Here is a 68,712-nt window from a genome sequence, read left to right on the forward strand (position 1 = left end):
ATAAAGATGGAGAGGGTGGGGAGTGGGGGGTGGGGGAGGGGTTGAAGGGGGGGGGGACTCGGGGGGGGGGGGGGAGGGGGGGCAAAAAGGAGACAGGAGGATAGATTACATTGGAGGAAAACAGAAGCGAGAGCGAAGAAAAACAAACAAAAAAGACAAGGAAAGCAGTTGTATGGGGCCGGGTAACTCAGGTTGTTGAGCCCTGGACTTGCGATCCTAGACTCACTGGTTCCAATGCAGGTCGGGACGGATACGGGTTAACTTTATCTAATATGTGCAGACTCAGAGACAGTATCCATGTCCCGCCCCCCTGTCACCACACGGTAGCAAGTAAAAGACCTTTATAAGTCATTCTGCCGTAAGTGCAGCTGGCTGATCAGTACACCTTAACACTCTTACACCTGGGTAGCGCGACTCATGGTGCTGCTAGCTTTCCACTGGGAGGAAGCGACCCACATTTCCCAGCATTGGGATAACAGAGTAAATGAAATGAAATGAATTGAAAATAAAATGAAAACATTTTCATGTCACTGCATCGTTCTCTCACAGCTGCTGGAAGACTATATAGTTCCACATGACTCTCGTTTGCTTATCTATACTTAGAGAGCTAACTTTCCTTTGTACGTATCTTGGATCCTTAGAAAAGACAAATCAGATTAATTCCCACGAAAATGAATTTCACAGTAGCACCCAAAAGGGAGGAAAAAGGAGCAGCAGCCGACGAGGGCGACAAGACTGACAAGTATAGAAAGTGTCTGTTCACACTTAGATGTGTAGACATCTACGTGAGGCGGTTGGAAAAAAGAAGAAGAAACGGATTGGAAGATAGGGCTGGAAGACGCATGGACTTTTAAGGCCAAAAAAAGTCTGTTTACGGTAACATAGGCACACACAAAATAGGGTCGGTAGGTCGGGATTTTTTTTCCCCAAAAAAACCCCATATTTTTAAGTTATTTGGCCAAAAAACAAAGACTTTTTTTCTCCTTTTTTTTCTTCTCCCAAATGCCAAAACAAAGTCTAGGGTCGCGCGAAAAAATAGGGTCGGTCGGGATACCGTAAACAGACTCTTTTTTGGGGGGGCCTAAAGTCAGGAGTTTTCAAGGAGTTGCAGATCGGAAAAGTTCATTTATTGTTTAGTATATAGTTCATTTAATGTTAGTATAGTTTATTTATTGTTTAGTATCGTTCATTACATTTGAGTAAAGCTCTTAAAGCTCGTAATTTTAGTATATTTAATTTATTTTCAGTATAGTTTATCTAATTTGTAGGTAGGTCATTTAATTTCGCCGTGAAGAATGGAAGTGATGGGGGGAAGACTGAAAGGGACAGACGAGGGTATAGCGTGGCGGATGTTGAGGCTTCGAGGGGGGTGGGAGGGGTGTGTGTGTGTGAATGGGACAGCGAAGTAAATTTAACGGATTCAAAGACCCTTTCCGTCAGGGTTTCCTGGAATCAATATGGCGGTGATTTTAACACGCAAATCGCATTTAGTCTGTCACCCCAGCGACGTCGCCTTACCCCCAGCCACTCACCACAAAGAATGATAATGGTAGGCACGCTCCCTGAACACGCCGTGAAAACTAAAATATTTATTTCATTCCAACTAGAAATAGGTCCCTGATTCAAATAATCCATCAAGATCCCTAAATTGAACATAAATCTAGCACGATTCAAGATTCTTCTTATTCCGCTTGCCGTCGAGCTTCAAGACTCAAATATTGCTTTGTTTTTGTTAAAACCAACAGGGAAATTAGAGGATTTTTTTAGACTGAGATGTTCAGAGTGCTTCGCTTCTTGCCCACCTATATGTCTGTCTCCGTGTCTGTCTGTCTGTCCGCCTTTCTGTAAGTCAGTCTGGGGTTCGATTTGTCAGTTGGTCCAAACACGTATTCTTCCTGCGCCCCTCCTTTCGTCTGTTTAAGTATTTATTTATTCATTTATTGATTGAGATTTATTTATTCATTTATTTGTCTATTTATTTCTTATTTATTTATTTATCTATTTATGTATATATTTATTTATTTATTTATTTATTTATCAATGATTGATTATGTACTTTTTTATTTATCTATTTATTTATGTATCTATTTATATATCATAATTATTTCATTCACTCATTTATTCTTGACATTAAGTACGACTAATGGCGAGAGGGTGAAAGAGTTAATAAGGCGCCATCTTCCCCACATCATGTGCACGACATACAAGCGAGACAGACAATTAACTGTCTGGTGGTTGCAGGTGGCGCGGATGGTGATCGTGGTGGCGGTGGCTTTCATCGTGTCGTGGTCGCCCTTCTACCTGTGTACGCTCATCTCACAGATACAGACCATCAGTGGTAAGTCTCACACATATCTCACAGATACAGACCATCAGTGGTAAGTCTCACACACATCTCACAGATACAGACCATCAGTGGTAAGTCTCACACATATCTCACAGATACAGACCATCAGTGGTAAATCTCACCGATACAGACCATCAGTGGTAAGTCTCACACACATCTCACAGATACAGACCATCAGTGGTAAGTCTCACACATATCTCACAGATACAGACCATCAGTGGTAAATCTCACCGATACAGACCATCAGTGGTAAGTCTCACACATATCTCACAGATACAGACCATCAGTGGTAAGTCTCACACACATCTCACAGATACAGACCAGCAGTGGTAAGTCTCACACACATCTCACAGATACAGACCATCAGTGGTAAGTCTCACACATATCTCACAGATACAGACCATCAGTGGTAAGTCTCACACATATCTCACAGATACAGACCATCAGTGGTAAGTCTCACACATATCTCACCGATACAGACCATCAGTGGTAAGTCTCACACATATCTCATAGATACAGACCATCAATGGTAAGTCTCACCGATACAGACCATCAGTGGTAAGTCTCACACATATCTCACAGATACAGACCATCAGTGGAAAGTCTCACACATATCTCACAGATACAGACCATCAGTGGTAAGTCTCACACATATTTCATGTCAGTGTTCTCTCTCTCTCTCTTTCAATTCTCTCTCTCTCTCCCTTTCCCCCTCTCTCTCCGACTCACTCACGCACACACACACACACGCACGCACGCACGCACGCACGCACGCACGCACGCACGCACGCACACACACACACACCCTCACACACACACACACACACACACACCCTCACACACACACTGCACACACACACACACACACACACGCGCGCGCGCGCGCACGCACGCACGCCCGGGAAGAGACTATTGTGTACACTATTGTGAAAATCTAAAATCTCTTTTCACCATTTCATTTACTTTCTCATCACTTTTTTGTTCCAGGTGGTTTTGACGCAACACTTTTTATTCACTTCCCTTTCACGATTTTGTTCCAGGCGGTACCAACTTCCTGCGAGAGAAGAACTTCGTGTTCACCATGCTGATGATCCACCTATGCGGGTTCCTCAACTCTACCATCAACCCTCTCATCTACACTGGAATGAGCAAGAAGTTCCGCCGCTCCTTCAAGATGATCCTCAGCGGATGTATCTGCTGCCGCCTAACCAACAGGTGTGTGTGCGCCCTCGGCCGCAAAACCAAGTGCCTGTCACGCACCGGACACGTGAAACACACGTGCATTATTCATAGGACCATAAACCTTCAACAGATGGAGTGGAGGCGCTCCACATGACTATAATGTAGATGATGATAATGATGATGATGATGATGACGATGACGACGACGCATGGAGTATTGTATTGGATCAGATAGCCTTGTACAATTAAACCATCCGAGCGTTGTCCTGAGAAAATAAGAGAAGCTCTCCCCACGCCTCTCTCTCTCTCCCCCCCCCTCCCCTTTTTTGTCATGGTGGACGTTTCAGCCTTGCGGGTCACGCCCAAGCGCAATATCCCGTGATCTAAGTAAATATTGTAATACCAGTTTGAAAAAGTTTCTTAATAAAATAAATTCTGAATCTTTGTGACAATTGTTAAAAAGATTTTAAATACGTTGTTTTTTTGCCTTTGTAACTATTTTCTGATCTTTAAGATTGTAAAATTCGAGTATCGTGAAGTATGTTGTTACCAGTTACTATGGTGACTGATTCCACCTTCCCAATAACTGAACATTGCCTGAAAAGGGCTTTCTCAGGGTACTGGTATGGCGGCGAGTCATGCGATGTTTTGTACCACGTTATAATCTTGCATTGTTGTGAATGATGTTGTGCTGGTCGTTTTTTTCTAATCTGACTCTGCCTGTTTTCTGATGTTTTGCACTTCCCTTTTCTTCTTTTGTTGTGGTCCGATTCAAAGGTCCTTCGTTGTAATAAAAAAAACAACAACAAAAAAACAAAAAAAACAACCTTGTTCGAGACTTGTAGAACGTACAAGGTAGACAACTGCAGTGTACTAGTAGCACACTGGTCTGATCTGTAACAGCCTCCCTTTCGTGTAGATATTAGTGTGCAACATAATTATCTGCTGTCAAAACAAAAAACAAAAAAAAACAAAAAAAAGCAACGCTTGCTTCATATCTTTAGCCCAAGGTAGACAACAAGATCGTGGTAGAACCTGGAAGATCTTGTGTGGTAGCTTCCCTTTGGTGTAGATCTCTCACAACTGCTGGCCTGATACGTCAAATGCCTGTGTTAGTCGTTTCACTAGTTTGTTAGCATCTTCAAGCGAGTTTGAAATTGTTTTTATTTGATGCTGACTGTGCCTGCTCTTTGCAACTTAATTGTTAAATAACAACCTGTAATTAAGGCACTTCATTACTTATCTCCACAAGTGTCATGCTTATATCTGTGTCATTGTACATGTATCTGCAAACTTTTTGTTTTGTGTGTGTGTATTTTGTTTTGTTTTTCTACTTACTTTATTGCTGTGGTTAGGAGTTGCATGTGTAACCGTAAGGTTAGTCGGGTCATGAAAGCACACACGAAAAACGTAAAAGAAAGAAACTGGACATTGCTTTCGATTGTATCTGCTTGCTCTACTGCCTTGCGCTAGATTCTCGTCTGCACAGTGACTGTTTCTTTCAATGGCACGACTCTATTCTGTGAAACTGCTACATGTATCATTCTTCTCACTCTCTGTACGTACCAACCACTGCCTGCATGTTTTGAGAAAGAGCATGGACTGTGTATCACAAGGAATAGCTTGACGTACGTTGTCGTCGTGGAGTGTAGTAGTCTCTTGCTGCTGCTGCTGCTGCTGCTGCGCTTTCTTCTCTGCTCACTCTGGCTGCCCACGGCGCATGCGCGTTGCGCTCTCTTGTCACTGTCGCCGTTTCTGTGTGCTGCAGGTTTCTGCGCTATCGAGACTCTCTGACGAGGGGCATGTCCGGAGCTTTTACGTCATCATTACGTCAGTCGATGACGGAGGTGCGTGACGTAAACGACATCGCTCCGAGCGAGGCGGGGTCTTCGTCCGGCGGGGCGGAGGGGGGTCATCACAGCGTCCGCTCCAAGCTCAACCAGGGCAGCCTGCGAAGCCAAGCCGGGGGCGGGGGTGGCAACAGCCTTCGTCAGAACCACCACCACCACCACCAGGCACAACAACCCAACCAGCGGGCAGGACGCCAGCAGAGCCACAACCGTCAGTACAAGCTGTGCCGGGACCAGACCCTGGATCCGCCCGTCTCGCCCGCCTCCCCCTCGCCGGAAATGAAGCCTCGGAAGCCCAAGCCACGTGGTTTCAAGCTGTGGAAGTCACGTGACCAGGGAGAAGTCCTGATCCAGCTGGAGCCGCTGAAAGCCAAGAAGAAGCAACGCAAGATGGAAGAAGACAAGCCGGGAGGTCACCCTATCGCACCCGCTGCGGCCTCCACCACCACCGACTCCCAACAGCAGGAGCGTCTTCTTCAAGGATGCAGCAATGAAAATCAGCTCTTTCTCAGCGAAGATGAGAAAGAAGGCTCTGCCGGCAGGGACAAGGGATTGATGGAAGAAGCTGACGCGGGAACGAAACTCCTGCCCGTCTCCAGCCAACAAGGCCAAACAGAACCGGACGCTCCAATCCTGCTCCACAGCTACTCCGACAAAATCAACGGCACGGTTCCGACTTCAGGCGAAGGTTCCATCCCTAACGGAGACTGCAAGCGATCCCAAAGCGTACACGATGCTGCCGACACCTTTCGGGCTGCATTCAAAAGCACGAACGTCAACGGAAGCTGCCGCACTGACGACAGCATACTCCCTGCAGACCATACGCTGTGCGGGAGCCATCGGAACCCCAATGGAACTCCGCAGCCTCCAGGCAAGACGGGCGGGGAGTGGAGTATGGTCACCATGAACGGAGGATCGCATCACATTCTAAAAGACAGCAGCGGCAGTACCAAAGACCTCAACGGCAGCGTGGACAGTAAAACAACTGCTGAACTGTTTCTCGGCGGCAGCAGAGACTGTCGGGATAACACACCCGCCGTCAAGATGAGCAGTGTCAAAAACAACAACCAAAGTGTGAACAGTCAGTACGCCGGGCTTGTTCAGGCTGGGTCCTGTGTTCAGTTATGAACACACCCACCAGGATCTGTTTGACTGCAGACTCTTGAAGATAGCTTCGTTCCCGTGTAAACCATCCTGTAAAGCCTGTCATTAATTGGGCCAAGTCGACTACGCTGGCCGCACGGAGCTTTAGCACTTATTTTTCAGTAACAAGACTTCGCGAAATCAGTGAAGGATCGCTTTAAAGCTCTGAGACACAAAGGGAAGGAAGCGTTGTAAATGCAGACGACAGGCGAAGCGTCTGCCCAGGTTTGTACGTGGGTTAACAGAATATTTCTACTTGGACCAGTATACGCTCGATCGTACAAAGCACAAACACATACCCTGACTGCTTCCTAGATCCTGTGCAGAGGTGGGATATTTCGCGGATTTATGTTTGCAGTTTAAAGCCTGATATTGATTGGGCCAAGTCGACTTCACAAAGTCCACTTGACGAGCTCGCTGCACGAAGCTTAGTCCACTTGACGAGCTCGCTGCACGAAGCTTAGTCCACTTGACGAGCTCGCTGCACGAAGCTTAGTCCACTTGACGAGCTCGCTGCACGAAGCTTAGTCCACTTGACGAGCTCGCTGCACGAAGCTTAGTCCACTTGACGAGCTCGCTGCACGAGGCTTAGTCCACTTGACGAGCTCGCTGCACGAAGCTTAGTCCACTTGACGAGCTCGCTGCACGAAGCTTAGTCCACTTGACGAGCTCGCTGCACGAAGCTTAGTCGGTGAATGTTTAGGTTAATAGAGTTCACGGGTACGAAGTCTTCGCGAAGACAACTTCGGACGCCCCTAAGGACAGCCTTTAGGAAGGTGTCAGTGACAAGATTAGTTCAGCAAAAAAAACACCCATCTTTTCCACAGAAACAAAGAGAGGTTCAGGTTGTTGATTTTTCCTATGTGTCCAAGTGGGAGGATGCTCGTGGCTCATGTAAAATCCTGACTGGATCGTAAGGGATTTACACGATGGTTTACACGTGAAGGGAGCTATACCGATCAAAACGATGTACAATCATCGTCATTGAATGAAACCGTGAACACAAAATCCATTCAGCCAAACCATTGTGAACTGAACAATTACGTCACACAGCTAAATCTCCTCTGAACACACTGGATCATTAGATACGGACGACAGTCGTGAACACAAAATCCATCACTCTTACCATCGTGCACCGAACAAATTGCGCAACTGTCGTCACTGAACACATGTACTAATGTTGACTAACTGCTGTCACATTAAAGGCACAGTCCTTCCCTTGTAAAGGTTTGGCTCACTCTCTCAGATCTGGCCAAATTTTTACCTGAAATTAAACCATCCCTTGGTTTAAACAGTGATTGTTCAACAGTGTATGGATAATGCATATTAATAAGGATCAACAACAAGCTCAAGCTTATGGGTGATGACCCTTCACTTCGACTCATACCAAAACTCAACACCCTGACTTATGTCTGTGCAGAGTGGGACTTGGTTTATGAACCGATTTCTTGAAAAGACACGGAGGAAGAATTAAATGAGGCTGTTGATTTTTGGTATGTGTCTAAGTGGAAGTGTGGTCTTATATTCCACGTGATTAACTTGGACATATCTGAGATAGAGAGCAGAAATGTTTTCTCGGGAAGGACTGTGCCTTTAAGTCTATACTGATGACAGCAGTGAATTCACACACCAATCAGAGTTTGTCAGCGTTGCGTAATCGTCCCCTCCTGCAGTTATTGGTTTGCAGGCTTGGTGAGGAGGGCTAAGAAATGCTGATTGTGAACAAGTTCTTCTGTGAACAGCTATAGTTGTGAACAAGTTCTTCTGTGAACAGCTAGACTGTGAACATGTTCCAGTTCTGTGAACAGCTATAGTTGTGAACAAGTACCACTGTGATCAGCTAGATTAGGAAAAAATACAACGGTGAACAGCTAGATTATGAGAAAGTACAACTGTGAACAGCAATATTGTGAACAATTACTACGGTGAACAGCTAGATTATTAAAAAAAATACTACGGTGAACAGCTAGATTATGAGCAAGTACAACGGTGAACAGCTAGATTATGAGCAAGGACAACTGTGAACAGCTAGATCGTGAACAAGTACCACTGTGAACAGCGAGATTGTAAACAATTATTACAGTGAACAGCAATATCGTGAACAATTACTACGGTGAACAGTTAGATTATGGGCAAGTACCACTGTGAACAGCTAGATTGTGAACAGGTACAACTGTCAACAGTTATATTATAAACAATGTACTACTGTGAACAGTTATATTGTGAACAATTTCTACAGTGAACAGATAAAACAAACACAAACAAGATGGCCGAGTACAAAAAAGGAGCATTATATTTATGTGTATGCGGCGTTGACTCAGTCAGAGACTGTAGAGTATAGGCTACTCTCTCTGACTCAGTGTTTAAACATTGTTTTTTTGCGGTTAGTGATTTTACTGTCATTGTGGAAACACGGCAGGGTGTTTTTTTCGACCTGGTTGTTTACTGTATATAAAAACATCTGTTGTCAAAGTGTGTCGTTCACTGTTCACGAAATACAGAGGATTTGTTAAGACTGAACTGGTTGACCTTTTACAAGTGTTTTTTTTTACCCCCCAACCTTTTTTTTTTTTTTACCTCACTCGGAATTCGCGCTTGGAAGCTTTTTTCTTCCTATTTTGTTGTTGATTAGTTTTTGGTATACTTACGAGTATGTGGGAAATATACCTGAAGCCTGCTGAAATATTGCATTCTTTGCAGTGTGGCGATATTGTGTAACCATGCGCAGGGCTAACGTTAAAAAATGGTGCACAACAAACCACACACAGTGTTTCGTTTCCCCGCAATTATTCCGCACAAAGGGAAAGAAGCCAGAATAACGCTTGCCTCTTCCTTGTTGGTCTCTGATTACTTCCCTTGACTGTCTATATTCGGGTTTTTTATTTTTTATTTACCGATGTATTTGCTAGTTTGTTTGTTTATTTGATTTTCTATTTATTCATTTGTTGGGTGCCGATTATTCCATTTTGTTCTGAATACATATTTTGTTGGAATCAAGGCAAAGAGAGAAGAAAAACATTTAACATTAAAACAATTATATGAAAAAAACAAATAAAATTAAAAGAAATGAAAACACACTAACAAGATGAAAACAACAAGAAGAAAACGAACATTATATTTTCAAATAAACACAGAGTAAGCTTTTACTTTAGTCTGCGTTATTTTATGTCTTGTCATCCCCTGAAACTATTTTTTTCAAGGTCTTGTGATTCTTAAAACAGTGTACAAGAAGGTCAAACTAAACTCTGTGATAAATTGAGCTGAGATTTTTTTTCTTACAAAGTTGTTTTGTTTGCTAAGCTCGTATTCTTCTGTTTGTATTTTTACCGTTTTTATTGCTGTGGTATTTTTTTGCTTTACAATTTGTATGCCCCGATCTGATTAGTTTCCTCCTTTCCTTATTTTGTTTTGGATCCCGGTCAAATCAAACATGACTGATTTCATAAAATGAATTGAAATGTTTCAATATTTGTTGGAATGTGCATTTGTGTGTGTGTGTGTGTGTGTGTGTGTGTGTGTGTGTGTGTGTGTGTGCATATAATATATGTGTAAGCATGTGCGCGTGCAAGGATGTTTCATAGTTCTTGATTATGTGTGACCAAAGAATTGAGCTGTACAGACAAACATTGTCCCCAGAGGAACATATAAAATGTTGTTGATTGTGATTAATTTGTTGGTTGTGTTACTTCCTATTTTTTACTTTCATTTGCAACACATTTCTCTGATGTGTGTGTGCATGCATGCATGTGTGTGTGTGTGTGTGTGTGTGTGTGCTTGTGTGTACATATGTGCTTACATGTGTGTGTGTGTGTGTGTGTGTGTGTGTGCTTGTGTGTACATATGTGCTTACATGTGTGTGTGTGTGTGTGTGCTTGTGTGTACATATGTGCTTACATGTGTGTGTGTGTGTGTGTGTGTGTGTGTGTGTGTGTGTGTGTGTGTGTGTACATGCGTGTGTTCATGCATGTGTGTGTGCATGCGTGTGTGTGTTTGTCAGGGTCTCATACTGAATTTACATAAATGCCATAAGATGAGGGAAAGTCTTCAAGGATGTATTATTTTACCAGTTTCCTAAATACAACCTGAAGAATGCTTTGAAATAAGGATATTTTTATTGTCTTTCGCAAGGTACTTGAAAACACACTGCATTAGTTTTAGACCAATCTTCCATATTTTTTTCTGAATAGAATTGAAAGTGATGTGAATGGTATACACTTTGACACCTATTATTGTATAAATATTTTTCATTTTGGGTATTTGCTATATCTTAAGGTAATTCCCTGAAGGAAATACAATTATATTTAGACGGCTGATCAACAAACCGGAATTCATTTAATACATAGCCGAGAAAGCTTCTTTTCTTTATATATTTTTACTGCTTAACTTTTCAACAACTGAGAAAAAAAAGTGTTATTAATTAATAACAATTGTTGAATTGGTGTTTGAATATTCCCTGTTAATTGTTCTTCCTTGTAACTGTTCACTGTCGAGTAAATATTGTTATACAGTGAAATCTCCCTTTCAAGAACCCCTGATTTACCACACACAAACATCCACAGACACACACAGACACACACAGACACACGCGCTCACAGGCACACACACACACACCCTTTAAGACCCAGCTTTTCCAGATTGTCTGTTCATCATGTCTGTAAATGTACCCCTATGAGTTTAAGACCCCCTCCTTCTTAAGACCCCACTTTCTTTGTATTTTGGAGGTCCAAAAAGGGGGTCATCCCGTACTCTACGTCTGTTGACTTTTTGCAGTGTCAGTTCGCTTACAATGTCAAATAATCCATTTGAAGGTGTTGGCACTGTGATACACGGTTTTATTACAGCGTACATTGTGGCATTCGCTCTTCAATGTATGTGTTATATGTTGTGCATGATCGACATGAAAATGAATTTCAAGATATAAATTCAAAAGCAAATTGGAACCTGAGTTTGTATTTGTTTCCATGAATGTGGTTTGGGTCTTGTGTGTTGGAACTTGCGGACATATTTTTGTTTGTTTTCATGGATGCGATGGTCTAATCTGTGTTGGAATCTTGTGACGTGTTTTTGTCCACATCTTTCGAGCAGACACAAACGAATACACACAAACACAAATGGGCGCAAGGACAAAGTACATACACACATTCACAAACAAAAAGACAGACAGAAACAACCACACACACACTCTCTCACACACACACATTCTCTCTCACACACACACACACACACTGTGACGCACGCAGGAACAACAAACACACACACACACACACACACACACACAGGAACAACAGAAACACATGAGTAAGACAAGAAGATCAAAAATGAAAGACGCCATTCTTATCATTCAAGTTTATTCAGTTCATATTTTTTAAACAGTTTAGCATTTGATTCATTTGGAAACAAGCCCTTTTGACAGTTTAATGTTATGCATAAACATGAGCTTGCAACAAGTAGAAGAAAATCAACATTACTGTGGAAAAACCCAAGACAAAAACACTGGTGCAAAGCGTTTTTGTCCAAAGAACTTCACCAAAAAGGAAGCAAAACAACAGAAATTAGCTGCTAATCACACAGTGAGACACTTAAGAGTTGAAATGAAAAACAAAACTATTTCTGGTTTTGCTAAGTAGAAAAATCAGTAGTGACAATTTATCCTTCTTTCTAAATGGTTTTGTAAATGTGGGTATGATGAGTGTGTGATAGGTGGAATGAGAGGGTAGGGAGGGGGTTGGGGGGGGGGGGGGGGGGGTCAGAGTCAGTGGATACATCCAAGAGGAATGTGTATTAGTGTTGCCTGCGGTTGTTGTGGAGACCAGCTTGCTTTAAGCATAACAAAACTTGACAAAAGAACTGCAATAAAAGAAGAACAATATGATGTGCAGTGAGCCTGTCTCAAACATATTTCATTCCGACATTTGGGTCACTGTGAGTGGCGGATAATTTCTAGAGCAGTAGTATGACCAGGCTTATAAAGTTTTTGAATTTGGGTTTGAGTTTTCAGTTCACTCACTCTTCCACACACACTCTCTCTTCCACTCACTCACTCTCTCCCTCACTTGTTGTTCACACCAACCAAAAGACAAAAAAGCTGGTCTAAAAAACTTGAAGTCCTAAAAAGTTCTCAGAAAGTGGTTCTCTGCATATCTCTCTTAATTTAACTCTTTGAATATTAATGTTTAATGATCGATATGGGATCCCGAGTTACTCTAAAATGTTCACCATAAATCTCACCCCCCCCCCCAAAAAAAAAAAAAAAAAAAAATAGAGTAAACGCTCTGTTAAAATACAAACTAGTATGGTTTGTGGAGGTTCAAAACAATAAGATGACGAGAATAAAGTAAATATGCTTCAGTTATAAAGAATGCTGACCTAAGAAATGAAGTACAGAACATTATATACAAATGGAACCCCCTTTTTAAGACCCCATAAATCTGAAAAAATCAGATCTTAAAAATCAGGGAGTCTTAAAATGGAGGTAGATTTACAGAGGTTGTGAACAAAACATGTGAAAAAGCAGTCTTAAAACGGGGAAGTTGTAAGTTGGGTCTTATAGGTCTTATTGTGGAGGTTCCACTGCAGTATTATTGAAAAGTTAAAAAAAACATTGCATGCAATTAATTCAGTAAATCCACAGTTAAAATACTATTTTTGAAGTTCAGTAGATAAAAGCCTTATAAAATGATTTATTTCATAGCCTGTATGAAGTATCCACAATCTGATTTCAGCTCATTCTTTATTTGTTGTTTAACGTCGTTTTCAACCGTTCAAGGTTATATCGCGACGGAGGGAAGGGGGATGATGGGATAGAGCCACTTGTCAATTGTTTCTTGTTCACAAAAGCACTAATCAAAAATTTGCTCCAGGGGCTTGCAACGTAGTACAATATATTACCTTACTGGGAGAATGCAAGTTTCCAGTACAAAGGACTTAACATTTCTTACATACTGCTTGACTAAAATCTTTACAAACATTGACTATATTCTATACAAGAAACACTTAACAAGGGTAAAAGGAGAAACAGAATCCATTAGTCGCCTCTTACGACATGCTGGGGAGCATCGGGTAAATTCTTTCTCGTCCCAACCAATATGGGACTCCCCCTAACCCGCGGGGGGCGATTTCAGCTCAAGAGAAATCCAATGTTCACTCAAAACATACAGTACTGTATGGATTGCTATTGTTATTTTTTGCACATCCTATCTAAACAAAACAAGAAAAGCAACAAAAAACAAAACAAACAAAAAACTAGCAAGCAAATAAACAGCTGCAAATACACATGCCATAAGTAACCATGCAACATCAAACACAACTGCCACTTTAAATCTCAGCAAAAAGATTTGATTTAATTTAACCTAAAACATAGCAAAATTATGCACAAAAAGTGTAGTTTATCATTAGGTCTGAATGTCTGCTACAACAGAACAAAAGATACATGACAAAAGTTAGAATACACGAAACAAATATCAGGAGGCTTGTCTGATCAGCCACAAGGGACACAACTCTTGGAGGTTTGGCAAAACATGCCACATAGGATTTATTTCCCTTACATAGTAGTCAACGACACACGACGACTGTGTAAAGAGGCAAATACATGGCCAGAGGTAAAAACGAGGAGTAAATTAACCCTTACACTGGTGCAATTCTGTAACACATGTTACATAGCCACTGGTGAATTAACAGAGAGAAAAATAAAGAAAAACGGTCATATAGGTTTTCGCATCCATGGGAGGTAATCGGAACCGACCAAACAGACTGAGCCAGTAGCGCGACATATGTCGTGACAACCAGGTGAAAGTATACGTAAAGTAGCGCGACATATGTCGCGACAACCAGCCTAAGGGTTAATAAATAACACACAATAATAAAAAAATAAATACGTAAGCAAATAGCACAGACAAACCTTGAAACTTCTGGCTTTAATGCTCATCAAAAACGCCTGGTAATAAAAAAAGACTTAATGTATACCAGAACTGTTCTGAACAAGAAGGAGTTGCTTACACATAAAATTAAATAACCTATGAGCATTTTCAATTGAATTGATTTTGTGCTTTGTACCATGTCAACACTGACAAAAAAAATCTGAGACAAGTTATTTGGAATGTTTAGAGTAAGGGGGTCATGGGACAATACATGAACTGATACCACTGCTGTCAAATGAATTAAAGCGCAACTCTACACCTCATACCAAGCATGAAGGAAGGCATAAAAGTCCTCTCAGATTCTGTTTATGTGTGTACATCACAGGACACTGGTGGCCAGCTGCATCCAATTCTAACTCCTAGAACTTAGCTGCATCCAATTCTCACTCCTAGAGTGACACACAGTCGACTTGCCAACCATTATGAAACATCAAGTGTAGCAATTAACATTATTTGGGAATTTTCAGCGTAGCAAATAAAGTTTAAGTGTAGCATTGTCTAAATAAAAAAAATTTTCTTCTCATTTTCATTACTTTATTGTCCCATCGCTGGGAAATTCCCAGTGGAAAGCTAGCAGCAAGAGAGTCGCGCTCCCCAGGTGTCAGCATGTTTAGGTGTAACCTCAGCCACCTGCATTTATGGCAGAATGACCGAGATCTTTTACATGCCACTGTGGTGACATTGGAACATGGATACCGTCTCTGAGTGACTGCATATAAAGTTGACCCGTGTCCGTCCCAGCCTGGATTTGAACCTGCGATCTTAGGATCACAAGTCCAGTGCTCTACCAACTGACCTACTGGGCCCCACGTATCATAATATTCACACATCTGCATTGATGCTTTTTTGCTCAAGAGTATATATATACATTTTAAAAAGTTTATTTATAAAGCAGAAACATAATGGCCGTGTGCAGTACTACTTTTCAGCGTGGACCATGTTTTATGGCCCATATTCTGAACGCTCCATGGACTGATAATTTGAAAGGAGTAACAGGACTCACAAGAAAGAGCAAACTTTTGCTTGCTTGTGTGATTATTTGTTTGAGCGTAGCAATTGCAAGCTTAGTGTAACAGCGTAGCAACTGCTCTTAAAACGTAGCAGGCTAGCTACGCTGAAATTTTAGCAGTTGGCTGAGCTCTGCTTTTAATCCGACAAGCATTGGAAGGGCCAATCACTGTAGCGAGTGGTGACTGTCTTAAACACGTGGACAGGAGCACGTGTGAATTTCTTTGTCAGAGAAAAAGCAAGGGTAGTCACTCTTTCACAACCCATACACACCCGTTATGTTCGGACATTGTCTATTCTCTCTCCTAGCACACACATTCGCCTCCAGCATCACTCAGCAATACAGGGATTCATTAGATCCCAGTTGTACAGTGGTTCTGCATTCTGTGGTGTTAAATGACTAACGCATGTTTGTCTTTCCTATGTCAATGTGTCAAATGCAAGCAAACTGGCCCAAACTTTGCACCAAAACTAAGATGTACTGATGCAGTACGTATCTCAGAAACAAGCATTATCCTATATATTTATCATTAATAATGCAAAAGCAAACATAATCATTGAAGTAGAGAGCAGAAATGGGATGTCAAACGCAAATGAACATTTTAACTTCTATGTACATACATACGTAAACATACTGAACGTTTTATTTGGTTTCAGGTTTCCATTTCAAGAAATGCAATACAAAAAGCATAAATTTCACAAGTTTGTACACTGACTGGTTCAGTAATGAGCTCTTAATTGGCTCTAAGTATGCAATAATTAAGTGTGTTCCAGAATATATGTGGGGAGGGGGGGGGGGGGGGGTTGAGTGGGACTTTGATGTGTGATTCCTGATTTCCAAATGTTCAACATTTTCTTTAGCTGCATTATTTTTGTTATTCATGAGTGGGTGGGTGGAGGGGATGGGCTAGTTCTAACTATGCATTAGATTATAAAATTGTATTCTGTGTAGACCCTTCCACCAGCATCTTAGACCACTCTTTGTACATTTTCTTTAAATAGATGATTGTCATTTGTTTTACCTCATGTCTGCCCTGCGTGTGATGGTGTGATGGTGACTGCTGTAGTGTGGGCATGTGTGTGTTGGTGTGTATGTCAGTGTATGTCTGGGCGTGTGCGTGTGTGTGTCAGTGTGTGTGTGGGTGTGTGTGTGTGCGTGATTTTACCAACACTACGCGAAATTCCTTGTGCTTTAAATGTTTTTTAATGTCACTTGGCTCAATAAATACTGTATTCTGTATTCTGTATTCTACATGGTCACAGGTATATTATCTTAGAAGTTCTTAATATCCTTCATTGGCTCTGAAGACACCCGTTTTTAGCAGCTTGTTTTCCTTTATTTTATGAACCCTTACTACAGTAAAACCTCACACTAACGACCTTGGAAATGTCCAGACAAATTGGTCGTAAGAAGGAGGGGTCTTTATTGGGAGTTTGGAAGGTATTATCTTTTTCACAGGGGAGGCAACTGTTGGGCAGTTCAGTCTTTCTGATTATCTGTAGTTGAAAGTTGTGTTCGTTATCCCATTTATGTTCCCATGTGATGTGCCGTATGGATTAGCATGAGTATGGGTCATTGACCCGAGGTCTCAATTGGAGAGCACACACTCACAGAATACGTACACTGCAATTCATTATTGAGTTGTGTTTAAACTGTGCCTCCCTAACCCCTCCCACCCCCTTTTTTCTCCCCCCCCCCTCCCCCCTTCCCCCTACTTCGAGGGCAGTCCTTCAATTGTGACAGCAATAGGTGAAGAGGCCAGCCGTAGGCCACTGGACTTGCACGCACTATTGACTACAGACTACCACCCCTGACTCTTGATGCGTGACTAATAGCGTGCGTTTTCCGCTGTGCTGGGTAATTACGAACTTTGACACTAACTGCTAAAAAGGTCAAAGTCGTAATTCACCCTATTTTGGTAGATCGGTCGTCTGAAAAAGGAGGGCGTCGTTCTTGGGAGGTTAGTTACAGTGTAATAAGCATCCGTGCCGAGAAATTCGGTCGGCAAAAGGAGGGGGTCGTTCTTGGGAGGTTAGTTAATTACAGTGTAAAAAGCATCCGTGCCGAGAAATTCGGTCGGCAAAAGGAGGGGGTCGTTCTTGGGAGGTTAGTTACAGTGTAAAAAGCATCCGTGCCGAGAAATTCGGTCGGCAAAAGGAGGGGGTCGTTCTTGGGAGGTTAGTTACAGTGTAAAAAGCATCCGTGCCGAGAAATTCGGTCGGCAAAAGGAGGGGGTCGTTCTTGGGAGGTTAGTTACAGTGTAAAAAGCATCTGTGCCGAGAAATTCGGTCGGCAAAAGGAGGGGGTCGTTCTTGGGAGGTTAGGTACAGTGTAAAAAGCATCCGTGCCGAGAAATTCTGTCGGCAAAAGGAGGGGGTCGTTCTTGGGAGAGGTCGTTACGGGAGGTTCCACTGTACTGTATTATATTACAGTTCTCTTTATTCCAAAGGTTTTGAGCGATGTATTGAAGATAGAAGTAATTAAAAGGTTGCAAAATGATTGAGTACTTCCAGTACATGCTTTCCCAGAAATTTGTAGAAACATTGGCTTTTTGGGGAAAAGCCCAATAGCCGTGAATGCATGCAATGGTCGTTAACCACTTCTAATAATGTACTTCTGACATGATTAAATCCAACAGAAACATTTTCTTCGTTAGTACATTACACTGTCATCCCTTCATCAGTACATTACACTGTCATCCCTTCATCAGTACATTACACTGTCATCCCTTCATCAGTACATTACACTGTCATCCCTTCAAAACAAACCCCAGAAAATGTATCCATGTCTATCAAATCAAAATAATTCAGAACTGACAGTTCAATCTGTCCCTGTATAAATTTGACTCAACCAGTTTTAAAGGTGAAAAACAAAATCCTAGAAAACATGCAATACTGTATAGTGTACTGCCCTTAAACATCGAGTAAAACCACACACTTTTAAAATTCGCCCCAAACGGTTTATATTTATATTTATATATTTATATTTATATATTTATATACATTGAGGACTGACCAAAGTGCATTTAAGGGCATTCCCACAGACTGCTGAACTTGAAAATATATATTACCATATTGTATAAAGTGTTCAAAATGAATTCAGTAGCGTTAAAGGTTTAAATTCTCTTCTTGCTTTGGATCAACAACAAAAATCAGAGTTTGTTTTCTGCAGGAAGACTGATCAAGACAGTAAAACACCCTCTTTCGATTACCCCCTCAAAGCTGAGAGTCCTTAATAATGTTCAACAGTATGTTGGTTATCAAGTAAATTACTGCAAGCTTGCTACATGTAGGCTGAATTCGAAGGAAAAGTCCTCTGCTTACAGGTTGAAAAAGCTAGAGCTTAACAACTCGTGTTAAACAGAGCAAAACAAAATGCAGACATTTAATATTTCTTTCTTTGGACAACGTTGGACCTGTTCACGTTAAAGATACTTTTCTTCCCATGAAAACAAATGTACACCACCAGAGATCTGTCCGTGCCTAATTTACAAAAGATGAGAGCATCCTGTTTGTTTGTTTGTTCGTTCATGGGCTAAAACTCCCACGGCTTTTACGTGTATGACCGTTTTTACCCCGCCATTTAGGCAGCCATACGCTGCTTTCGGAGGAAGCATGCTGGGTATTTTCGTGTTTCTGTAACCCACCGAACTCTGACATGGATTACAGGATCTTTTTCGTGCGCACTTGGTCTTGTGCTTGCATGTACACACAGGGGTGTTCGGACACCGAGGAGAGTCTGCACACAAAGTTGACTCTGAGAAATAAATCTCTCGCCGAACGTGGGGACGAACTCACGCTGACAGCGGCCAACTGGATACAAATCCAGCGCGCTACCGACTGAGCTACATCCCCGCCCAGAGCATCATCCCCGCCCAGAGCATCATCCCCGCCCAGAGCATCATCCCCGCCCAGAGCATCATCCCCGCCCAGAGCATCATCCCCGCCCAGAGCATCATCCCCGCCCAGAGCATCATCCCCGCCCAGAGCATCATCCCTGCCCAGAGCATCATCCCCGCCCAGAGCATCATCCCCGCCCAGAGCATCCTGTCATTTGGATACATACCAGAAATCAACAACCCAATGGCCTCCTTTTGCAAAGTGGAAATAGACAATTTTTGGAAATAACTCAATAACTTAATTCATTCTATGGGCTGCAAGGGGTTGGAAAAAAAGCATGACATTGTAAGCATGTCACGAGTGAGCGGTGTGTTTCCACACGTCAGGCAGCACAATAATATAAGACACGCCACTCGATGATGATTGGCCTATCTTCTGTCACTAGTGAGCGGTGTGTTTCCACACGTCAGGGAGCACAATAATATAAGACACGCCCCTCGATGATGATTGGCCTATCTTCTGTCACTAGTGAGCGGTGTGTTTCCACACGTCAGGCAGCACAATAATATAAGACACGCCCCTCGATGATGATTGGCCTATCTTCTGTCACTAGTGAGCGGTGTGTTTCCACACGTCAGGCAGCACAATAATATAAGACACGCCCCTCGATGATGATTGGCCTATCTTCTGTCACTAGTGAGCGGTGTGTTTCCACACGTCAGGCAGCACAATAATATAAGACACGCCCCTCGATGATGATTGGCCTATCTTCTGTCACTAGTGAGCGGTGTGTTTCCACACGTCAGGCAGCACAATAATATAAGACACGCCCCTCGATGATGATTGGCCTATCTTCTGTCACTAGTGAGCGGTGTGTTTCCACACGTCAGGCAGCACAATAATATAAGACACGCCCCTCGATGATGATTGGCCTATCTTCTGTCACTCGATAATGATTGGCCTATCTTCTTTATTTGCCTTATTATGTTTTCATAGGAAAAGCAACTCTGTGCATGTGCAGCTCATAAAATCTTGACAGAGTTATTTTCGGAATTTGCCTATTTTAATGTGATGAATTAATCTTGCAGATTGACACAGGGTTCAGTTACAAGAGTAATTCAGCAACAAATTCAACTCTTAGCACAGAAAGCAGCAAGTTTTGGTTGAACATTCCCTTCTTTATGTCCAGCAATACTTGGTTGAACATTCCCTTTTTTATGTCCAAGTGGAAGAGCTCTTGACAAGTTAAAGCCCGGAAAGAACGATCTAGAGTGACTTGTTACTAGCTATGCCAAACAGAAATTTCAAACTGAACACACTGTTACAAAACAGGTATCCTTTTGTAGAACTCATTGAGCTGAACAAAAAACCAGTTTATTTTGTGAAAATTAATTGGTACAGCGGTTAAGAAAATACAACCATTTTAGTATCGAAATTTTGGCCTAAAATCGGAAAAGTGGTTACAGTTACGAGACAGTCTACATGAGAAAAGAAGATATCTTTAAGAAGACCCAGCATTATACAGTGGAACCTCCATTTTAGGACCCCCCCCCTCCCCCCCACCCCCCTTCCTCTCTTCTAAGACCCTATTTTTGCAGACATTCTGTTCATTTCTGTAAATCAACTCCCATTGTAAGACTCCCTCCTTTTTAAGACCTGATTTTCTCAGATTATTTTTCAATCAATCAATCAATATGAATATCGCGCGTATTCCGTGGGTACAGTTCTAAGCGCAGGGATTTATTTTTTAATTTTTTAAATTTTTATTTTATGCAATCTATATTGCGCACATATTCAAGGCGCAGGGATTTATTTATGCCGTGTGAAATGGAATTTTTTTACACAATACATCACGCATTCACATCGGCCAGCAGATCGCAGCCATTTCGGCGCATATCCTACTTTTCACGGCCTATTATTCCAAGTCACACGGGTATTTTGGTGGACATTTTTATCTATGCCTAGATACAATTTTGCCAGGAAAGACCCTTTTGTCAATCGTGGGATCTTGAACGTGCACACCCCAATGTAGTGTACACGAAGGGACCTCGGTTTTTCGTCTCCTCCGAAAGACTAGCACTTGAACCCACCACCTAGGTTAGGAAAGGGGGGAGAAAATTGCTAACGCCCTGACCCAGGGTCGAACTCGCAACCTCTCGCTTCCGAGCGCAAGTGCGCGGCCACCAAGTGCGTTACCACTCGACCACCCAGTCGTTACCACTTGGCCACCAAGTGCGTTACCACTCGGCCACCCAGTCGTTACCACTCGGCCACCCAGTTTTTAGGTCCTTAAAAATGGGTTCCACTGTATATGAAAATGACTGGCGCATCAATGATGACAGATTGTTCACAACACTTCCACAGCTTGGGGGAATCCTTCGTGCGACAGATCTGCGGAGACCGGTCTCAAGGGGGACCCGGGGGGACTCTGGGAGGGAGGGGTCTGGGTAGCGGTGTGAGCGGTGCACGTTGGTGACTGGTCGGTCCGGGGAAGCACCACCCCGCTGTCCGCTTCAGACACGCTGCACGTCCGTTCGCTCTCCGTCCTGTGCTCCCTGGGAGGTTTCTGACACTCAAAGCTGACTACGGGTTCTCGTTTCACCGTGATCCTCTCTGTTCTGTTGTTCACACATCTCTCATCCTCCTCTTCTTCCTCGTCCTTGTCTATGCTAGTCCGCACTGGTGTGTACAGGCCGCGCGATCGCGGGCGGTGATGGTGGTGATGATGGTGATGGTGGGGGTGGTGGTAGTGAGAGGGGCAGTGGTGAAGGGGATGGTGGGACAATAACCGCGGCATGGAGTCATGTAGGTCTGTCAACGGCTCCAGCTCGTGGGTCTCTGTACTGCGCTCATGGTTCGCTGACGAAGAACTGAGAGTGGACTCAGAGAAAGCGTAAATGGTTTTGTCCACACGCTCTCTGGAGGACGGCCCACAACAGTCTGAAGCCGGCCAGTGAAACTGACCAAAGCCACCCTGCGGGCCCATGAGTCGTAACAAAGACTGGAAAAAGAACGTGGAGTACAGCCAGCCTATTGAACTCAGTAGCATGAGAAAGGTTCCAAACTTGCGATACACTAACACAGTGGAGGGCATCATGAACGCTCCGGCAGCAAAAGTGGTCAAGGCTGCCATAGCAACAGCACTGCCCATGCGACCGATGGACGAGGCCACTCTCATCTCACGGTCAAGGTCGGGTGCCAGGCGGTAAGCCACGGCGTAGTGCAGGGTGTAGTCGATGGACATTCCGATAGCTACGGTGATGACTACGGACTCCAGAATGTTGAGCTCCCAGCCCAGAAGCACCAGAGAGGCCAGGGTGACGACGATGATGCAGGCGATAGTTACAATGGCGTACAGACTGATGAGAGCGTTGAGTGTCGTGAAGAAAGCCACCAGCGCTACCACCGCCAGCGACACACCGAGCGCCAGCGGCGTGCCTGACACCAGGCTGTGCTGAAGGTCGTAAAAGTCGAGGTAGCTGACGAACCAACCGTAGCGCATCTCTTTGGGAGCTTTCAGCATCTCTTCCGTCACCCAGCGGTTGACACGCTTGTAGAAAGACTGCACCTGCTGATAGTCGTGAGTATAGCGTTCTACGCTTTGAAACTGAACGATGAATGCTGTGATGTGGCCGTCGTGGAACCGCGGCCCCGGTGTGTGATGGGAGAAATGAACGCCGGGAGTGTTGGGCAGGTCTTGCATGTAGTGCGTCATACATTCCAAGAACACCTGCTTGGGAAAGGGGAAGAGGGTGGTGTTGCAGCACACTTTGTTGGCGATGTCGTTGCTGCATGTCCGCTTCATGTAGCGTCGCACAAAATTCTCTAAGAAACAATTTGTCAACTGCATTCCGGGGGTGTTCTGGTAGAACTCTGCCCGCCGTAGCCGTCGACAAAATTCCAACACCCACACCTGAGAATCTGCTGCAGTGAGGTCGAACTCACTATCAAAGGTCAGTGCACCCCTATCTTCTGGGTTCAGATAGTCTCCATAATCCGTGGGATGCACACCCCACACGATGGAGATGGGGAAATTGGGTGTGTCTTCTTCGTTCACCATTTCAAACCCAAACAGATTTCTGAGCTTGAAATCGTATTTCTCTAGTAAATGATCGTCACTAAACACCTGAAATTTCTTACTGGAGGGCAGCTTGAGGCGTGGGTAGTAAAAGATGACGATGACGGCACATATACCAAAACTTCCGTACAGCAACAACCACAAGAAACGCAGTTTTATCACAAGGCAGGGTAGAATCTGTTCGAAGAACACACGTGACCAGTCAGACATGAGGTAGTAGATCTTGTAAGGTAACCTACAAAAACAGTGGCAGAGGCTGAACTCTCCAGTGTACACCTCTGCTCGTTTGCACATGTAGAAGTTGCACCACTTTTCATACAGCATGATGGACGCAGGCATCCACGTTATAGTCAGCACAAAGTTGCACACCACACTCGTCCCCGCATAAATACTGAAGCATCGAAGGGCAGTGATGTCACTGATGTAATTAGCATAAAAAGCTGCCGCTGTGGTCAGGCTGGTGACTAACATAGACAAGACAGAATGACGAAGCGTGTCGCAGATAATCTTCTCCAGCATTCCGTTATTTTTCTCAGACTTGGCGAGGTGCCACACTTTGCAGTAGACGAACAGATCATCAGCGCCAATGCCGATCATTATCACCACGGTGATCATGTTCATGTAGGGAAAGAAGGTGATTTCAAAGACGAAGGTGTAGAGGAAGTAGGCAGTGACCAGCGCCCAGAAGATGGACATGAAGGTCATGATGGTGACGAAGATGGACGTCGTGTAGATCCACATGGCCAGGAAGACGAACCCTCCCGCCAACCCCAGCCACACAGAATCCCCCACCAGGTATTTCTCAAACAGACGGTACTTGACGTTGAAGAAGGCACCAGCCACCTCCACCCCTTCGAACACACGCGGCAGACTTTCAAGGTGCTCGTAAAGCTTCACGTTGGACTCGCTGGCGGCGACCGGCAGGAACGTAGCCACGTAGGTCAGAGGAGGGTTGGACTTAGGCACAGGGGGACGTCGCAGAAATCGGTGATCCACAAGGAAGTGGAGGATGGTGTAGACGAGATTCCGTCGCGTGCACTGCTTGGGTACTCCAGGGCAGGCGTCTTGGAACTGGTCAAAGCCTCCGTACCACACCTTGTCCTTGGGCAGAGAGCCGCAGGTGGGACCCAGGGTGAGGTTGTGGTAGTACCCCGCACAGCTGGTTAGCAGGCGGAAGAATTTACCGATGTCCGCGTCCGTGAGGTTGTGGCATGTGGTCTTCTTGACGAGCAGGGCGACGAAGTTGGGGAGGGAGAGGCGGCGGCAGCACTGTGTGCAGTCTGGGCAGCGCGTGTCACAGGAGTTGTGGTAACCGTTGTACTGGTCAAAGTAGCTTTCCTCAAGTCGGCAGATGGTTCGAAGCTTCTCTGCGCTCAGCAAGCTGCCTCCGTCCTCTGCCTTGTACATGATGCGAACATACGCCTTTCCTGAAATGGAGAGAGAAAACTGAATCGATGTCAATAAAATGGTCTCCCTCCCCCAAATTTTCAAAAAGGAGGGAGTCTTAAATTGAAGGTAACTTTACAGACGTAACACTCTTGACAACAAAATTTAAAAAAAAAGGTTTAACAAAAAAAGGGGAGGGATCTTTGAAGATGGGTTCTACTCTGACTTTGTTTCCGTTCTTCAAACTACTGATGTTGCTAGAAAAGATTAACTATCCAAACCATCATTTTACATTTCAAAATCATTAACCTAGAAGTAAAACGTTGCTTTATGCAAGAAGAGCCTTCTCGTCTTGACACTACCGACAGTCTATAGACAGACAGACTAATGATTACTGATACAGCAGATTAACCCCTCTAATCAGTCAACAATTCTAATGATTACTGATACAGCAGATTAACCCCTCTAATCAGTCAGACAGACTAATGATTACTGATACAGCAGATTAACCCCTCTAATCAGTCAACAATTCTAATGATTACTGATACAGCAGATTAACCCCTCTAATCAGTCAAACATTCTAATGATTACTGATACAGCAGATTAACCCCTCTAATCAGTCAAACATTCTAATGATTACTGATACAGCAGATTAACCCCTCTAATCAGTCAACAATACTGATACAGCAGATTAACCCCTCAATCAGTCAACAATTCTAATGATTACTGATACAGCAGATTAACCCCTCTAATCAGTCAAACATTCTAATGATTACTGATACAGCAGATTAACCCCTCTAATCAGTCAAACATTCTAATGATTACTGATACAGCAGATTAACCCCTCTAATCAGTCAACAATTCTGATCACTGATACAGCAGATTAACCCCTCTAATCAGTCAACAATTCTAATGATTACTGATACAGCAGATTAACCCCTCTAATCAGTCAAACATTCTAATGATTACTGATACAGCAGATTAACCCCTCTAATCAGTCAAACAGACTAATGATTACTGATACAGCAGATTAACCCCTCTAATCAGTCAAACAGACTAATGATTACTGATACAGCAGATTAACCCCTCTAATCAGTCAGACAGACTAATGATTACTGATACAGCAGATTAACCCCTCTAATCAGTCAAACAGACTAATGATTACTGATACAGCAGATTAACCCCTCTAATCAGTCAGACAGACTAATGATTACTGATACAGCAGATTAACCCCTCTAATCAGTCAAACATTCTAATGATTACTGATACAGCAGATTAACCCCTCTAATCAGTCAAACATTCTAATGATTACTGATACAGCAGATTAACCCCTCTAATCAGTCAAACAGACTAATGATTACTGATACAGCAGATTAACCCCTCGAATCAGTCAACCAGCACTTACTTGGCAGACCACAGAAGTATTGGCTCGCCACATATTTCCACGGTTGGTCCTGAATGCTTGTTGCAGTTCCTGGTCCCTCCCAATCCTCTTCCTCCTCCCCCTCTTCCAAACTTCCTTCACCGCTGCCCTCTGCGTCGACACCAGCACCGGCGGCAACATCACCAGCACCGCTGCCAACCACAGAATGCTCGGGACGGAACGGATATAGGTCCACAGTGCCATCAACGTTGTCTATGATGTTCTGGTACGTCCGCACCCGCTTGCTGATGTCCGTGCCACGAGGTTCAAATCCCTTTATGAATAAGATAACATAAAACAGTAAAATAAGATGACATAAATACAATCAATTTAAGCTAAAAAGCTAAGAAAAGAAATGAACACTATTCAAGGCTTCCCATTTTATCTTGGAGTCTAAAGAGCACTTAATGTCACACAACCGAATTTTGTATTTGCATTATTTTTTTGTTTTTAGCAGATGCTTCTTTTACGTAAAGTGTATCATCTAAATATTTACACTGCAAAAAAACACCAGAGACTCACATTGAATAACTTCACATTGACACATAAAAAAAAGAGAACGGGACCCACCGCTGTTGGCTCCCTGAAGTCCAGCCTCTTCGGCACAGTGATGCAGACCACCAGACACGTTGCCGTGACAACGAACACCACCAGCAGGACCACATAGGGGTAGTGAGCAAGGATCCTGGCAAAGCTGAAACACACACAGAAATCTTTCAGTCAGTTTTCTCCCTGTTACAGTGAAACAAACCTTTTAACCTTCACTGGATCAAAATTTGGACTACACAGTTGGACGACGTGGGTCATGTACGACCATTTCCTCCGAAAGCGGCATTTAGCTGCCTAAATGGCGGGGTAATATAATGGTCATTCACGTTAAATTCCACTCGCACAAAAACACAAGTGTACATGGGAATTTGAGTCCATGAATGCAGAAGAAGATGTACATCCACTACCTTCTAAAAAACAATTCAATGTGAAAGTATGGGTCATTACAATCCCGACAAAACAAACGAAATCTGAGGAATTCATGTCTCGAATGAATAGCAGTCTTATAATACATGTATGTGGCAGTAAATCATGTATAAATATAATGAAAAAACGGATAAAGTCCTATAACAGGGAGGGGGGATTCCACTGTATAACATAAACAGATGAGAGTCTGCCTAAAAATCACCTCAAATGCAACCAAAACACGTTTCTATCTGTGTGTGGGTGTCAGGGAGTGTGTGTATGCAGTTCTGTTAGCACTCTGTTTGGTTGTTGTGTTTGAATGTAGTATGTATTGAATGAACTCAAACCAAGATATAACTGTGTTTGAATTTTAAATACATGTGTCAAGCGCAAAGAGCATAATTGTAAAGTTATGATGTTGCGCTATATAAATGCTCATTTATTATTATTATTATTATATTCCTGTGTAATGCACGTGGTTGAAATAAAATCTTATGTCTTATGTCTTACTTCAAAACGTTAACTGCCGAGAACAGCTAGTTTAAATATACTGAGGAAAAGTGTACATCTACTATGACTAGATAAAGTTTTGCGCAAAAGCTGAAGCTCCAATGCAAATACAGGTCTAACTGTGTCCTCTAATGCCTGCCTTTTGATCCTGGGCCTATGCCTTTGAAGCAGTTCTAAATTGATAACATGAAATTGATTGCAGCCTACTGGTACCTAACTGGATAAGTCAAGCGAAACCCTCATGCTCATTAATCTTCATCAGACACCAGGATCAAAGAACTGCAGTGTCTGTACTGTGCAGTCGACCAGACCAACGCGCTATGGAGCACACATTTTCATGACTTTTCCAAAATGCACAGCACACCACTGTTACAGTGGAAGCCCCATTTCAAGACCGGCCTCCTTTTGTTTAAGACTTACTCCTTGCGTTTTCAGATTTTTCTGTTCATAACCTCTGAAAATGTACCTCCAAGAAGACTCCCTTCTTTTTAAGACCTGATTTTCTCAGATGTTTTTAAGGTCTGAAAAGGGGAGTCCTTCTGTACGGAGCTCGGCAGCTACAGTTCTGGCTGACACTTAAAGCCTGGCATGAGCTCGGCAGCTACAGTTCTGGCTGACACTTAAAGCATGGCAAGTGCCCATCTTGGGTGTCTCTCGTATATTTGTGTATCATTATTTGCATATTTTGCCTTGCAGCAATGAGTTTACATGCAGCTGGTAACACTACAACTGGCAATGTTGCAATCAATCATCTTCTTAGCCCCCCTCACTCAGCCGCTGGCCAAGTTTAGTGAAGGAGACAAGACTACCTGGCAAGGCTCAGTTGCTCTGAATTAGTATGGAATATAATGTCCCAGTGACTGAACCTCAATCTATCTCTTCAACTAGCTTAAAGTCATGATGATGTTTATGCCAGTATGTAATATATATTTGCCTTCAACTGAATTGGCAAAACAACTCCTTTTTTTCAAACTTTGATGTGATATGTATACTGTTTTTCTTTGATTTAGGCATTTTAAGTTTGAGACAGACAGAGTGTGTGAGTGTGTGAGTATATGTGTGTGTGTGTGTGTGTGTGTGTGTGTGTGTGTGTGTGTGTATGGTGTGTTTGTGTGTGCGTGTATGCATGTCAATGTGTGTGTTCTCATGTGCATGCGCGCATTAAATGTACTGCGTGCATGTGCATCCTGGTAAATATAAATGGCATGATTTTCAAATGTTTATTCATAAACTTTTACCCTTTAAAAAGTTCATGCACCAAGAACCACTTTTACTCTCCAAATTCAAACACAAGACTTCCTGCCCTCAATCTCTTTCCTTTTATTTGATCACTGAAGTCAAGCCTCTCTACATTTTGCCCCTGCATTTGAACTCTGCAAGTACACTTTTCATTCCTTCCACTGCCCAGCTTTTCAAACATACCTTTTCAACATACTGCATGCGCTCCGCATCATCTGTCTTCATTTTCCAACCCACACTAGTAGACAAAGTGAAACAGTAAAGATTCTCCTGCTTATTTTCCTCCTAGCCACTCCCCCCTACACTTCTTTTTTTTTCATAACCGGCACCACAAGTGCCCATCCCCCCATCCCCCCCATCTCCAGGATTTCTTCTCCAGCCCCCAAACCCACCTTTTTCTCACATTACCCGCACGACCAGTCACCCCCCCCCCCTCCCCCCCTATACTTTCGACATCACCATTCGCCATCCCACCCCCTCCTCCCTTCACATTAGCCAGATCCCACAAACAGGCAGTCGAGAGCTTGCAAGTACATGTAGCACCGTGCTGCCCTTCCACCTAGCCTAATAATAGCCCGACACTAATTAAATGTAATGTTTCCAATCTGCTGACAAAGGCAGCCTCTTGGTCCGCTGTTGTGCCTTTGGCCGCCCTGGCTGACTGCTTGCATCAAGTGCTTGGGGCGAGTGGTTCGAGTGCTTGCCACAGGGCACAAGAGTGCTTTTAGTCAAGAGCCTGGATTGCTTCTGTGTGTGTGTGTGTGGTGCGGGTGGGGTGCGTCTGTCTGTCTGTCTGTCAGTCTGTCTTGTCTCTCTGTCTGCCTGTCTCTCTGTCTGTCTCTCTCTCTCTCTGTCTCTGTCTGTCTGTCTGTCTCTCTCTCTCTGTCTGTCTGTCTCTCTCTGTTTGAGGACCTGTTCTAGTTCTGTGATTGAGCCAACGCCCGATGGCGAGTTGCCGAGGGCGTTTTGAGAAAAGCTGGACTAGCACCAAAGATATCCTTACCTATAGTATTTGTGCTACAATTGCACCTGAGTCACCCCGTGGGTGGTTTTGCAGTTGCTGCCAAATTGCTCATTACCTTTCCCGGCAGTTAGAGAGAGAGTTAGAGAGAGAGAGAGAGAGAGAGAGAGAGAGAGAGAGAGAGAGAGAGAGAGAGAGAGAGAGAGAGAGAGAGAGAGAGAGAGAGAGAGAGATATAGACACAGAGAGAGAGAGACAGAGAGAGAGAGAGAGACAGAGAGAGAGAGAGACAGAGAGAGAGAGACAGAGAGAGAGAGAGAGAGAGAGAGAGAGAGAGAGAGAGAGAGAGAGAGAGAGAGAGAGAGAGAGAGAGAGAGAGAGAGAGAACTGGTGTGCTGGAGTTGAGTTGAGTTTAGATACTTTAGTCCGGGATAAACTGCACTGGGGGCACAGTTTACCAAGGACTAATTAAGTCTCTAGCCTCGACTCTTACATACCGACCCAGGTCACTTTCACTTGGCGACAGCACGACTCAGACATTCGTATAACTCCATCCATCCACTACCCTCCCACCCGGTCAACACCTTTTTTAAGCGCTCATACAGACATTCGTATAACTCGATCCATCCACTACCCTCCCACCCGGTCAACACCTTTTTTAAGCGCTCATACAGACATTCGTATAACTCGATCCATCCACTACCCTCCCACCCGGTCAACACCTTTTTTAAGCGCTCATACAGACATTCGTATAACTCGATCCATCCACTACCCTCCCACCCGGTCAACACCTTTTTTAAGCGCTCATACAGACATTCGTATAACTCGATCCATCCACTACCCTCCCACCCGGTCAACACCTTTTTTAAGCGCTCATACAGACATTCGTATAACTCGATCCATCCACTACCCTCCCACCCGGTCAACACCTTTTTTAAGCGCTCATACAGACATTCGTATAACTCGATCCATCCACTACCCTCCCACCCGGTCAACACCTTTTTTAAGCGCTCATACAGACATTCGTATAACTCGATCCATCCACTACCCTCCCACCCGGTCAACACCTTTTTTAAGCGCTCATACAAAATTAGGATTCGAATTAACATCTGACACACATTTTTAATGAGGCGAGAGAAAATGTCACCTGACATGGTGCACATAACAAGAGAGGCTTGAAATAAATTTGAACGACACAGAGTGAAAAAACGGCGGGCCCCACTAATTTTATGAAAAAAAGGCTCCCTCAAAAATCATTTGTGCACACACAGCTTACCGAAACCCTTTCTTGCCCACGTGACATAGTATGCGCATACATATTAGTGACATCTCTTGTTTTCTTACTGCGTGTGATCTTTGGAGAAAATTGATAGTACAATTAAAATTCTGAATTCATATGTTATTTCTCTTTTGAGATCATACAAAAATAAAAGTATTATAAAGTATTGTTTTCTCATAACAAGCAAGCACACACGGGGCACAATCACGCGCGTCCCCACTCTACCCATTCCATGCCTCCTCACGACACCAACACACGTACAAGATTCAATGCTGTCAAAACTGATCTGAGCACAGATCGATGTCACGCGGAGGAGGGGGGGGGGGGGGGAGGGGGAGAGACAGGACCCAGTTTGTCAGAGGCGACTGGTCACGTTACGAAATGTGATTGTGGCCAACGGAGGAGTCGTGTCCAATCGTGTTGACCCCGATCCTCGCCACCTCGGCGTCAGTCTCATAAGACCATTAACACAAATTGGAAACCCGAACAGGTCTGGAACCCACAGTGGTGATCCTGTCAAAGACTGCTTTGGCGGCCAGAAAGCGTGTATGAATGATGGTGTGTCTGTCCGGCTGCAGGTGTGTGTCTGTGCGTGTTTGAGGGCGAAGGTGCGAACATCACAAAGATAGTACAGTGACGTACATATCTTTACATGTGGACAAAATCATGAAATGTCTATAAGCATTTTCACCCCCCCCCCCCACACACACACACACACACCTATGTTCCTAAGACTGTGAGAAGTCAGATGGCGCGCAAGTGGTTGACGCGCTAAATGTTGTCGTTTTAGCTTCGTGTCGCACAACAGGCTGTCGTATAGCCAATATAGTGACTGTCGCGATCTTGAAAATGAACGCCACTGGCGTGACACCGTGAATGATACTCCGAAGAGGAACAGAATGAGGAGGGCCGAAGAAGAGAAGAACCATGCAGTCGTGTCGATGCTTAACGATTTGGCGTTACAATGGAGACGCTGATCAGTGATCGACAAAGATGACGATGACTGAGACAAAAGTTGTCGACGACGATTATGGTGACCGCATGATAAGGTGCTGATAGCAAGCATAATTATCTACACCTAAGATCAACAATTTCCTGCAACGAATAAGAGGTGGACACAAGCGCATGACTTGGAATAATAGGCCGTGAAAAGTAGGATATGCGCCGAAATGGCTGCGATCTGCTGGTCGATGTGAATGCGTGATGTATTGTGTAAAAAATTCCATCTCACACGGCATAAATAGATCCCTGCGCCTTGAGTCCGATTTCAGGGTTCTAATCTTAGTCATGTACAAAGATCTTGTTGACGAGGTTGATGACTGCTGGCTTGGTGACAGCGGCTAATCTGACGCTCACAAGGTTTTTTTCTTATTATTTATTTGTCTATTTTTTTCTTCTTCAGAGTGATACAACACGAAAGTATTGCATAACAAGAAGAGCAAACGCTCGATCGAGTCACTTTCGCAGTTCTGAATATTATATGAGGCATCAGATGGACAGGAAGAAATTGCTATTCACAACACAATGAGTCACGTTCACATAAAATTTGAGCCCGGTCACTTTTATAGTTTCCGAGAAAAGCCCAACGTTAAGTTGTGTGTTGCCGAACAGAAAAGGCTAGTTATCTCCCTTGTTTTTCTGATAACGTTCGTAAAAGGCTACAGATGTAAATACTTTGATGTAAAGAATAATCCTACAAAGTTTCAATCACATCCGATGAACTTTGTCAAAGATATAAAATGTCTAATTTTTCCTTTGACGCTGACCTGTGACCTTGAAAAAGGTCAAAGGTCAACGAAACCATCGTTAAAGTGTAGAGGTCATTGGAGGTCACGACTAAACAAAATATGAGCCCGATCGCTTTGATAGTTTCCGAGAAAAGTCCAACGTTAAGGTGGTGTCTACGGACGGCCGGCCGGACAGACTAACACTGACCGATTACATAGAGTCACTTTTTCTCAAGTGACTCAAAAATTGAACATGACCAAAATAAACTATATCTGCACAGGCACGGTTATGATTCAAACTAATCCAAACGACCGGACCATTGTCCATTCATGCAGGACCGTTGCCAACCTCCCCGAAGGATTATCCGGACTTTCCATCAACTGCTACCGTACACTGTACAAACTGTGCAGTGACACAAGAAACACGAGTCCCCAGCAAGGTATAAAGTCTACATCAGCCCCCGATGTATTAGGCATTTCACACCGCCGACTTTGCGGCAAAGAAGCGTGAATAATGGCGTCCCTCGCCTGTGAAGAGAGAGGCATCCATGCTGAAAATGAAGAGCCAAGGAAGACGAGAAGACTATACTGGGGAACAAGAAAATGGAGGACCGAAAATTAAGGGGTCGGGGCGAGGTGGGGGGGGGGATAGGCGGCGAGGTGGGGGTGGGGGATAGGGGGCGAGGTGGGGGGGGGGGGGGGCGGGGTGAGGGGGCGGTGACATTTGTAATACAAGACTGAACATACGGACTTATGAAGCTAAAGGCAAAGGTGAAAAAATAAAATAGTAAGGCTGGGCCATGGGATATAGACTTAAAAGAAAAAGGAATAAGCACAGAAGCACAAGGATGAGGAGGAAAAAGAAGAGATATAACCCATAGGACAGAGATGGAACGGAAAAGGAAGAGATATAACCCATAGGACAGAGATGGAACGGAAAAGGAAGAGGAATTCGACACAGGAACTATGGAAGGAAGGAAAGGTAACAAGGAAAAGGAGTTCGACAGAGAAATCATAAACCATAGGACAGAGAAATCATAAACCATAGGACAGAGAAATCATAAACCATAGGACAGAGAAATCATAAACCATAGGACAGAGAAATCATAAACCATAGGACAGAGAAATCATAACCCATAGGACAGAGAAATCATAAACCATAGGACAGAGAAATCATAAACCATAGGACAGAGAAATCATAAACCATAGGACAGAGAAATCATAAACCATAGGACAGAGAAATCATAAACCATAGGACAGAGATGGAAGGAAAAGGTGTAAGAAAAAGAAGGAGAGGGAGAAGGAACTAAGAGACGGGAGCCGTGAGATAGAGACGGAAGGCAAAACATAAAGACATGAATTTTACAACAAATTAAAAGGAGGAGGAGGGGGCGGGGGGGGGGGGGGGGGGGGGAGAAGAGGAGAGAGAAGACGATAGACAATTGAGCTATAAGCCTTAGCACAGTGATGGGCGGACAAGGAGAAGGAGAAACAAGCAGAGAGACAGGACACCAGGACAGAGATATGAAGGGAAGGGAGGAGACCTAAAAAGAGAGACGGGCGCTACAGGACAGGGACTGAGGAAGAGATGGAAGGACAAGGAGGAAGGAAAAGAGACAAGAGCAACGATATAGAGATGGAAGGACGAGGACAAGGAGGAAGAGAGACAGGATCCACGGGACAGAAAGGGGAAGAACCTGGGGAAGAAGGAATAAGAGCCACATGACAGAGATGGAACCTTGGACAAAGAGAAGGCAGAAGAGAGAGACATGAGCCACAGATGGCTAGACAAGGAGAATAAGGAAGATAGAAGAGAGACAGGAGCCACGGATGGAAGGACAATGAGAACAAGGAAGATACAGGAGAGACTTGAGCCACAGCACACAGATCGAGGGACAAGGAGAATAAGGAAGAAGAGAGACAAGAGCCACAGGACAGATCGAGATGGAAGGACAAGAAAAAAGAGGAAGAGAGACAAGAGCCACAGGACAGATCGAGATGGAAGGACAAGAAAAAGGAATGTGAGAAACAGGACAAGAAGAAGAAGGAATGTGAGAAACAGGACAAGAAGAAGACAAAAGATAGAAGAGAGACAGGAGCCAGCGGACAGCACGATGGAAGGACAACGAGGAGGAGGAAGAAGACGAGAGACAGGAGGAGGAAGAAGACGAGAGACAGGAGGAGGAATACGAGAGACAGGAGGAGGAAGACGAGAGACAGGAGGAGGAAGAAGACGAGAGACAGGAGGAGGAATACGAGAGACAGGAGGAGGAAGAAGACGAGAGACAGGAGGAGGACGACGAGAGACAGGAGGAGGAATACGAGAGACAGGAGGAGGAAGACGAGAGACAGGAGGAAGAAGACGAGAGACAGGAGGAGGAAGACGAGAGACAGGCGGAGGAAGACGAGAGACAGGAGGAAGAAGACGAGAGACAGGAGGAGGAAGACGAGAGACAGGAGGAGGAAGACGAGAGACAGGCGGAGGAAGACGAGAGACAGGAGGAAGAAGACGAGAGACAGGCGGAGGAAGACGAGAGACAGGAGGAGGAAGACGAGAGACAGGAGGAGGAAGACGAGAGACAGGAGGAGGAAGAAGACGAGAGACAGGAGGAGGAAGACGAGAGACAGGAGGAGGAAGAAGACGAGAGACAGGAGGAGGAAGAAGACGAGAGACAGGAGGAGGAAGAAGACGAGAGACAGGAGGAGGAAGAAGACGAGAGACAGGAGGAGGAAGACGAGAGACAGGAGGAGGAAGAAGACGAGAGACAGGCGGAGGAAGACGAGAGACAGGAGGAGGAATACGAGAGACAGGAGGAGGAAGACGAGAGACAGGAGGAGGAGGAAGACGAGAGACAGGCGGAGGAAGACGAGAGACAGGAGGAGGAATACGAGAGACAGGAGGAGGAAGACGAGAGACAGGAGGAGGAAGAAGACGAGAGACAGGAGGAGGAAGACGAGAGACAGGCGGAGGAAGACGAGAGACAGGAGGAGGAAGAAGACGAGAGACAGGAGGAGGAAGAAGACGAGAGACAGGAGGAGGAGGAAGACGAGAGACAGGAGGAGGAAGACAAGAGACAGGAGGAGGAAGACGAGAGACAGGAGGAGGAAGAATACGAGAGACAGGAGGAGGAAGACGAGAGACAGGAGGAGGAAGACGAGAGACAGGCGGAGGAAGACGAGAGACAGGAGGAGGAAGAAGACGAGAGACAGGAGGAGGAAGAAGACGAGAGACAGGAGGAGGAGGAAGACGAGAGACAGGAGGAAGAAGACGAGAGACAGGAGGAGGAAGAATACGAGAGACAGGAGGAGGAAGACGAGAGACAGGAGGAGGAGGAAGACGAGAGACAGGAGGAGGAAGAAGACGAGAGACAGGAGGAGGAAGAAGACGAGAGACAGGAGGAGGAGGAAGACGAGAGACAGGAGGAGGAAGACAAGAGACAGGAGGAGGAGGAAGACGAGAGACAGGAGGAGGAAGACGAGAGACAGGCGGAGGAAGACGAGAGACAGGAGGAGGAAGAAGACGAGAGACAGGAGGAGGAAGAAGACGAGAGACAGGAGGAGGAGGAAGACGAGAGACAGGAGGAAGAAGACGAGAGACAGGAGGAGGAAGAATACGAGAGACAGGAGGAGGAAGACGAGAGACAGGAGGAGGAAGACAAGAGACAGGAGGAGGAGGAAGACAAGAGACAGGAGGAGGAAGAAGACGAGAGACAGGAGGAGGAAGAAGACGAGAGACAGGAGGAGGAGGAAGACGAGAGACAGGAGGAGGAAGAAGACGAGAGACAGGAGGAGGAATACGAGAGACAGGAGGAGGAAGACGAGAGACAGGAGGAGGAAGAAGACGAGAGACAGGAGGAGGAAGAAGACGAGAGACAGGAGGAAGAAGACGAGAGACAGGAGGAGGAAGACAAGAGACAGGAGGAGGAAGACGAGAGACAGGAGGAGGAAGACGAGAGACAGGAGGAGGAGGAAGACGAGAGACAGGAGGAGGAAGACAAGAGACAGGAGGAGGAAGACGAGAGACAGGAGGAGGAAGACGAGAGACAGGAGGAGGAGGAAGACGAGAGACAGGAGGAAGAAGACGAGAGACAGGAGGAGGACGACGAGAGACAGGAGGAGGAAGAAGACGAGAGACAGGAGGAGGAAGACGAGAGACAGGCGGAGGAAGACAAGAGACAGGAGGAGGAAGACAAGAGACAGGAGGAGGAAGACGAGAGACAGGAGGAGGAAGACGAGAGACAGGAGGAGGAGGAAGACGAGAGACAGGAGGAGGAAGACAAGAGACAGGAGGAGGAAGAAGACGAGAGACAGGAGGAGGAAGAAGACGAGAGACAGGAGGAGGAAGACGAGAGACAGGAGGAGGACAGCGACGGTGGCGACTGGCCAGGGCTGTGGACAGCTGCGCACCGTGGCCCCAGGCCATTAGTTGAGATGGCAAACCCCGCTGACCAGTCCACTGGGGAATAACTTAATGTCCACATCCACAGGCACCTCCAAGCTGACACAATCCCGCTCGCTGACACATTTCTCCACACACTTTTGCCACTTAAACAAATGTTCACGTCTAGTTTGCTATTGTGGGAGCAGAGAGAGAGAGAGAGAGATCTTTGTTTTGATATTGTCGTCCTAATCTTGACTATTATGAGTGGACTATTTGCGCCTCAATATTTCATTTATGCCCTTACGTTTTATGTTGTTTATTGTCATGCTGTATACACCACACCTGAGTTTCTCCTCGTTGAGATAATAAAGTGCTCTATTCTTTCTTTATTTGGTGTTTAACGTCGTTTTCAACCACGAAGGTTATATCGCGACGGGGAAAGGGGGGAGATGGGATAGAGCCACTTGTCAATTGTTTCTTGTTCACAAAAGAAAGTGTTCTATGTCTATGTCGATTGGACAAAAGGAGCAAAAGCACGAATAATCTTTATTACCCACTTAAAATGCATGTCAAACTATAATCTTTATTGCCCACTTAAAATGCATGTCAAACTATAATCTTTATTGCCCACTTAAAATGCATGTCAAACTATAATCTTTATTGCCCACTTAAAATGCATGTCAAACTATAATCTTTATTACCCACTTAAAATGCATGTCAAACTATAATCTTTATTACCCACTTAAAATGCATGTCAAACTATAATCTTTATTGCCCACTTAAAATGCATGTCAAAGTATAATCTTTATTACCCAAGTGCTTAAAATGCATGTCAAACTATAATTTCGGACTGTGTTGAGCTTTTCCCGTTGACGAACATGCACAGATATATTTCGACTTTACTGATTTTCCCTCCCGAAACAACCCACTTTGACACGTTTTCAAACTTTCAAACAGAAACAACGGTCAACAACAACCACAAAAATGTTTAATACGTTATTTGGAAAACATGTTGCCTCAAGATCATGTCCCTACAGCTTATGCACACGCTTGATTGTCAAAAGCAGCTAATAATAATGAATATTGAAAATATATGAATTATTACCAACATAAAACTTCAGAGAACAAAAACCACAACCACAACTGAACAAACAAATAAATAGGCAGTATCACAAAATGTCCACACCATGACTTTGTTCAAAAGAAACACGATGCCTGCTCAGTTTTAGAAGTGCTTAAATATACATTCATATATATATATATATATTCCTCCAACATACTGATAAACATACGGTGAGAGTACGCACAGCTAGCATACACAACTTGAACACAATTCACGATGGCACGTTTACATTCGTCAGAAAGGCCTGAACCTGAGACAACTCTGAGCCAAGCAGACGAGAAAGAGAAAAAAGTCCAAAGACCTTTTGTCAAGTGGCTGTAAATAAGGCCTACATCTCTCGTCCTCTAAAGACCCACTCAAGCGGTGGCACTCTCATTTGCATTACAGATGACCCGATAAACCTACAACCTCAGGCGCAATCGAATCCCGCTTGGCTCTGGCGGATGCCACAGGAAGAACTGGCTGGAACTTCCCTTTTCCATTCCACACCGGTTTTCATTGGCTTGATTCTGTAGACGCCACTTCTAATTCACGACATACCGTCAGTGCCCCCCCCCCCCCCCCCCCTTCCCCTCATTTTAAGACCGACCCCCACCCATCACCACCCTCTCTTCAAGCATAGTTTGTTTGTTTGATTTTCAGATAGTATCTTCTTAGAGCTGTAAAATGACCCCATATGTTACAACCGTTCTTTGAAGACCCAATTTTCTCACTGGTTGTTTGAGGGAACACTGTATAGTAGTAACAGGTATAGAAGTAAAACAGGGGGAGGAACCAAAAGGGGGTATGTGACTATGTTCTGTGTGACATAGTGATAAAGCACTGGAAGGATAACATAAAAATGGCAAACTCTTTTCTTTATTTATGCATGCTTTAAATTAAGGCACCCCCAACAAACAAAATTGTATTCTACACAAAATAAGTTTCTGATTATCATCATTACTATATGAGTATATCATCATTAATGAGAAAATTATTTTAAGTAGGATAGAATATTGTTGGTATATAATATCTATGTAATTCACATTAAGATATTAATATAAACACAATGATTTTGGTTCATGCATGTGTCAATTACATTTAACAAGAGTGGGGGAAAAAACATGATAAGCAACACAAAAGCACTCCTATTATATCACAATACTATGATAGGATTTTATTTGTATTAACAGCAATTAGTGTATCTGTTATGAGACCAAAAAACTTCACATGTCCAATCTCCCAACACTTCACAAAGAGTTGAGGACACCGAACCAGATATCCCACTGATAATTACAGTATTCATCACAATGCTCGCATCAATAACACCCAGCTAACAAGCACAGTTGCAGCTCTCATTAGATTTTGTCAACTAGTAATAAAGCACGGGTGGTGGACGTTGAAGCATAACTGTCCATGGATACTTGTAATTGTAAAGGTCATTTCTTCCACTGGTGTATATAAGTATTATAACTGCCGCAGGAATTGTTAGGCAAAAATCCAATCACTGATGAATTCAGCAGCATAAGTTCCATTCCAAACATTTTCCCATTAAATAGTCGTTTTTTTTAAATTTATTTTTCTTGTCATAGGATGAATATTTGAATCAGTAAGGGAACGGCAGTGGCTTCTCTCCGTTCCTCTTTCAAATTCAGCAACTGTGTTTCTACATTAACATCTTCATAAGTTCACATATATATGAAGAAAAAATACAGTACCAGGTTCTTACAACTCTTACAACATGGTATTTCCTAATAATTCACGAAGATTCCCCAACCGTTGCACACATTTTCACAAACCCAATAAAAGGGACTATCACATTTTTAGAGTCACGGAATCATTTTTCTCTGCAGAGTACTAGATGACTGCAAACAGAGTTTTGACATAATAGTCAAGTCTTTTAACACATGTGAATGCCTTCTTCTTTTGATCACACAACCTTAGCAAACTATCAGCTCTACATAATGTTTCAGATTTTGAAATACAGTAACTCCAAACCGTTTTGCAACTTCGGTAAAATGGAAAGTGGTCATTCACATGTCCAAAACAATTGGAACCCAGTTAAAAGAGTGAAGATGTTGTCTTCAAGAAGACTTTTTTTTAATAATAACCAAATGCCAAGAAATGGTACGAAAAAGTGTGTGTGTGTTTCTTTCTTTCCTTTAAACATAACGATCATGACTGCCACAAACAATACTGAACTGATTTTAGTGAGCATATTACAGAAAGAATATTGATTACCTGGGTTTCACATATTTTTACTTCTTGATACAATTACTTTTTTTATTTTAGTTACATGCAACTAAAAGCTTGTCATGCATACCACGTACTTTGCATGCATGTTATTTGTTGTTGCTTTTTTGCTCACACAAATGCCATGCCTGAGCAGATGATTCTAGATTTTCTTACAAATATATATATATATGCAACAAAGCAAATATAGATAGAATAGAAAGATTAGAATTAAAGACTCCTTCTTCTTCTTCTGCGTTCGTGGGCTAAAACTCCCACGTACACTCGTGTTTTTGCACGAGTGGATTTTTACGAGTATGACCGTTTTTACCCCGCCATTTAGGCAGCCATACGCCGCTTTTGGAGGAAGCATGCTGGGTATTTGTATAACCCACCGAACTCTGACATGGATTACAGGATCTTTTCCGTGCGCACTTGGTCTTGTGCTTGCGTGTACACACGAAGGGGGATAAGGCACTAGCAGGTCTGCACATAAGTTGACCTGGGAGATCGGAAAAATCTCCACCTTAACCCAAAAGGCGCGGCCGGGATTCAAACCCACGACCTTCCGCTTTGGAGGCCGGCGTCTTACCACCATGAAGCCATCGCGCCCGTCTGTAAGACTCCTTTTCCTCTGCTCCACTGCAGAAACGACTGCTTGAAAATTTGAAGCTTAGAAAAGCTTACTTCCGGAACACAGACAAAATGTAATTTGTAAAATGTCTGTTTGCGTTTGCAAGGTATTGTAGACCAAGTGCCTATGGCAACAATTTGGTTTGTGCTACCTTGAAGAAGCCCTTAATTGGGGACGAAAATTTGGTTTCTGATTTAAAGATGAGACATTTTGTCTGTTAAACTTTTGTCGTATTCAGTAGATATATATATAAAAAGACAGACAGATACAAAGATTGAGAGCAGACAAGCAGATGGATTCATCATTTCATATTTGATGCCATGGTTAACATTCCAGTACTATATATTTGCAACAATAGCATAAGCATATAATTATGTATACTAGTATTAGTAATAGTGATACAGAACCACAAAAACCATATGATACAAAATTAAGCCACACGCTTCAAGTAAAACCACTCCAACATCCACTAAACTGAGTTTACACTCCCGGCATAATCCTGCTTTCTTTTTTGACAAGATGAAGTCAGGGAGTGCACCATTCGAAAAGAGCCATAAAATAAGTATAACGCACTGCATGGGTTTTCCACACTGCTGACAGCGGTGACTCACTTGACTGAGAGAACTCTCTAAATATGCACAAGCTAGTATAATGCAAATTAAGTATATATTAAACATTTATCTCAATACAAAAAGAGAGAGAGAGAGAGAGAGAGAGAGAGAGAGAGAGAGAGAGAGAGAGAGAGAGAGAGAGAGAGAGAGAGAGAAGAGAGTAGAATTAAGACAGGCATTATATTATAACCAAACAGAGCAAAAGAAACACACCGAGATACATGTATTGATACAAGGACACGTACCATCCTCACGGATAGACACAAGGCAAAGCATTACATTGCTAAGTTACCAGTCCTGTAGAAAAATGTAGAGCAAAGCAATATTGGGGGGGGGGGGGGGGGGGGTGCAACCTTTTTGACACACACTTTGCTTTCATCTGATACAACAGACATGTACATATATATATATATATAGTTATCTGTTTATCATACATAAACATACACCTTATTTACCTAGCAAGCAGGCGTTCATACAGCCAACAATGCTTATGGTATCAAGAGTGCGATATTTTTTTTTTACTGAAATCAGAGACAAATAAAGAAATATACACTCACACACACACACACACAATCTAAACACTAAAACAGTGACGAAAAACGTTCGCGTAGCCGTTTAGTTGTAATTCAACTGATGAGAAATATGCATCTTTTTCAAACGGGTTTTCCCCAAAAATACAGGACTTATAAGGAGAAGAGTCTGAAGAAAACAAAAGTTCATAACTCTACAACTACCCAAACAACACACGAGAGAGATCACCAACAGTTAAGTAATCTGCACCGTAGTATACTACGAAGTACGATACAGTAAAATCCACCTACCCCATTTTTCTGGCTTACAAGACAGGTGCTTCTGTGCATTTTGAAGACAAGTTCCTGTGAAGTGAATCCGCGATTTGCCAACAGCAGTGGTCTTCCATTTTTCATCAAACCTGACACTCGAACAAACAACAGTCACGACTTTAACTTTCTGAGTCTTAGTTCTCTGCCACTGAAGAAATTCACCATCAAAAACTTTTCGAACTTGCCAAACTTGGAACACCCAACACGAAAAAACAACGACGATGCATTCGAACGCCGGAAAGTTCAGCGAGGTTTGCCAGGCGATTAAAACCTCTCCAAAGCAACTCGCAAACAGCAAAAGTCAGACATATAAACAATCCTAAGGTGTGTTTTCACTATTCTGACTCGCAGATTGCGAGGTTTGTTGTGCTTGGACGCGCGTGGCCCATCCTACGTCGTTTGCGCCTCCACTGCGCGGTGCTGTGAGAGTTATTTCCCTTCGAGGTCACACACACGCACACACACACACACACACACAGCACGGGGTGCGCCGCTTGCCTTTTCCCCCCTTTTTACATTTAGTCAAGTTTTGACTAAATGTTTTAACATAGAGGGGGAATCGAGACGAGGGTCGTGGTGTATGTGTGTGTGTGTGTGTGTGTGTCTGTGTGTGTGTGTGTGTGTCTGTGCGTGTGTGTGTGTAGAGCGATTCAGCCCAAACTACTGGACCGATCTTTATGAAATTTTACATGAGAGTTTCTGTGAATGATATCCTCGGACGTTTTTTCCTTTTTTTTTGATAAATACCTTTGATGACGTCATATCCGGCTTTTTGTAAAAGTTGAGGCGGCACTGCCACACCCTCATTTTTCAATCAAATTGATTGACATTTTGGCCAAGCAATCTTCGACGAAGGCCGGACTTCGGTATTGCATTTCAGCTTGGTGGCTTAAAAATTAATTAATGACTTTGGTCATTAAAAATCTGAAAATTGTAAAAAAAATACTTTTTTTATGAAACGATCCAAATTTACGTTCATCTTATTCTTCATCATTTTCTGATTCCAAAAACATATAAATATGTTATATTTGGATTAAAAACAAGCTCTGAAAATTAAAAATATAAAAATTATGATCAAAATTAAATTTTCTAAATCAATTTAAAAACACTTTCATCTTATTCCTTGTCGGTTCCTGATTCCAAAAAACATATAGATATGATATGTTTGAATTAAAAACACGCTCAGAAAGTTAAAACGAAGAGAGGTACAGAAAAGCGTGCTATCCTTCTCAGCGCAACTACTACCCCGCTCTTCTTGTCAATTTCACTGCCTTTGCCACGGGGACCCGGTAGCTCAGTTGGTAGAGCACTGGACTTGTGATCGGAAGGTCGCAGGTTCGAATTCGGGCCGGGACGGACACGGGTCAACTTTATGTGCAGACCCAGAGACGGAAGCCATGTCCCACCCCCGTGTCATCACAATGGCACGTAAAAGACCTTGGTCATTCTGCCATAAGTGCAGGTGGCTGAATACACTTAAACACGCAGACACCTGGGTAGCGCGACTCCGTTGCTGCTAGCTTTCCACTGGGAGGAAGCGACCCGAATTTCCCAGCGATGGGACAATAAAGTAATGAAAATGAAATGAAATGAAAAATGAAATGAAAACGAGCGGTGGACTGACGATGCTACGAGTATACGGTCTTGCTGAAAAATTGCATTGCGTTCAGTTTCATTCTCTGAGTTCGACAGCTTGACTAAATGTTGTATTTTCGCCTTACGCGACTTGTTACATTAGTCAAGTTTTGACTAAATGTTTGAACATAGAGGGGGAATCGAGACGAGGGTCGTGGTGTATGTGTGTCTGTGTGTGTGTGCGTGGGTGTGTGTGTAGAGCGATTCAGACTAAACTACTGGACCGATCTTTATGAAATTTTACATGAAAGTTCCTGGGTATTTCGAGAAAAAAAATTTGATGACGTCATATCCGGCTTTTTGTAAAAGTTGAGGCGGCACTGTCACACCCTCATTTTTCAATCAAATTGATTGAAATTTTGGCCAAGCAATCTTCGACGAAGGCCGGACTTCGGTATTGCATTTCAGCTTGGTGGCTTAAAAATTAATGGTGACTGTCTACTGAGGTCAGTCTGTACGTGCACTGCTATTCATTATACATAGTAGTAATTATGAATTTTGCACGTCAGTGAGCGTGGCTCGCATGGGTCGCTGATTAGACCTGTAATAGGATGAAAACAATTATGACATCCAATTATGAAAACGCGTGAACTTTAGTTCGCAATTCTGGTTGTCACGTTACGATTCTTGTACTCAGCAGCCTTCGGTCACATACATAATTGCCTGTTTTGTGTGCAAAAATCCCTTGTCAGTTGAGAAACTGAAAATGCCGCAGTTTCGTCTGTGCGGCGCAATTAGATGTTAGGCGTAGTGCGGGTAATCTCCGTGATCAATACGTTTCTCCATCATAGTACTAGTTGTTACTCTGTTTTTGTTCAAACAGCCGAGTTTTGCTCTAGCTGTTCAACGTACTTCACAATTAACTTCAATAAGGTTCAGTTCAGAAACTCTGAGGTCTAAAACTAATTTGATTTCGTAAGTCAGTTGACATTACACATGCACCTCGTTAACATTACTTACACAGCATGAGATTAGCAGACGGGCCATCGTCCTTTCTTCAAGTTCTTTCTTTAATTGTTCGTTTGTTTGCTAAATTATTTTTCAAGCAAGATCGGTTATCCGTCATCAGTGTACAACTGCCGTTCCAGTGCTAAACAAATAAACAAGTGAGGTGTGAAGTCTGCAGAGAAAAATCAACAAACACCGTATCTTTAACAAAACGCGAGTAACAGGGGTAACTGACCGCGATAGCCAGTAATTAAGCTAATGAATGCAATTAAGCTACTGACACAATAATTAAGGTACTGGCACAATAATTAAGCTTCTGACAGACCAGGCCTGTTTCACACCCACGCCTAATTACAGTCATAATTTGCAAGTATGTAATGGACTTGACAAAAAATTTGCAGCAAATGCTCATTGTTCATTTTGTCTTAATTTGACTCTCTGTTATGTTAAGCTTCTATAGTTAAGTCCATCGTTATGATTATCCGTGTGAATATGGATACCGTCACTGGGTCTGCTCAAACAGTTGGTCCGTCCCGGGCAGGATTCAAGTCCGCGACCTTCAGTCACGCAACACTGTTTCAAACCTTACTTAGAGAACTCAGAACTCAGAATTTTTATTGTAAACCACACTGTTGTGTTTGTACAAGGGGGGAGTAGAGTTTCCATTTCAATGTATACTCTCTCAGAGACAAGTAAGAATCAAAACTTGACTAAATATAACAAGTGCATATACAGTGCTAAGGGTTGAAACATATCGATCGGAAATCATTTACACACATTCATTTTAGCCTAGCAGTTGTAGTCGATACCTGAATGCATAAAATGTATACCGGGAGAGTGCCCACAACCTACTTTTGTTTTGTGTTAGTAGTATCTGCATTGACGAGTTTTCGAGTTGACCAATTTCAAAGACATTTCCCAAGTAAGTTTCTCTTATATCAGAGTATATAGCAGTGCACCATCAAGAACTGGATGACTGAGAACAAGTTGAAGCTGAACAGTGAGAAGACGGAGGCCCTTCTCGTTGGAACACGACAGAAGATTGCTTCCCTCACTGTGACCGACCTCCCGCTGGATGACGCGACTGTTCCATTCTCCCCTGCTGTCAAGAGCCTTGGCGTCTTTCTCGACTCCACTCTCTCCATGCAGACACACATCTCCTTCATCATCAAGACCTGCTTTTTCCACCTACGACGCATCGCCTCCATCCGTCGCTACCTCACCCACGACGCCTGTGTCAAGCTGGTTGTCTCCCTCATCTTCAGTCGTCTGGACTACTGCAACTCCCTTCTGGCTGGCCTCCCCGCCTCATCCATTCATGGCCTACAACGAGTCCAGAACGCCGCTGCCAGGCTGACGTTGAGGAAGACGAAGCGAGACCACATCACCCCCCTACTTCGCTCCTTGCACTGGCTTCCTGTCAACACCCGAATCTCCTACAAACTGTCCACTCTGGTCTACAAGTGTCTCAACGACTCTGCTCCCGAGTACCTTCAATCCTCCCTGGACCTGTACACCCAGCCCTCTGACCGTCCCCTTCGTTCTGCTGCTGACCCTCTCCGCCTCCACATCCCTCGCTCGAAACTCGCATCTGCTGGTCAGCGTGCATTTCCCTCCGCGGGCCCCTCCGTCTGGAACTCCCTGCCGCTTGAGCTTCGCCAGAGCCCCTCTCTTGACGCGTTCAAGAGTAGGTTGAAGACTCAGTTCTTCCCGTAGCTGGCTGCGACTTCATGCTCGACGTGATGGGTTGTGCCCCAACAGACATTCTTGTGCTGTGCTCTGTGAGAGGTGTTTTCTTTGTGCTTAATATTATTTTGTTTGGACCTAGCTATTGATGTGTACATTGTTGTTAAACAGTTGTTTGTTGTATGTTTACCAGGGTTTGCTAGTGTGTGATAGGGTTCGTGTCCGTCTGAAGATGTTAGTTTCTTTGTTAGTCCTGTGTTGACAACTCTTCGACAAGCGCTTAGAACTGTACCCACGGAATACGCGCTATATAAGCTTCATATTGATTGATTGATTGATATACTGGGCACTTAAAAAGAAAGTGGTGCTCGTTTTCGTGAGGGTATCTGCAAAGTGGGCAAACATGTGAACCGTTTGCAGAGTATCTCTGTTTGTTGCACATCAAGGGTGAAACCCCAAGTCTGAATTTTGTGAACACTTTTTGAATATATGGATTGTCTATTTGGTCAAGGTACCTTTCTCTTCCAAAGTCAGGTTTAAACAATTTGTATGTGTCATACCTCTCACTGTCTTCTAGCTTACTATGCCAGTTCTGGGTAAAGCAGTCTTTTAGGCGTTGTTGAAAAGCCTTGATAAAGTGTTTTTCGTTGCCGAGAGAGAGAGAGAGAGAGAGAGAGAGAGAGAGAGAGAGAGAGAGAGAGAGAGAGAGAGAGAGAGAGAGAGAGAGAGAGAGAGAGACAGAGGAGAGAGATATAGAGAGAGAAAAACAAGTCGCGTAAGGCGAAATTACTACATTTAGTCAAGCTGTGGAACTCACAGAATGAAACTGAACGCACTGCACTTTTTCACAATGACCGTAGTCCGCCGCTTGTGCAAAACGGAGTGAAACTGACGAGCCTGTTCAGCGCGGTAGTGGTTTCGCTGTGCTGCATAGCACGCTTTTCTGTACCTCTCTTCGTTTTAACTTTCTGAGCGTGTTTTTAATCCAAACATATCATATCTATATGTTTTTGGAATCAGGAACCGACAAGGAATAAGATGAAATTGTTTTTAAATCGATTTCGGAAATTTAATTTTGATCATAATTTTTATATTTTTAATTTTCAGAGCTTGTCTTTAATCCAAATATAACATATTTATATGTTTTTGGAATCAGGAAATGATGTATAATAAGAAGAACGTAAATATGGATCGTTTTATATAAAAAACAAAAATTATTACAATTTTCAGATTTTTAATGACCAAAGTCATTAATTAATTTTTAAGCCACCAAGCTGAAATGCAATACCAATGTCCGGCCTTTGTCGAAGATTGCTTTACAAAAATGTCAATCAATTTGATTGAAAAATGAGGGTGTGACAGTGCCGCCTCAACTTTTACAAAAAGCCGGATATGACGTCATCAAAAGTATTTATCGAAAAATTGAAAAAAAAGACCGGGGATATCATTCCCAGGAACTCTCATGTCAAAATTCATAAAGATCGGTCCAGTAGTTTGGTCTGAATCGCTCTACACACACACACGCACAGACAGACAGACAGACACACACACATACACCACGACCCTCGTCTCGATTCCCCCTCTATGTTAAAACATTTAGTCAAAACTTGACGAAATGTAAAAAGAGAGAGAGAGAGAGAGACAGAGAGAGAGACAGAGAGATAGACGAAGAGAGAGACAGAGACAGAGACACAGAGACAGAGACAGAGACAGACTGAGACAGAGACAGAGAGACAGAGAGAGAGAGAGAGTAGACACCGACAGAGAGGGGACGATAAAAGAACGAAAATATATCTTAATTTTTCATTTGGGGTATTTTGCAGGGTAGTTCTGTTCGAGTTTATAAACCGAGTCAGGGGTTGAAAGTAGCATTAGTTCAAATCACACTCCAAAATCAAATGAGCAATGCTGAGGTCGGATTGACAGGTGCATTTAGTCTCTAAACATTGGTAGTTCCCAGCTTCTGCCCTTTGCTCAGACACCGAAATATTGGTCACTGACCGCGTTATAAAAAACTCATTGGTTGCAGATTGTTCATATGACATAAATAAATGTTATTCCAAATAATTTGATATTTTTTTGCATTAAAACGAGATCTTTGTTTATAAAGCCATATGATAGACATTGTTGTATGCCATTTGTCAATTGGGTTGGACACGGGTCAACTGTTTGTCCAGACCCGAAGACGGTATCCATGTCTCACCCCCGTGTCACCACGCCGCGGCGTTCTTGACCCCGTTAAGGTCAACACTTGTTTGAGGGAGAGTGCTTGCAAGTGAAGGAAATTCGTGGTGAAATTCGATATCTTGTACCCCAAATACAATTATTTTGTAAACGTGCGCCGAGTGGTTACGTCCATTGAATGTCGAAAGTGAAGGATTTTGTGATGAAGTATTTTTTACAGTTAAAATATCATTTTTAGTGTGAACGAATTAGAACCCATGATTGTAATTACAAAGTACAGCAGGTCAATCGTTAGTACTTGTGAAGGGAGGGGGCATAGTCAGTGTGGACTTTATGCGAGATCAACAAGGCCGGTGAGTAAACTGAGTTCGTTACAGGTCCGGTCGGTTGAGCCCTGTGCGGGGTGTCCACGTGGTCCTGCACAAAGAACTCAGTGCGGTGATCTTCTTTTCGTACCTTTTTAGTTCCTCGCTGCTTTTGCTTTTTGCTTTTTGTTTCCCTTTGTGTTTGTCTTCAAGAAGCTTTCATTCATAAGCGAAACTTTGGTATTGTATTGTGCTGTCCTTGTATTGGTGAGAACAGAATTTTTATTTTTTTATTTTTTTATTTTTTTTAAAACTTTGTTAGTCATTTTGTTGTTTAGATTTCAATATGGTGATGATACATGTGGTTCTCTTCCAAGATGACCAGCAGACGCTCTATCGAAGGGTCCCGCGTCCCCCAATTATTAATGTTAGAGGGTCCAAGGACCCCCTCAGGTGGAACCTTTGAGGGTCCCAAAACGGACTTTTGTCAACTCTTCGAGACGTTCACATATCGGTTAAATTTATTCTGGAAAGTTGCGTCCGTACAGATCCGGCGGAAAATACTCTTGTCTTCGAAATCCAGTCAAATGTACATTCCTGTTTATTCTGTATGGAAACTAGCAGACGATTAAATCCCTTCCGACCGTACGCATGATCACGCAAATCTAGTGCGTCACGGAACCCCCTCCGAAAATGTATAGTACGTGTTTTTGGCTTCTGGTGCGAAAAGGACGCAGGGACGCACAGTTTGGGTAGCCCTGGGACTACCACATTGAGAACAGCAGAGAATCGAGTTTCTGTCAGTATGGGTAGCCCTGGACTACCACATTGAGAACAGCAGAGAATCGAGTTTCTGTCAGTATGGGTAGCCCTGGACTACCACATTGAGAACAGCAGAGAATCGAGTTTCTGTCAGTATGGGTAGCCCTGGACTACCACATTGAGAACAGCAGAGAATCGAGTTTCTGTCAGTATGGGTAGCCCTGGACTACCACATTGAGAACAGCAGAGAATCGAGTTTCTGTCAGTATGGGTAGCCCTGGACTACCACATTGAGAACAGCAGAGAATCGAGTTTCTGTCAGTATGGGTAGCCCTGGACTACCACATTGAGAACAGCAGAGAATCGAGTTTCTGTCAGTATGGGTAGCCCTGGACTACCACATTGAGAACAGCAGAGAATCGAGTTTCTGTCAGTATGGGTAGCCCTGGACTACCACATTGAGAACAGCAGAGAATCGAGTTTCTGTCAGTATGGGTAGCCCTGGACTACCACATTGAGAACAGCAGAGAATCGAGTTTCTGTCAGTATGGGTAGCCCTGGACTACCACATTGAGAACAGCAGAGAATCGAGTTTCTGTCAGTATGGGTAGCCCTGGACTACCACATTGAGAACAGCAGAGAATCGAGTTTCTGACAGTATGGGTAGCCCTGGACTACCACATTGAGAACAGCAGAGAATCGAGTTTCTGTCAGTATGGGTAGCCCTGGACTACCACATTGAGAACAGCAGAGAATCGAGTTTCTGTCAGTCGCAGTCCTGTCTTCTCCTCTCCCTCCCTCGATCTCCCCACCCAGCTCTCGCGAAGTTCTTGATGGTCAATCATTAATCTTTAATTCCGTCAACCTTGTTTCAACCAATGTGAATACGCACAAAAGCATCGTGCTTGCCAAGATAGTTACCAACCAATACAAAACAGTACACAAAGGGTACTTAAATGGCGAAAATCCTAGTATAGTTCTAACGGCCCTACAATAATAACACAGAAAAGAGACACACATGGTCATGTACTACTCACATTACATGCACCAACCAGCTTACAAACCAACTTCACCGACTTATTAATTTGACGTCTGTAGTTAATGTCGTTATCATTCACTATGATTAAGAGCTTTGCTGTCATCTAAGGCGTCTGATCCGTCTTTCAGTTCAGACGACATGGCCGATCCGACTGATGACGTTTTCACCAGCAAGACATCGCATTCATCAGGCCATTCAAGGTTATCATGCTGTCATGGTAACCATTGGTGTTTACGAGCTCGTGTTTTTCATTTCACTTGTGGCAAAAACCAACTAGTACATGTAGTTCACTCAAGGACATCACATAAATGAACCGATGCAATCTTGATATTGTTGTCGTTGCTGTTGTTTTTGTCTTTGTTTATTGGTAAGTTTGTGTTTTCGTATTGTTAGTTGGTTGTAGTTGGTGCTGTTGTTGTTGTTGTTGTTCTGCTGCTGCCTTTGTTATTGTTGTTGTAGTTGTGGTGGTGGTGGTGGAGGTTTTTATAATGGTGTTGTTTGTTTGAGGTTTGTTTCAGGGAGAGGGGGGTGGATTGTTTATTCATTCGTTCTTTTAATTATTGTTTTCGTTTGTTAAATTGCATGAACTGTCTCGACTGCCATCAGACAGCAATGTGCATTAGCAACTTCAAATTGTTGACACGTTACCTGCTGATTCAGTGTCACAGTGTCGACCCGTGTGATTCGTTGAAGCCTACATGCACTTTTTTTTTTAAATGGTTACATTTCCTATTAGAACACGTCACACTGTCCAGTTTGTGTGTGACTTTGTGTTGACGTGGACTCATTGTATGACACACACACACACACACACACACACACACACACACACACACACACACACACACACACACACACACACACACACACATACATACACCACGACCCTCGTCTCGATTCCCCCTCTATGGTAAAACATTTAGTCAAAACTTGACTAAATGTAATAACAAGTCGCGTAAGGCGAAAATACAACATTTTAGTCAAGCTGTCGAACTCAGAGAATGAAACTGAACGCAATGCAATTTTTCAGCAAGACCGTACTATACTCGTAGCATCGTCAGTCAACCGCTCGTGGCAAAGGCAGTGAAATTGACAAGAATAGCGGGGTAGTAGTTGCGCTGAGAAGTATAGCACGCTTTTCTGTACCTCTCTTCGTTTTAACTTTCTGAGCGGGTTTTTAATCCAAACATATCATATATATATGTTTTTGGAATCAGGAACCGACAAGCAATAAGATGAAAGTGTTTTTAAATTGATTTCCAAAAATTTAATTTTGATCATCATTTTTATATTTTTAATTTTCAGACCTTGTTTTTAATCCAAATATAACATATTTATATGTTTTTGGAATCAGGAAATGATGAAGAATAAGATGAACGTAAATTTGGATCGTTTTAGAAAAAAAAATTTTGTTTACAATTTTCAGATTTTTAATGACCAAAGTCATTAATTAATTTTTAAGCCACCAAGCTGAAATGCAATACCGAAGTCCGGCCTTCGTCGAAGATTGCTTGTCCAAAATTTCAATCAATTTGATTGAAAAATGAGGGTGTGACAGTGCCGCCTCAACTTTTACAAAAAGCCGGATATGACGTCAACAAAGATATTTATCGAAAAAAAGAAAAAAACATCCGGGGATATCATACCCAGGAACTCTCATGTAAAATTTCATAAAGATTGGTCCAATAGTTTAGTCTGAATCGCTCTACACACACACACGCACAGACAGACAGACACACACACACACATACACCACGACCCTCGTCTCGATTCCCCCCTCTACGTTAAAACATTTAGTCAAAACTTGACTAAATGTAAAAAGCAAAAGGAAGAAAGAAGAAAGAAGACAGCAATAATGAAAAGCAACCTTAAGTAACATGCAACAACCATAAAAAAAATTTTTATTTAATATTTAATAAAGAAAACATGTTTGCAAAATGGGGAGAGCTGGGGGGGGGGGGGGGGGGGGCAGGGGCAAGGGTGTGTGTGTAAGAAGGGAGTTCCTATATGGTCCCAGAAAGGCCAAAAACATCAGAAGAAATGATAACAGTGTAAGGGTATGAGAGCATGGTAGCGTGTCAAAGGAGAACCGCTGGTTTTATTGATCATGAGGTCTAGAGCTGACACCCCCACACCAACGAAACTTGGGTTTGACGCCCGCGCTCGGTAAGAGCTAGTACTGTGCGATTTTAACCGCTTTAACTGCTGGCGTGAGGGCCAACGACGAGCGCAAAGAGGCGTTAAAGACGTCCATGCCCATGGTACTGTAGTGTAGTTACATATTTTTCTGTCTCTCTTATTGTCTTTGTCTGTGTCTGTTTGAGTGTTTGTGCTGCTTTTCCTGTGTCTGTACGTCTGTTCTTTGATGGTTAGACAGTCTGTGTCCATATCTGCAGATCTATTAGTGCGGGTTTTTTCTCTCCGGGATCTGTGTGTTGCGTTTCTCATGGTAGCCACCTGATTCTGTCTGACTGTTTTTGTGATTCAGTGCCCGTGTCTGTCTGTGCTGCTTCTGTGTTTCCTTCCCTCTGTATGTCTTTCGGTCTGTCTGTATGTTCCTTTGTCTCTATTTGATTCTTAATATGAATGGGAAGAACTAGTTGTGACAGAATACAAGAGTTCGATACAGACACGTACTACTGTGCGAAAAGACGATAAATCGAGTCCTTTTCGTGTGTTTGCCTGTCTGTGTCTTTGTCTGTCCATGAGTTTTCGTATGTGTGTGAATGACTGTTGCGAGAGAATAATGGAGCTAGAGATAACAGACATGTCCAAGGATAAAATTGAAACTAAACTGGAATGGATGGATGGATAGATGAATCGATGAACAAGTCTTTAAAATAGACGTTCAAGTAAGAAATGCGTTTCCAATGACAACTTTCGAAAGGGAACATTCTTGGAGGAAAGGTCCCGGAGAAGAGCCTAGACAAGAACTGAAAGAGAGAGAGAGAGAGAGAGAGAGAGAGAGAGACAGAGACAGAGACAGACAGACAGACAGACAGACAGACAGCCTGGCAGACAAAGAGAGACAGAGAGAGAGAGGGGGGGGGGGAGAGAGCGACAGAGACAGAGAAAAGGAAAAATAGAGAGGTGGGAGAGAGAGAGAGAGAGAGAGACAGAGAGAGAGAGAGACAGAGAGAGAGAGACAGACAGACAGACAGACAGAGAGAGACAGACAGAGAGAGAGACAGGGGGGAGGGGGGGAGAGCGACAGAGACAGAGAAAGGAAAAATAGAGAGGTGGGAGAGAGAGAGAGAGAGAGACTCAGACTCAGACTCGACTCAGAACTTTATTACAAAAGGATAAAGGTTTTAGGCAAAGCCTATTCTTCCAACCTGTCCTTTATACAACACATAAAGACAGACGCACATGTGTCAGATGTGGGAGAGACAGAGAAGTGAGAGAGAGAGAGAGAGAGAGAGGGGGGGGGGGGGGAGAGAGCGTGATACGCCATACCGACCACGGATTCTTTAGCGTCTTATCTCTGCTGTACACAACGCTGTTTTTGCATATATCAGTTTCTTTTTAAATGACTGTCCTCTCTTTGTCTCCGTAGCCACCCCCCCCCCTCCTATTTCCCTCCAAGTTAGTTTTCTTACGAGATTGCAGAGGTACTGTTCCAGAACCCCCAATTCGCCTTCTACCCCTCTCGATCTTTTGACTTTTTGTGTGTTTTGTTTGGTAAAGTACGCGTAATAGGTTGCAACCTATTACGCGTACTTTACCAAACAAAACATTGATATTTGAAGATACTATCCGTCTACACTTTAACATGGAATGTATGTATGTATGTATGTATGTATGTATGTAGGTATGTATGTAGGTATGTATGTAGGTATGTATGTAGGCATGTATGCATGTGTATTGGTGTGTCGGTGTGTCAGGTGTGCAAGAAAAAAGGGTATTTTTATATCATGGGTTTTATGAATTTTCTTCTTTTATTCTTTTATAGTTATTAATTAATGACCTATATGTGCTGATGACTAAATTAATTTCCCTTGTTGGATCAATAAAATGTTATGAGTTATGAGTTATGAGTTACTGGAGCAAAGATGTGTGAGCCAAAAGTGCAATGCGGCTATCAGTAAAACATTGCATACGTGTTATAAAGGTTGGTGTCTGTATATTTCCGTTTTCGTGTAATCTTTAGGCATAAATCCTTGTAAATATCATGAGAACCTATACATATTGGCAGGAGGGTGTCTTTAAACCTATAACTACAAGGGTTGTAATGCAAAACCCGGGTGTGTTTAAACCTAATACCTACCATGGTTGTTAGGCAAAACCCGGGTGTCTTTAAACCTAATACATACCATGGTTGTTAGGCAAAACCCGGGTGTCTTTAAACCTAATACCTACAATGGATGTTAGGCAAAACCCCGGGTGTCTTTAAACCCAATACCTACAAAGGTTGCAAGGCAAATTCCGGGTGTCTTTAAACCAATACCTACAAAGTTTGTAAGGCAAATTCCGGGTGTCTTTAAACCAATACCTACAAGGGTTGCAAGGCAAAAGCCGGGTGTCTTTAAACCAATACCTACAAGGGTTGCAATTAGGGCAAAAGCCGGGTGTCTTTAAAAAAATACCTACAAGGTTTGTAAGGCAAAAGCCGGGTGTCTTTAAACCCAATACCTACAAGGTTTGTAAGGCAAAAGCCGGGTGTCTTTAACCCCAATACCTACAAGGTTTGTAAGGCAAAAGCCGGGTGTCTTTAAACCCCATACCTACAAGGATTGCAATGCAAAATCCGGGTGTCTTTAAACCAATACCTACAAGGTTTGTAAGGGAAAATCCGGGTGTCTTTAAACCAATACCTACAAGGTTTGTAAGGCAAAAGCCGGGTGTCTTTAAACCAATACCTACAAGGGTTGCAATTAAGGCAAAACCCGGGTGTCTTTAAACCAATACCTACAAGGTTTGTAAGGCAAAAGCCGGGTGTCTTTAAACCAATACGTACAAAGTTTGTAAGGCAAAAGCCGGGTGTCTTTAACACCAATACCTACAAGGTTTGTAAGGCAAAATCCGGGTGTCTTTAAACCAATACCTACAAGGGTTGCAATTAGGGCAAAACCCGGGTGTCTTTAAACCAATACCTACAAAGTTTGTAAGGCAAAAGCCGGGTGTCTTTAAAAAAATACCTACAAGGGTTGTAATTAAGGCAAAACCCGGGTGTCTTTAAGCAAATACCTACAAGGGCTGCAATTAAGGCAAAACCCGGGTGTCTTTAAACCAATACCTACAAGGGTTGTAATTAAGGCAAAACCCGGGTGTCTTTAAGCAAATACCTACAAGGGTTGCAATTAAGGCAAAACCCGGGTGTCTTTAAACCAATACCTACAAGGGTTGCAATTTAGGCAAAAGCCGGGTGTCTTTAAATCAATACCTACAAAGTTTGTAAGGCAAAAGCCGGGTGTCTTTAAACCAATACCTACAAGGTTTGTAAGGCAAAAGCCGGGTGTCTTTAAACCAATACCTACAAGGTTTGTAAGGCAAAATCCGGGTGTCTTTAAACCAATACCTACAAGGGTTGCAATTAGGGCGAAACCCGGGTGTCTTTAAACCAATACCTACAAAGTTTGTAAGGCAAAAGCCGGGTGTCTTTAAAAAAAATACCTACAAGGGTTGCAATTAAGGCAAAATCCGGGTGTCTTTAAACCCAATACCTACAAGGGCTGCAATTAAGGCAAAACCCGGGTGTCTTTAAACCAATTCCTACAAGGGTTGTAATTAAGGCAAAACCCGGGTGTCTTTAAGCAAATACCTACAAGGGTTGCAATTAAGGCAAAACCCGGGTGTCTTTAAACCAATACCTACAAAGGTTGCAAGGCAAAACCCGGGTGTCTTTAAACCAATACCTACAAGGGTTGTAAGGCAAAACCCGGGTGTCTTTAAACCAATACCTACAAGGGTTGGCAAAACCTGGGTGTCTTTAAACCAAGGGTTGTTAGGCAAAACCCGGGTGTCTTTAAACCAAGGGTTGTTAGGCAAAACCTGGGTGTCTTTAAACCAAGGGTTGTTAGGCAAAACCTGGGTGTCTTTAAACCAAGGGTTGTAAGGCAACACCTGGGTGTCTTTAAACCGAGGGTTGTAATAATGTAAAACCCGGGTGTAAGAGTTCTGTGAGTGGTCACTGGCATGGTGCCAGCAGTTCATTTGCTCGGCGCTTGCGGGTCGATATGCTCGCGACAGGTCGCCATCCAATCACTACTTCCAGAAAACGAGGCTGGGAGCTACCGTGGCAAGACACCATGAATCTGAGGGTGCTGCTGTTTAGGGAGAAAAACTAACCATGGACAAAACGCGTAGTTTTTTGGGGAGTAGTTATCATGGACAAAACGCGTAGTTTTTTTGGGAGTAGTTGCCATGGACAAAACGTGTATTTTTTGCTAGCTGCTTGTTCTTTTTTCAGTAGTTATCATAGACAAAACGCGTATTTTTCTTTCAGCTTGTCAAGTTGCTTTCTTAAAGTAGTTACCATAGACAAAACGCGTATTTTTTCTTAATGCCTGTCCTTTTTATTTCGGTAGTTACCATTGACAAAACGCGTATTTTTTCTTAATGCCTGTCCTTTTTATTTCGGTAGTTACCATTGACAAAACGCGTATTTTTTCTAAATGCCTGTCCTTTTTATTTCGGTAGTTACCATGGACAGAAAGCGTATTTTTCTAGCTGCTTGTCAAGTTTGTTTCGTTCTTTCTTGGCCATGAAAAAAGCGCGTATCTTTTTAAAATTTAGTTGCTTGTCTCTTTTTATCACGTTGTTTTCATGGGGAAAACGTGTATTTTTTTCAAGTCACTTGCCAATGTGTTCCGTTAGTGACAGTAGACAAGACAACTAATTTGTTACATTTTTGCTGGTAGTGGCCTTAGACAAAACACGTTTTTTGTTCTAGTAACGTCGGACAAGAAACGAACATTTATAGTTACTTGTTAAATTTATCTTGCGGTGACAATGGACAAAACGTGTATGTTTCTAGTTGCCAGTACTTGTCGAGTTTTGTCCGGCAGTAAACATGGACAAACGCGGATTTTTGGTAAGTTACTTATTGAATGTTTGCAGTAGCTGACAAAACTTGAAGATACTATCCTTCCCCTGTAAACCAGTGTGTAAGTCTTTACAGATCTGTCCAGGGTTTTACATAGGATAAGAGCATCCTTCCACTTGGACACATACCAACACTCTACAGTCTTGCTGCTTCCTGCGCACAGCGCGAATTTTTGTTTTGAATTAATTTTGTATGTACTGTTTATTATGTCCATCTGAATGGTTTTTTTTTTAAATCCTGCCATGTAGGGAACCGACAAGATTCAAATAGCAACAAATCAGCGACGGCAACAGTAACACAATTGCATCGAAAGTGTCCAGGCATGCAAGATGACATGAACAGAAAGGGGGTTCCAGTAATATACAAGTATCGGAGGTTTCAAAAACCAAACCATTGTTGAGGCCATGAGCACGCCGAGACTGAATCATAGCAACCGAGCAAGGGTCTCGGTCAGCCATGCCACAGTGATCAATACACTATGCTGATGGCTTCAATGAAACTGAAAAAGAAGAAGTGAATGAGTGAGGTCGCACCACTGCCGAGCGAATGAATGAATGAGCGAAGGAACGAATGAATGAATGAAGAAAAAGGCGAATGAATGAGTCACGCGGCAGTGAATGGCACTAATAGCGGGGCAGCTTTATGAATGAAAGGCCCGCAGTGGCAATCCAATGCTGTGGACAGTCCGGAGCCCTTTCATTGTCTCCGCGCTGCTGGGGATGAGAAATGTCAGCCAAAATTGCGTCCATCGGCTCGGTTCCAAACCCGGCCGGCATGCAGAGTCCAGTAATGTCAAAGGAGATCAAGTGTAAAGCAGATGATGAAAAATGCCGTGAATCAGAGAGATAATAAGATACATGAGCAAAATAATGGACACGGGCAGATATAATGGACACGGGCAGATATAATGGACACGGGCAGATATAAAGTATGACACAAAGGCATGCAACATGACACACAGACGACGTGCACGGATTCAGACTACAACATAACTATTCAAAAAATATTTCATAAAATGGTCAGGCAGATAGACAGACAAGCATGCAGGCAGGCATGTACTAAACTGGACAAAAGGCCGGCGAGTAAACTTGCTTATTTCACACCGTGGACCAACAATGTTAAAAGTATGGGGAGACACAAGGCAACCGATCAATTTGGATGTAATGCAATCCAGACAGGATTATACATTTAGTGACTTTTTACAGACTTGTTGGCACGTGTATCCAAAGTGATATTTCGTTAAAACTATGTTAATAAATAATACTATAATAATCCGAGAATTTATAACGCGCACATATCTCACCACAAGGCGACTCAAGGCGCACTCATACACATTCTTTCGCATTAACAACTCATGCACACTCATATACACCTACGCATAAATGACATGAAGATGACAAGGATGAAAAACATGAAAGCAAAAGCAAAACAAAACAAAAGAAAATTTCAAATAATAATTATGTACATGGCTATTCACAACTGCTCTGATTGAGGCTTGCGGGTGAGATATAAGATAGTTAGTTGTCGGCAGCGTTCGATACCATTGATCATGGTCTCCTCATCAGCCGTTTAGAACACGTTTTTGGCGTTAGTGATTCTGTCCTTCTCTGGTTCTCCTCCTACTTGTCCAACCGTACCCAGACTGTCTCCATAAACAATAGCACCTCTGATCCTGCTCTGCTACGCTACGGCGTGCCTCAGGGTTCGGTCCTAGGGCCGGTATTGTTTGTGTTATACACCACACCCCTCGCTGACATCATGGCCTCACACTCAGTTCTCCATCATTCTTATGCAGATGATACGCAACTTCAGAAGTCTGCTGATCTCAAGAGTTTCGACACTCTGATGCACTCAGTGCAAGAATGCATCCTGGACGTTAAATCCTGGATGACATTTAACAAGCTAAAATTAAATGATGAGAAAACGGAAGTCATGGCTGCCTCCTCTCCACGCATGTCTACCTCCATCCAGCTCCCAGAGTCCATCACAATAGGCAATGCAGTTGTCCCCTTCTCGGTTTCAGTGAAGAACTTGGGTGTCACACTAGACTCCCACCTAACTATGAACGCACAGGTACAAAACATCACTCGCGCCGTCAACTTTGAACTCCGCCGTATTGGCTCGATACGCCATTACCTTTCTAAAGAAGCAGCTCTGACTCTAGTCTCTGCATTCATTCTTTCCAGACTGGACTATTGTAATGCACTGCTGTATGGCTGCCCCCAGTACCTCCTAAACAGGTTACAGAAATTGCAGAACAATGCTGCACGCCTGGTCCTCAGAGTCCGCAAGTCCGAACACATTTCCCCTCATCTCCAAGCACTGCACTGGGTTCCAATAGAGTCACGCATCAAATATAAAATCGCATGCCTATCCTATGGTGCACTCACACAGACAGGACCCGCATACCTCACAGACATGACTCAGACATACACACCGGGCAGGACACTCCGCTCCTCAGCAGACACCTCTATCCTTTCCACTCCGAGAGTCAACACTAAATCTTTTGGTGAGCGCTCTTTTTCTGTTTCTGCTCCTCTCGTCTGGAACTCTCTCCCTGTCACTCTTCGTCACTCTGCCTCCTCTGGCTCTTTCCGCACAGGCCTGAAAACGCATCTTTTTTCACTTGCATACACATGATACCCCCCCCTGCGTGCATGGAGTGTTTTGAATTTGTATGTATATATATGGCTTTTTCTCATTCCGTTGCTTTTTTTGCATGGAGTTCGGTATTAATTTTGCTTGTATGGTTTTGCTTGTATGACTTTGTTTTGTCTTTACCCTGTTTGCTTGGTCTTGCGTGCTTGGAGTGTGTTAAGCTTTTGTGCTTGCTTGCATGGAGTATGCTGAGTATGTTATGTAGATTGTGGGTCTTGTTCATTGTGTATGGTTTTATTATTAGTTATGTTAATTCTAGTTATTGTAAAGCGCATTGAGCATATATATGATTATGCGCTATAGCAAATGTCCATTATTATTATTATTATTATTAGTTAGTTAACTGTTGCTTAATGGGTCCAGCGGACCATTTAGGCCAAATCAGGACCCCGAGATAGAAGATATAAAATATAGTACACACCATAACCGAAACAGGCAAAGAATCTATTCAGAGGAGTTTGAAGGAAAGAGATAGACTAATACATATAATGACGACAGACCGACAGACAAAGACACAAACTGAGAAAATATAAAAGCGGTCCTCCAATTCAACCACAAGTCGACTTCGCGAAGACTTTTTACCAAAACATTCAGTGCGAAATAAAGCTTCGTGCAGCCAGCTTCACACAGTTAATTTGAGGCTTTAACGTAAAAAGTGAGACACGGGGAGAGCGATTGAGGGTTATACTCAAGTTAAACGAAGACGAAAAAGTCACGGACAGACACACCGATAGAAAAACCGACAGAGAACCCCACAGACAGACACTGAGACAGACAGACAGACAGACAGACAGACAGACAGACAGACAGACAGACAGACAGACAGACAGACACTGAGACAGACAGACAGCAGACAGACAGACACTGAGACAGACAGACAGACAGACAGACAGACAGACAGACAGACAGACACTGAGACAGACAGACAGACAGACAGACACTGAGACAGACAGACAGACAGACAGACAGACAGACAGACAGAAAGGCAGACAGACAGACCGACAGGGTATCTAAATGGTTGAGGACTGAGACTCAGTGAAACTTAGACTGAAAAACCAAGCATACGACAGGGGCACACGAAAAGGAGGGATGGGGGTGGTAGCGGACACGTGAAACGAACTTCCGGGGGTGAGGTAGGCCTGGAAATGACTGACTTCCCCAATCTGAGTGGTCGTCATCTATTTTCATTCTAATTAACACTCTATCGCGCGCACTATCTCTCTCTCTCTCTCTCTCTCTCTCTCTCTCTCTCTCTCTCTCTCTCTCTCTCTCTGCGTGCGTGTTACTGTTCGCGCAGTGTGTGTGTGTGTGTGAGTGTGTGTCACAGTGTGTGTCACAGTGTGTGTGTGTGTGAGAGAGAGAGAGAGAGCGAGCGAGAGAGAGAGAGAGAGAGAGAAAGACAGACAGACAGACAGACAGACAGACAGCTATGATGTCGATGGAAGTATTAGACATACGTCTCCTGTGATGAAAAGAGATTTTTTTAAATGCCAGTGAGGCCTCCCCCCTGCCCCTGCCCCGCGGGTTAGAGGCGGGGCAGGGGGGAGGGGGAGGATGTTGAGAGATATAGACAGCAGCCATGCAGCGTGCAATCCTGGGTTATTTCTGGCTCCTGGCAACAGCGGTCGACACGGCGGTCAACTCCCACGCCAATTTAAGACGGGATTTGTTTTATTCCTTGCTTTTTCCTATTTCCTCATCTGTCTTTCTTGTAGCCGAGTGACGTGTTCTCTCTCTCTCTCTCTCTTTCTCTCTCTCTCTTTCTCTCTCTCTTCTCTCTCTCTCTATCACACACACACACACACACACACACACACACACACACACACACACAATCCCCACGAGAGAGAGACAGAGAGAGACAGAGAGAGAGACAGAGAGAGACAGAGAGAGAGACAGAGACAGAGAGAGACAGAGAGAGAGACAGAGACAGAGAGACAGACAGACAGAGAGAGAGAGAGAGAGAGTGAGAGACAGAGAGACAGAGACAGAAAGAGAGACAGAGAGAGAGAGAGAGAGAGAGAGAGACAGAGAGAAGGAGCGAGAGAGACACGGAGAGAGAGAGAGAGAGAAAGAGAGAGAGAGAGAGAGAGAGAGAGAGAGAGAGAGAGAGAGAGAGAGAGAGAGAAAAAACAGAGAGAGCGAGAGAGAGAGAGAGAGAGAGAGAGAGAGAGAGAGAGAGAGAGAGAGAGACAGACAGACAGACAGAGAGATTAAAGACAGCAGGAACAGAACCGTATGTTAGAATGAAAGGAGAGACAGTTGATCAATACCTGAGGAAGGAAAAAGGTTGAAGACGAAGGACAAATCCTGACTGGCGTTTTCAAATTAGTGTAAGAAAAAAGGACAGACCGAACGAAATAAGGAAGGCAAACAAGAGACACCGGGAGTGGTGGGGTGGGGGGTGGGGGGGGGGGGGGGTGGGGGGGGGGGGGGTTGGACCATTAAAAGGAATTTTTTAATGTTGAGATAATGGTAAGGCGGCACAAAACGAAACAAAGATCCTTCCTTCGTATACTTTGCTGACCAAAGACGAAAGTACAAAAACGTTGTCATCATGCCGCCTTCATCGACTTAGCTCAGTTCAGAAACAATCGTTGCTGCTTTAGTCCTGTTAATGGTGTATATGTTTGTCTGGAATTCTTCTTCTTCTCCTTCGTTCATGGGCTGAAACTCTCACGTTCACTCGTGTTTTTGCACGAGTGGAATTTTACGTGTATGACCATTTTTACGCCGCCATTTAGACAGCATACGCCGATTTCGGGGGAAGCATGCTGGGTATTTTCGTGTTTCTATAACCCACCGAACTCTGACATCGATTACAGGATCTTTTCCATGCGCACTTGGTCTTGTGCTTGCGTGTACACACGAAGGGGGATAAGGAACTAGAAGGTCTGCACATAAGTTGACCTGGGAGATCGCAAAAATCTCCACTCTTAACCCACCAGGCGGCCGCGGCCGAGATTTGAACTCACGACCTTCCGATTAGGAGGCCGATGTCTTATCAACTACGCCACTGCGCCCGTCATGAATTAATTCTGTAACTCAAGGTTTTAAGTTTTAACAGTTTTATTTCGGCTTTTGATCCGTAGGGAATTTAAGATAACACAACAAACAACTAACTCGCACACACAATGTGAGAATGCACGCAGACACAGCAAATAGTGATCTTAACAAAGCAAAATTCAATGAAAATGTCCATTATAACTATCTAGAAAACTAAACTTATTGTAACCTGATACCTGTGTATATTTACAAAATGTATTCAACCAAAAAACCCCAAAAAACAATAAATTAATAACATCAACAACAACAACAAAAACTGCACGGGAATGAACCAGGCTGATGGTCTGTATACAGGTTGTCTAATACTTATTGATAATTAATTAGTAATTCGCTAGTGGTAACAGCAACTTCAACAGTAGGGAGATGTTTCTCGTATGTAATGAAAGAAGACTTGTTTTGCTACTCACACAATCATCTATATCTATATATACGGCTTGTCTGTGTCTGTCTGTCTGTCTGTCTGTCTGTCTGTCGGTCACTTCGCGATGCACGCCCAAAGTTCTAGATGGATCTGCTTCAAATTTGGTGGGCATATTCAGGTAGACCCAAAACACAATCTGGTCGATGAAAATTTTCAACACGTGCTCTCATAGCGCAGCGCTGAACCGATTTTGGTTTTTCTGTACATCCATTCCCAGTAACTCTTCCTTATCTTCTCCAGTGTTTTGCGCGTTTCTCTCCCTTCCTTCGTACGGTGCGCCGGCTCTACTTCTTCCCAAGCGGGTATTCATCTAGTATATAATATAACCGTACTTCGTCTTCCCTATCCTCAGTTTCACAATGACCTCAAGAGAAATCGGGGCTCCACAAATTTGTGCAAAATTCAGTGTCGCACCACCGAAGTAAAGACAGCTTCGCGTTATGTATTCTGATTCAGGATTAGGTTTTGTTAATTGGTTATAGTGGTCGAGTACAAACCAAATATTGCAGAGAATATACATTTGTTCGTGTAAAAACATCAACACCATTTTTAAATGTTTTTTTCCCGAGAAATCTGGTGACATTTTAGTGTTATGATCTATTTTGGCTCATTGCGCTACAGGGAATCCGGTTTTGTTCCATACACAATTTATTCCATGAGAAAGGCCGATGTATCAGGACATACACATAAAGTTTTATGTTTACAGTTTGTCAAGGATCCTTTTGTAATTTGCTTCTTACTGGTGACACTCGTACTGGAGGAAAATATTATTGGTCAAACATACGAACTGACAGGTAGGCAATCTATGTGGTGGTAACGCTGAAAATGTTACGGAAAACCCATTGGGAACTTTTTTTTAAAACCTTATTTAAGCTGATGCATCTTAAATAGATACCATCCAAGAAGCCACCTTGAAGAAAAAAATATGTGCACATTTTACCTCAGGAAGTCCAAGGTGCATTTGTTGTATTATACTTGAGAAAGAAAAAAATTAAATTAAAAAAAATATAAAAAAAATCCCTTCGCTTAGAACTGTACCCACGGAATACGCGCGATATAAGCCTCATATTGATTGATTGACTTAAGAAGCGTCTCCAATCATGCAATACATTTCTCTGTAACTTAAATAAAAAAAATTTAAAAAAAAAATATTTTTGCACAAACGCTGATTCTGAGGATTACAGTGGATATTTTTTGCACTCAGTGAATTTGGCGAAACAGTGGAATTTTCTTCCGCTTTGACCTTTCAAAAAAAATGTCAGTTGAGATGATTATCTTGCATTCTGATACACTTGCTGAACAATCCACAGGCAATCGAATCAATTTCCTGGTTTTGTCAGAGCGCAACCGTACAGTCACCCGTAGTCATTTTTTTAGGAAAATCTGGATCATCTCGCTCTTGTTTTGTATCATGCGCGCGTGTTTTCACAAAATCGGCTCAAAAAGTATGCTTCAATACGGTGAAGGATGTCAATCAATCAATCAATATGAAGCTTATATAGCGCGTATTCCGTGGGTACAGTTCTAAGCGCTTGTCGAAGAGTTGTCAACACAGGACTAACAAAGAAACTAACATCTTCAGACGGACACGAACCCTATCACACACTAGCAAACCCTGGTAAACAAACAACTGTTTAACAACAATGTACACATCAATAGCTAGGTCCAAACAAAATAATATTAAGCACAAAGAAAACACCTCTCACAGAGCACAGCACAAGAATGTCTTTTGGGGCACAACACATCACGTCGAGCATGAAAGTCGCAGCCAGCTACGGGAAGAACTGAGTCTTCAACCTACTCTTGAACGCGTCAAGAGAGGGGCTCTGGCGAAGCTCAAGCGGCAGGGAGTTCCAGACGGAGGGGCCCGCGGAGGGAAATGCACGCTGACCAGCAGATGCGAGTTTCGAGCGAGGGATGTGGAGGCGGAGAGGGTCAGCAGCAGAACGAAGGGGACGGTCGGAGGGCTGGGTGTACAGGTCCAGGGAGGATTGAAGGTACTCGGGAGCAGAGTCGTTGAGACACTTGTAGACCAGAGTGGACAGTTTGTAGGAGATTCGGGTGTTGACAGGGAGCCAGTGCAAGGAGCGAAGTAGGGGGGTGATGTGGTCTCGCTTCGTCTTCCTCAACGTCAGCCTGGCAGCGGCGTTCTGGACTCGTTGTAGGCCATGAATGGATGAGGCGAGGAGGCCAGCCAGAAGGGAGTTGCAGTAGTCCAGACGACTGAAGATGAGGGAGACAACCAGCTTGACACAGGCGTCGTGGGTGAGGTAGCGACGGATGGAGGCGATGCGTCGTAGGTGGAAAAAGCGGATCTTGATGATGAAGGAGATGTGTGTCTGCATGGAGAGAGTGGAGTCGAGAAAGATGCCAAGGCTCTTGACAGCAGGGGAGAATGGAACAGTCGCGGATGTGAAAGGCTTTAATGGCAACCTTTTATTTTGATAACTGCTCCATTTGAAGCTGTCAACAGTTAAAAGTTATGTCAGTTAACCCTTAATTTGCAACTACGGGCGGGTAATAACTGTCACCTGGTAGAGCAAAAGGGAGATAATTCACCAATCTAACATGGTTTCAGACCACTCAATAACCTTTACATGCCGTGACTTTTGTATTTTATGAACGTATACAACTTGTTTGAAGTTAGAGGCAAAATTCTCAATAGTTTTGAGACAGACTGTACGTGTTGAAGAGTGCTCTCATCCCTTGTACAAACTGAGACAGCACTGTAGTGGCGCACATTTACATGGCGAAGAAGGTACCTTCTCTTTTTGCGACTTATAATTTTTGAAGTAGGTCGAAAGGTTTTCGCTCTATGATATTTGAAACTTGAAGAAGACACTTCCATAGAGTTACAAAGACCCACTTTATGGAGATAGAGTTAAAACAAATATTGGTATTCATAAAAGATGGCAGCATCGCACAAGCGTTGTGAAATAGCTCTAACAAAGACTCGTGGAGGTTTCTCTACAGACTGCAAAATAAAAACGAATCAACGTAAAAACTCGAAAACTGAGATTTTCACCTGTAACATATCATACATTTGATGTTAAGGTTAATATGCTATCCCCGCTATTCACATCGTTATTAGCCTATTTGCATTAGCAGTAATGAATTCCGGGCGTTCTGTATAAGTCTCCAGAAAAAAGCAAAGACGTTCCGTGTTTTTCTCATGTGTTTACATACTTGGCAAATTTCAGCTAGTAGTCATACTGACATGAAACTTTGACAGTACCGGTACTTGTGAAAATCATTTGTTTGTATGCAAGAAAAGTCGAGATTTTGAAACCAGCGACGGGTTCTAAAACATTTTCCGGAATAGTGCATTACATCTGAACAAATATCTGTAACGATCCGACATTTTTACCCGCAGTGCGTGTCATCTGCAGGTAACAGATCATGACAGATCCAAAGCCATCCACCAGGTCATGATTGCTAAAATACAGCAGTTTTTGTCGCGGTAGCCATCAAAACGGACGCAAAATCCTCCCGTGATCCCCCGCTCATTGGAGTCCTTTGAGAGAATCAAACTACGTCACGGCGGATGACGTACAGCGATATGTGACCTTGTACGCACTCAGTACAATCCTATGGGGATTAAACCACGCAACGCGAAGATGAATGCTTGGATTAAACTCTATCTCCATCTTTCACACTCCCTGGCTTCTATGTCCCTCGCCATTGAAAGCTTTGCTCCTTGTCTCTGGGGAATCACACGTGCGTCACTGAAGTGAAAAAATACTCTGAATAAAGACCTTGATGGAGTACTCGGATCATTTCTTCAAAGTTGAAAATGAAAGTCTGCATGGAAATGTTGCTTCCTTCGTTGTGGTGCATTACTTCTAAACCACTATTTCCTTCTCATTTGTCGAATGGTGGTAACCAGGGCCGGACTAGGGGGGAGGGGGGGTTACAGGGGTTGCGCAACCCCCCCTGTCTTAAGCATGTACCTCCCAAACGCTTTTTTTTGGGGGGGGAGGGAGGGGGGGGGGGGCGGGTTGCATCTGGATCATCATGAAATCCGAGGAGAAATCGTTCAAGGAGAGGCTTCCTTTCCCTCCAGAAACATCAAAAAAACGTTCAGCTTCAAGGGGGTTTCGCCCCCTTGCAACTCCCACCAAGGGGGCTTTGCCCCCTGGACCCCCACCAAGGTGTTTCGCCCCCTGGACTCCCATCTGTAGCCCCCCCCCTAGTACTTACCTAGTCCGGCCCTGGTAACTATGTGGGTGTTTCAGTGTTGGCAGGATTAGATCCTAATTCTTATTGTGGTAGATTTTATTAAGAGTTTAATGTTTCTTTGCCAACAGTGGCACACGTATG

The 68,712-nt window shown here is 43.4% G+C and overlaps 3 protein-coding genes across 3 annotated transcripts in view; 2 read left to right on the forward strand and 1 right to left on the reverse strand.

The window, feature by feature from the left end:
* Window positions 1-6,733, forward strand: part of LOC138953389 (tachykinin-like peptides receptor 99D) — a gene marked incomplete at its 5' end in the record, with an annotated part of 143,220 nt that extends 136,487 nt beyond the window's left edge. The window contains 3 exons of the mRNA XM_070325189.1: window positions 2,242-2,338; window positions 3,388-3,562; window positions 5,297-6,733. Coding sequence (XP_070181290.1) covers window positions 2,242-2,338; window positions 3,388-3,562; window positions 5,297-6,506 — 1,482 coding nt within the window. The remainder of the gene's footprint in view (window positions 1-2,241; window positions 2,339-3,387; window positions 3,563-5,296) is intronic.
* Window positions 6,734-19,469: 12,736 nt separating this feature from the next.
* Window positions 19,470-43,026, reverse strand: LOC138952378 (protein dispatched homolog 1-like). The gene is made up of 4 exons (XM_070324040.1): window positions 42,623-43,026; window positions 26,743-26,866; window positions 26,155-26,446; window positions 19,470-24,790 (listed from the first exon to the last, which is right to left on the reverse strand). Exons 1-4 carry the CDS (start codon window positions 42,625-42,627, stop codon window positions 21,633-21,635), a joined length of 3,579 nt encoding a protein of 1,192 aa, XP_070180141.1. The 5' UTR covers window positions 42,628-43,026; the 3' UTR covers window positions 19,470-21,632.
* On the forward strand, window positions 33,770-37,308 carry LOC138952605 (trichohyalin-like). The gene is made up of 3 exons (XM_070324297.1): window positions 33,770-33,823; window positions 34,930-36,327; window positions 36,424-37,308. The coding sequence occupies exons 1-3, from the start codon at window positions 33,770-33,772 to the stop codon at window positions 37,306-37,308; spliced, it is 2,337 nt and encodes a 778-aa protein (XP_070180398.1).
* Window positions 43,027-68,712: the final 25,686 nt, after the last annotated feature.

This window comes from Littorina saxatilis, linkage group LG17, assembly GCF_037325665.1.
Source record: "Littorina saxatilis isolate snail1 linkage group LG17, US_GU_Lsax_2.0, whole genome shotgun sequence".
NCBI classification, from domain to species: domain Eukaryota; kingdom Metazoa; phylum Mollusca; class Gastropoda; order Littorinimorpha; family Littorinidae; genus Littorina; species Littorina saxatilis.

Excerpts from the sequence above, each read along its gene's own strand:
- LOC138952378 (XM_070324040.1), bottom strand. Across the intron at positions 26,447-26,742 it reads ACTTCAGGGAGCCAACAGCG|GGATTTGAACCTCGTGGCAC; the intron begins GTGGGTCCCGTT and ends TTATTCATAAAG. Across the intron at positions 24,791-26,154 it reads ATACTTCTGTGGTCTGCCAA|GAAAGGCGTATGTTCGCATC; the intron begins GTAAGTGCTGGT and ends TCTCCATTTCAG.
- LOC138952605 (XM_070324297.1), top strand. The coding sequence starts at position 33,770 with ATGGAACGGAAAAGGAAGAGGAATTCGACACAGGAACTATGGAAGGAA. Across the intron at positions 33,824-34,929 it reads AACTATGGAAGGAAGGAAAG|AGAGACAGGAGCCAGCGGAC; the intron begins GTAACAAGGAAA and ends AAAAGATAGAAG. Across the intron at positions 36,328-36,423 it reads AGGAGGAAGACGAGAGACAG|GAAGAAGACGAGAGACAGGA; the intron begins GCGGAGGAAGAC and ends GAGAGACAGGAG.